We start from the raw sequence: 72,089 nt of genomic DNA on the forward strand, positions 1-72,089 counted from the left end.
TGTATATGATCGCGGTGACTGTGACAAAATAATATTGCTTAATGAATCAAGTATCATAGAAACTGTACCTGAAGTTTGCAAAGAATATTGCTTCATTCCCAATACAACCATTAGGCAATTTGCAAACAAAAAAGAAATGTACCCAATTGGCACAATCGCTGCCGCCGTTACACTTGCCAAACAAGTTGGATTGCATTACATACTTCATATCAAAGAGGGAGATTCTGAAAACGACAATGCAACTGTATGTATTCAGATGTTACTTATTCCTAATTTTCAGTAGATAACATGCATCACTTCAATACATAGTTGTTGTAATTTGTCTATAGTTTTTGTAATTTGTCTAGTGCAATTGCAATTTTTCAATGCATACGAAATGTATTTGCATATTACTTTTTGTATTTTTTAATACATAACAATTTCTGTTTTGCAGTTGCAACTCTTTGACACATATGAACAATTTTTCCTTTCAATGGAAAAACAATTGCAAAAAGGACACTTTCCGCTCATCCTTTTCAAAAATTTAACAAAAAAGGTAAACACAAAAGAAACAATATTCAAAGCATCGAAGTCAACGTTCATGACTGAACTTAACACAGATGCACTCAACAATCTCAGAAAACTAACTACATCTACCTATGCTGTAAGTATAGCAATAATAATGTTTTTGCTGCCTTTGCATTTGCCATGTAATAATGTAAATTAACGCTTGAATGTTTTATAAATAGGTCGAAGGTATTCTGATCGCAACAAATCCATATTCAACTCCTTTCGAACCTGTTTGTGCAATTTGTAACTCCCCAGTGAATTCATCCATAGCAATAGCCAATGCAACAATTTTCTGTTCACAATGCAATGATAATTGCCCTTTCCTCTACAAGCATTGTATAAATGCTGTAATAGAATCAATTACAAATAACTTTGTCCAGTGCATTATCAGGGAGCCCTTATTACATGACTTGCTTCCTGATTTAAAATCAATGTCATATGAAACATATTTGCAACAGAAAGCTACCATTGTTTACATCTTACGTGACTTCAAAATTCAGAGCAAGTTCACACTCAATGAAGATAGTGAGCTATTACATGTCAACTAACAAATGGAAGGTACATGAACATATGCCTTAACATGTTTTCTCTCAAATATGTCCTCTATTCAATTTACATTGTTATCATTTTGTTCTAACTAACCATTTGTTATACAGATTACAAAATCCAAGAACATGGCAGCCTTCACATCCACAACAAATGCAAAATTAATATGAATATGTTTCTTCATATTATGCTGTTACTATAATACAAGTATTTGACTTGCAATTTTGACTCATTTACAAAGAATATGTAACGCAACGGTTGATGAAAAAAGGCTAGAAAGTCTTTATGCATCTGTGTTTGTACTGTTTCTGTTTCTATTCTCTATCTCGAATGGAACGCATTCTGCATCATGCTTTATATCATTGAATACAACAAATGCAACATCAGATCAGCAATAATTTTGTATCTACAGCTGCTAAATGCAAACACCAAAGATTCCATAGATTGATTAAACATGGCACTTATTATCTACTCAAGTTAAATGACAAATTGTATATTGAATCGGCTAGTCATTTCTGTTTCTTCCTATGTTATAGCTGAATGCTATGTTAGTTTTTGTTTCTTGCATACTGTAGGTAACGATTCAGGAAACAAGGCTAGAAAGTCTTTATACATGTCTGTTCGAATGCATTCTGCAACATGCTTGAAGCTAGACTTTATAAATAGCACCAAACTATATGGACTTTAAAATGAATATATGTTGTTTGAAAATGGAATTATGGCATAATGCATTTGGTATTATTAGTCCTTCCCTGGGACTATATGCAATTGATCAATTGCTGACCGTTGGTTGACCGACATGATTTTTCATTATAATAGCATTATAACCTAAGTCGAACGAAAGTTTTGGGCTCGAAAGTTTTGTTTTATTTTACCTATGTTTCTGTTACCTGTACAAGGAATGAAAATCTCATCTAAACATAAGTTTCATAGAGGAAAACAATGCTGGCAATGTTGCTGCAGCACTGATGACTTGGCTGGCTCCAAAGAGCAAGGTCTGTTCACTATCTTTTGTATGAGTGGCAGCCCCAATATTTTCAGTTTTCTATCCTGGTTTTTGAGGGGAAGCATGCAATTGGATGTTCAGAATCCTCTTAAGATCATGGGTGCTGCAGTTTTAAATTCCTTGGTCAATGACTTAAGACTTTGAACTTAACAAGTTCTCAGAGATGGACAATGGAATGAAGAAGATGCAGCGATGCTTGTTCTTGGTGACATAATCAGCATCAAACTTAGAGATATTGTTCCTGCGGATGCACGTTTTCTTGAAGCAGATCCTTTAAAGATTGATCAGGTCTTAATCCAATCCTTTTCTTTACTTCTTATTTCTGATTACAAGTGCTCGAATTTTCGGTATGCTTTTATATCGTTTCTGGGATTAACTTCAACATTTGGTACTTTTCCTTAGCCACGCTTTATGACAATATTTTTGAATGTGTGTAGTCTGCCCTCAGTGGTCAGTCATTACCAGTAACAAAGGGTCCTGGCAATGGGATTTATTCTGGCTCTACTTGCAAACAGCGTGAACTTGAATGTGTTGTCATTGCTACTAGGTTCCATACCTTTTTTGGTAAACCAGCACATATTGTCAACAGTACAAACCAAGTTGGCCACTTCCAAAAGGTTGGTATTTATTCTGGACTTCTGATTCTTCTTTTTGTCCTTTCTCTTATTTCATAAATACATAATTTTTGGTGATACTGCAGTTGTACCAAATTGGCTAGTTAGGGTTCGTGGTAATATTGGATGATCCACTATTGTTAGCTTCCTTCAAACAAGTATCAATTACTAATTGTTGTCATGAATAGGTTTTCGCGAAAGGATATGACAAGGATGCTGTTGTCTTGATGGCTGCAAGAGCATCCAGAACAGAGAATCAAGATGCCATTGATGCAGCAATTGTTGGGATGCTTACAGATCCTAAGGAGGCAAGTTTTTTTTTTATGTCATCATATTAAATTTTAGTCGATAAGCAGGCCTATGCTTATTTTACTGATTTGTATCTTTTGTTGTGGCTTTTAACATCCATGCATCTAAAAGGCACAGGCAACCATTCCAGAGCTCCATTTTCTTCCTTTTAATCCAACTGACAAGAGGACAACTCTCACTTATATTGACAATGAAGGGAAAATGCATCGAGTTAGTAAACATGCTCCAGAGCAGGTATTGTTCTTTGGAAGTTTGACCTTCTTCATTAGACCTCTTACATATATGGATCATTTTCTGGATCTTTAAATGAATCAAAAGAATAAACAGCAACAGGTCAACAACATCTCAACTACAACGTATTGATATTTTCCAATATACGGATATTTTCCAATTTTAAAATGATAGAATTGATATTTTATGGCCTAATATAGATGTCCTTTACTAGATATCCTTTATCAAATATAGAAGCCTTCATTTAACATTATCTTTCAATGATTGTTACCCAGAAATGCTTAAATTCTCTCAGTTATTATTATACACAAATACTTACGAAACTTCAGCCATTATTATACATAAATACTTACCAAACAGGGGAGGTTATGGATAATGATATAGTAGACAACCATATCCTTCAATGCGATGTCAATACAGTCTGATGCATTAATAACTCCAAAATGATGCAATGGGATTAACAGCTTCCTTCTAAAAGAAAGGTTTCCACGAAATCTCAATTATTTTTATCTTTCACACAGAAGTAATGAATAATATAAATTTTCACAGGAATGCTGAATAATATTCTTCTTTTTATAAGAAAAATCAATGAATTAGGGAGATAGATTTAACCCGAAGGTCGGTGTTTGGCTCTGCAGTTGTGGGTGTCTCCCACTAGAAATTTGTACATAACATTATGCATAAAACTACTAAGATTCATAGTACGTAGCTCTCTATTTCAGGAGAAGGTGCAATCTTTGCATCACTCAACCATTAGATATCAGTTCCAGTCTTATTTGTATTTTTGGGCTAAACAACACAAATTCTCAACTGGGACGGATGGAAATCTATTGGAATGCATACTTGCTCACCAGGATATCCAAGTCCTATGCAATAAAAACGGGCACTAATGCTTTGTGAATGACCTGGTAGAGTTTATAAGAATAATTTCATTTATGAAAGATGAAGACCTGTAATTTCTAACCCTATGATGGCCAAAGGTGTCAGTGGAGCAGAGTCATTTTGGATACTAGGTTATCCCCACCCTGAACTCCTAATCCTCTATGCTCTGCTTGGCACATCCTAATGAAGCGGTTCCATATCCCCACTCGTGGAAGCTGCATTGTGTGTTACAGATCACCTCATCGATCTCTCTTTCGACATTCCCTAACTGTTGGTTGGTATTTCTTTCCACACCAGCAAGTTTTTTTTGTCTTTTCCACCAAATTCATTAAACAGACCTTGTCTTCCGCATTTAGGGTCCTATCAAGAAACTACCTTTGGAGTTCTTCGGCAAGGGGACTTAAAGGTTTTTATGAAACCCGTGCCTAGAATTTCTAGTTGGCTGTTTGCATTTTCTTGCACCATTTTGCCCCTTTGTTCTATACTAAGACAATGGCAATGACATGGTGGTCGAAACCGACATTTACGGAAATTTCCATAAAACCCATGCAGGTAAGAGAAACCCTCAGTATTTAACCAGAATGCCATTAACTTATAATGCTCAAATAACCATGGACTCTTGAGGGAAACGAACAGACAATACTGTGACAAACATCAACGCCACTGGAAAACGCCAAACGACAGAGGAACAAACATCTAAACAATACAGTAGCCGAACTTAACAAAGCGACACCAGACAGTCGAGGCATACAAGCCGGACCTGGAACAACAGAACCGCAACCAAACGTTTGCTATACAGTTAACCGAGCAGGCAGGAACCGCATTCTGTTTTCACCGCAGACAATACAACAAATACAAAGGAAAAATCGCAGAGACTGCAGAGCTAAACAACCAACTAACAATAATAACCCAAAGGGCGCGAACAGGGTAAAACCCAAGCCGAGTAACTTTCCAGGATCTCGAGGAGGGACAGTTGTCCGCCAATAAGACCACCACAGTACATGCCGTCCTCAGCACTCTGGAATATTTTGAGCCAATGTTCGTATTAGATCTCGTTGAAAAGCATTAGCTAGTTAGCGTGAATCTGAAGTTTGATGACACATACAGTTCTGTAACCAGTAATAGGATTGCATGTGATAAAGTACCTTTGAACAGCTTGATCTTATTTTGAAATTTTGTTATCTAATTAGCAGCGCTGCTGCAGTGACTTCTGAAATGATGCACACAACAGCTGCCAATATTAGAATATTACCAAGAGAAGACCTTCCTCGGTGTGCTTTCGAAACTGATCAGTTGGTTCAGGTATATACAATACTCAGTTTCTAATAAATTGCTTTTGCAAATTAAAAGAGATCTCGTCAAGATTGGAAAGCTGCAACAACCCATGTTAGAGATCTGTTTTACTCTTATACAGCTTTAGTCAATCAAATACTCTTTTTAATGTTAAACAAGCTTTTGACACATTGTACATGATATAAGGATTGCACAAGAAGCTTTAGTTCACATAACTCCTTAAGATGTTTTGTCTCAAATATGTCCTCTCTTCAATTTACAATGTTATCATTTTATTCTAACTAACTATTTGTTATACAAATTACAAAATGCAGGAACATGCTGGCCTTCACGTCCAGAACAAATGCAAAAGTAATATGAATATGTTTCTTCATATTATGCTCTTACTGCAATACAAGTATTATGACTTTGTAGCCTCACGGTTTTGATCTCTCCTTCTGCATTGTCATGTTCAGCTAGTTAGCGTGAATCTGAAGTTTGATGGCAGATACAGTTCTGTAACCAGTAATAGGATTGCATATGATAAAGTACCTTTCAGCAGCTTGATCTTATTTTGAAATTCTGTTGTCTAATTGGCAGGGCTGCTACAGTGACTTCTGATATGAGGCACACAACAGCTGCCAATATTAGAATATTACAAAGAGAAGACCTTCCTCGGTGTGCTTTCGAAACTGATCAGTTGGTTCAGGTATATACAATACTCACTTCCTAATAAATTGTTTTTGCAAATCAAAAGAGATCTCGTCAACATTGCAAAGCAATGCGAAACCCGCAATAAGACCCCAAAACCTTTCCACCCCAAAACTTTGGTTCGACTTAGGTTATAATCACTTGGTTCAATGTATCATGTTTCAATTTCAGAATTTTAGCAAATGACAGAAGATCCTTTATTGATCAATCCCATTCATCATCAAGCTATCCGACTATGCAGTCTTCACCAGCCCCATGGTCATCAAAGGTCAGCTTTGTTTAAACATTTTTATTTATTTCAAGTGCACCCATTTTGTATGCAGTTCTTGATTTCCCTCCGACATTTTCCAACATTTGCCAACAATTCCTCTACTGTCCCTCTGTTACTACTTTTTCATTTTGATTTCTTAGAATAAAAGCAGATTCCTTGGTGCAATTAAATTTGTATTTAAGATAATTAAGCATAAATCTGTCTGCAAACACCAACCCCTGTAGTACTAACTATATGCTTTGTTTCAAAATTCAGTCAAATCGCGATATAAACAGTATTGGCAATTTCTCTGAGTTTGAGGAGCCAATTCTTCGTCAAGGGAGTTCTGCCAGATTTGGAAGGTACACAAGATTTGCAAAACTTTGTCAATTGCTGCTATCATGGGGGGTTTTGCTGATCACCATTTATGTACTAATGTCCCTGGCATTGTATATCACCATTGGCAGTGTCACAGCAGCTCGTGAGCTTATCACAAAAACTACAGTTGAAGTTGTAATATCTGAACGCACAGTTGCAGCCATTCTAGGAAAGTCTGGAAATGATGCTGTTAAAATTTAGCAGCTAAGCTCGTATAAAGAAGCACAAATTTCTGCAAATTCCATGGGATCCCCTTCAACTGAAATTTTTGAAACATGGAGACTTGGAATGAAGTGTTGTCATTGCTGACAAAATGACATTGTACTGACAGAATGACAAAATGTTACAGCACAAAATTTGACATTGTACTGACACAATACTTCTTTATCCAGCCTATAAAGTGCCATTTCTTTGACTTGACATAAATGTATTTTGATAAACATGAACTGCATTATATTTTGAATTTGGATTCTATTGCCACTGCTTACGCTCCAAAACCAATGTTCTCTGTGTAAAAAATATATATTTTTATATATATTCAATATATCATTACACAATGTTTTAGCTTATCATTTTAAATTATAAATTATATTTTTTAATTCGAATACTATGATATTGCAGAAAGCAAGAGTATAGAACACCAAAAGATAATGGATTTTTTCTTGGAGATCATGATCAATTTACATTTCAACTCGTAAAGTTTAAATGTTTTTTTAATTTTAATTTGTTTATTTTAATTTTTAATTTATAAAATAAACTTATCAAAATTATTTTATTATTGTACTTAGATGCTATATTTACTAACCCAAAACTATAAAAAAGGCCAAAAGTCATGTCCTTTTGCATCACAACAAATTATTAATTAAATGCAACAAATTACTAATTATAAATTAGATGCATTTCAACTCGTAAAGTTTAAATGTTTGTTTAATTTTAATTTTTAATTTATAAAATAGACTTATCAAAATTATTTTATTATTGTACTTAGATGCTATATTTACTAACCCAAAACTATAAAAAAGGCCAAAAGTCATGTTCTTTTGCATCACAACAAATTATTAATTAAATGCAACAAATTACTAATTAGAAATTAGATGCAAGGTTTATTTTCTTTGCTAATTAGTAATTGGACAAATTTAAAGTTCACACTAAAGTTATGATAAACAATATTTTTAAATAAATATATCTTTTGTTCTTTTGACCATGGAATAATTCCTCAATCATTGAGATTAACCGGAATGGTATCATTTATGTCCAAACATGTTACTAGATATGTAATCTTTCAATCATGGGTTCAAGACTCCATAACTATAATTTTTAAATGCTTAAGTTCTTCTTTGACCTTCGAGAATAATCTATGTAAATATTGAACACTCTCCACCACGAATTTAATTAACAAATTTATATTCATAATAATGTTTATTTGGTCATTATCATTTTATGAATATTTCCATAACATTCAAATGTAAAAAAATAACAAAATTCTATGTTTTGTGCACCATGGTTATTAAAATACATAACTTACTTTAACACCTCCCTATTATTTTAATATGTTTTGTGCAACATGGTTATTACAATACATAACTCACTTTAACACTTTCCAATTCTTCATACATTATAATTCATTATTATGCATTTCAACATATTTTATACCCCGTGCTTATTAAAATACATAACTTACTTTAACACTCTCTAATTCTTCATACATTATAATGCATTATTATTACCTTTTATAGTTTTTTTCCCTCAAGTTTTCTATGATTCACTGTTCAATTTTATTATATTTTAATTATTAATCTAAGCATTTTTTAAATCATGAGACATTGGAAAATTATATCTAAAACTAATCTTATTTTAAGAAATACAAACTCAACATTATAAGAAGATATATGGCAAGTGTCTTTTGAAAAATATTTTTAATCGTAATAACAAAATATAGGACCAATGTCTTTTAAAAATTACTTTATAATTGAAAATAATAAGACAAGTGATAAGGTAATTTTACTTTATACTTTTAAAACATATTTTAAATATATATGTTAATGTATTAAGATACAAATTAAATTATTATTTTAAATAGATGGATAGATTTGTAATATGAAACAAAAAATTTGAGATATAGTAAAATTGTAACAAGCATTTATCAATTCAATGACATTTATGACAATTCTTACTTAACAAAGGCAAAGTTCATTATATTTCACTCTTCGCATAAAGTCAAAAAGTTCATACAACAATTGGCCATCCAATTCATTAAATCTTAATACAAGTAAGCATGCCTACAACACACTACTAATGGAAACCAGCTCTCATGATAACGCAAATTAAATCTCATAATAATAACTGACCAAACTGTTCTGTTAACCGGCAGGGACTAGCGCCACAACAGTGGCTCCTTGTTTAGATGGTGATACGAAAAGCCGAAATCGACTACAACAATTTGATGTCAAACAACAAAGAGGAATTTTCGGTCATTTATGTCTTTCTGCAGTGTGTCAACCTAAAGGCGTCCCCTTCTATGTTATATACTTAAAGGGACATCATAACTTGTATTGAATGCCAGCAAGCAACACATGGTTCGATTTCATTTCTGCCCTAATTTTTTGCCATTGGGTTAGTAAATTTTAGAGAGTGTTTCTTTGGAGTGTGGAGATTCCAAGCATGCCTCAAATAAATATGTAAAATATTACAGACCTGATACTGAAACACTTACTATAATATTGTGGTTAGTCATCACCATGCTAATATTGAATATTAATTGGTTTCTCTCTCTTTATATATATGTACAGATTGCCTAGACAGACCCTTGCCAATGGACGTCTCTTGTAGTTGTCTGCAAGCAACAAAGTTTTCCTGCATGCTTTCTTACTAATGTATTTCCCATCATATTAATCACTTTAAGAACCCTGAAGTTTAATTTTTGGTGAAGTTGACACTTTCATTTTGGCACTGACATGTATTTTTAATTTCTAAATATTGTGCCCCATCTGGGATAATCTCATGGTTTCTTGCATAGAGCTTTTTATTCGAGTATTTACTATTTCAATATCTTGTAATCAAACCAAGATGCCAAGTTGCAATTTCAGTGCCCAATACTTCAAACCATTTAAATAGATTTAATGTACAAAGTAAAGAAATTTAATTTTCAATGTCGTTTTTAATGAAAATCAGTGACCTCTGTAGATTTAGCCTTTATAGTCTTTGATAAACTACTAAGAAACTACATAATTTATAGCCTTTGATAAAAAGCTAAGAAACTACATAATTTATTTTAACAAGTGACATAATTTCACTATCACAAACTATGATAATTTCACTATCACAAATTATGATTTAAGTTTCATCAATCGTTTTAACTAATTTACTTATCTACCTAAAAGTATCTACGAATATAGGTGATTATTATAACATAGCGGTCAAAGATCTATCATGTCACACTGAGACCAATATCTAATAGCATGAATAATCCATCAACAACTTCTATCACCAATGTGATAGTGGAACCTATCACTAGTGCCAATAGTAGCAGGAATGCATCACGTTAGTAACCTATCACCAGTGGTAGAAGCAATAAGAATGCATCACCCTCATCGGAGTGTCCCACCCTTAGCTTCATTATTCTAGCTCTCTGATTGGGAATGCCTCTAGCTAAAAAAAAAAATGTTGAGTTCTCTTTAACAGTTGGTTTGAGGTTGTTGGATACCCCAATAGAACAAGGGGCTACAACTCCCTTAATGCAAGGTGATGCATTCTAAAACATGATAAGTGGTTTGAGGTTGTTGGATACCCCAACAGAACAAGGGGCTACAACTCCCTTAATGCAAGGTGGTGCATTCAAAAACATGATAAGTAGTGATAAATGCGAGGTGGTGAATTCAAAAACATGATAGGTGGTAATAAATGCAAGGTGGTGCATGCAGAGTAGAATATGTGGTGGTGCATGGAAAAACTTTGAAGGAATATGCAAACCTTTTGTCCAACCTAAACTTGTGAAAATAAAAATTAACTAATTTTAAATTGAAAAATTTATTGAAACACTGGTTAAACTTCACAATATAAAAAATGTCAAAGCAATTAATACATAATCAATAATTTATGGATTACTATATATCATTCCTTTCTATATACCATGTCTTTCGGCAAGTATAATAGGCACTAGTATTAAGGAGATTAAATAAAATACTTTATAAAGATGATAATATACACGTTTTCTATGAAAATTGAAAATATATTAATATTGTAAATTAAAAAATTATTTTTATTATATAAAAAATAAGTACAAATGTTTATCTTGACTTAAAAATTATTTTAAAAAATTACACATGTCCATGATAATGAATAAGGAGCAACATCCATAAATTGATTGTTTAGACATGAAGTGTTATTGTGAATATCCCAAACTTGGTTGAAACTAGTTAATGCCTAGAATAGTAAATCTTTCAACCAGTAAATCTCTAACATAATAAATCTCTTAACCTTCAAAACAAATTAATAGTATTCTTTAAAATTTATGAGGATTGATTTAAAATTTATAAGAATTGATTTAAAATACCATATTAATACAATTATATAAAAATAATAATATTAACAAATTTTAATATATATATATATATATATATATATATATATATATATATATATATAATAAAAAATAATATACATAACTTTTAATTAAGAAAATCAGAAAATTTGAACCAGAGATCAATAACTCGTTTATTCATCAAAGAAAACCTAAGTGGCATAGCAATCTTTCTTTATCTTGTATTTCAAATGCCAAATCCAAAAATATGAATTAATTGATTTAGGTTAACAATATCAAATATTTTTGTTAATAAAACCTACACAACATTATAATTCATGATACAAATAATGGCGATAAATTTTATATACATTATATATAGCAAATTTGAATTACTGCTCATTATACAAATTATTAAGCAATCTTAAAAAGTGCACTATTGTCACTATGGAGAAGTTTAGAGAACCAACCTTTTGTTCTTTATAAAATGCTTTTCTTGGCCCACCCTTTTCATTATACTTAAGGCATAAAAGGTGAAATCTTTGATACACAAACCAAAGACTCCCATGGGAAGAGAAAGAAGAGTATAACCACACGGCACCTTTCTTTTCATCTTAGGTCAAAGATGCTATCTTATTTGTAGGTCAAAAATGTTAAGAACATGGTTATAAAAGGAAGTTTTAATGATAATGTTTTCTTGTAGGTAACTTAATGATTATATTTTTAGTATTAAATTAAAAAACAAATTGCCCACTTTAATAATACTTATATAAAGATGAATAACAATTACATTGACCTAGGTACTCATTACATAACTTGTCATCACATTCATTACATAACTTGTCAAAGATTCCCATGGGAAGAGAAAGAAGAGTCTAACCACAGGGCACCTTTCTTTTCATCTTATTTGTAGGTCAAAGATGCTATCTTATTTGTAGGTCAGAAATGCTAAAAACATGGTTATAAAAAGAAGTTTTAATGATAGTGTTTTCTTGTATGTAACTTAATGATTATATTTTAGTATTAAATTAAAAAACAAATTGCCCACTTTAATAATACTTATAAAAAGATGAATAACAATTACATTGACCTAGGTACTCATTACATAACTTGTCATCACATTCATGGAATTATGAGTGCTGCTTAGCCTTGAACTTCGGTACCCACTGCATGATTCCATGTCTTAACATTTTAGTTTCCTGATTTTTAATAGTTTTTATTATTATATTGATAAAAAAAAATTATTTAAGCAATGGAGTTCCTCTGATCTCTGATAATTAATTTCGGTGACTTAACACAAGGAGATGCTACGAAGCATACATAGCACAACAAAATAAGCGAAAGTAAAGGAATCCACAAGTATGTTAATATTTGAAAATGTTTTCAGATTCATTTATTATACCTTCTCAATGGCAATTTCTGATTGGGAATTGAGACATAAAAATATAATTTAATGGAAAGAACATAGTATTTGTACATTTGCTGTAAACCAAAACCACTCTTGTGATCACATTTATGATCTCCACATTCAACATTATGAATTTTTTTTATTTATTTTTTTCAATTTGATATTTAAATTTAAAGTGATGTATTATATGTTAGATGTTGCAAATATAATAGTAATAAAAATTTTATTTTAATTTAAATATGATTTAAAATAGTAAATTAAAAATTAATTTCATATATATATATATATATATATATTCAATATATGAAACAAATCAAATTAATTGAGAAAATTAGTAAAGTAATATCCAATTAAATAAGGAAATTATGAAGGGTAATGTAAAAAAATGGAATTTATAAAATATAAATAATAGCCATAATTAATTTTTTAGTATCTAATTAGGGTGTTGGAATTCGCGTCAATGGGTAGCCTGTCATCCCACCGCCTTCCATTGCACTTAGGAGGGGTGGCATGGCCGACCCACCCCAAGCTTTCATACATGCAAACAATTATTTATTCCTCTCACAATCAAATCGCAGACTACTCTGGGTCTAAGCATTCATGGCTAGGAGATTGGTTGTAGCCCAATCGAATCCCCTCTCATTTTGAAATGATATGAGCCCTTCTCTTTTTATTGTCATTTTCTTTCATTTTTATAATTAGCATTTGGATTATGGGTTTAAATCCAGACTTTATTAAGACCTCTTTTTTTGTGATTGGCATATGGTTCTAATCAAAATTTGATGTTTGTATCGATTCACTAGTCTTTGATCATCTATTTTGATTCGGTAGCAGTCATGTAGTTTGTGCTTCTAGGCTATCTATGAGATTACAAGTCTTATAAAACCTAGATAAGCAGTTGATATGGAGATCCCTATTCTGGTTTGAGTATATATATTTTCATTTTATTACTTTGTGTAAATATTGTTATGTTACATTTCAATAGGTTTTGTGAATTTTCATTGGCTTTCTATCTTGCAATACAATGATATAATGACCATATGATTAAAAGGTTCTATTCATAAATGTAATGGTATCGATAATTTCTAAAGTTATTGGCTATGTATTATATATATATATATATATATATATATATATATATATATATATATATATATATATATTATTTGAATGATATGGTTATGGAAAATGGTTTAAATGTTATATGTTTTGAACCTTATCACCTTGTCATATTATTACTTAATGTTAAATCTTTCGATCAACTCGCCAACCTATAATTGTTTCCTGTTTTCCATCGCAATTATTGATAGAACCTTGAATTCTCTACACCATCAAGTGTGATGTTGAAACTTATCGATCCACTGCATTATGAAACGATAGGTGCCAAGCATAATGGGAGTCAGGGAGATTTATCTTGATTAAAAAACACTATTGATTATTGATGATCTGGGAGGACACGTCTGGGATCTCGACTGCAATTCTTGCCACCTATTAGTGCCATTCACTCTGACCAGGTTGTCACAATTATTAATGGGTACTTCTTACCTTCCCGACAAACGAATTCACGACTTAGGGTTTTGTTTCACCTTCGATGCATCTCGTTTCATTGTTCGTCCTTCCCATGATTGTTTTGCGAACTTGTAACCTCCTCCTCCCACATTTACCCACTTTCACCGGTTTACTCTGGGTAAACATGAGTTGAGGGTCACTATGATAAGACTTAACCTCCTATATGACCTTAAGGAAATGGATTCGAAAACTTAAGACGTTATTGACTTCCCTCATGTGCTACAAGACCTCCAAGAGAAACCCAACCCCTCTAGGTGTCCAACCCCTAAGATAACTCTCTTTTTCATTGACCTAGAACCTCAACCGATCCCTTGCCAAGGCATGCAAGTGACTGTAAGCCTATAGTCGTTTCCATAGGCTTGTTTTCCAACGATTGTTAACCTTTCCAGTTAGTTCTATACCAGTGACCTCGAATTTTGAGCCACTATTTCAGGGCCAGGACTCAGGCCTTTGCCCAGAACTCAGTGAAACTTCCAGAAATGATAAATGACATAGAAACAAAGCTTACGAACCAAAACTTAAACCGAGACTTGAACTAACCCCTCCCAACTAGGACAAAACACATGATGAACATGCAACCTATAGGTCATAAATGAATAGTTGAGCATAAGGATCTAAAAACTTATTTGAGGTTAAAAAATAAGGACCGATACCTTCTCACAATAGTTGTCATATCACCAATTAGGTCATGCATTAATTAACCATAAATTTATTAATGGAAATGTAATAAGATTCATACTTAGATATGTCAATTAACCATGCTTATAACCAACATATAACCAGACAAATAACAATGATAGAACATCCATTAAAGCCACATAATAACAAGTACATTTAATTATCAAACACAAGAGGAACTTAGCTCTTATTAACCATATGAAAAATCCAACCAAGTCAGGGACTTCCACGTACCACCCGACCATTGATTGAGCTGAATGGAATCTTTCTTTCAAGCAATCACCCCCGTTCCATATTACAAGAATGAATGTGGGATATCATGGGATAAACCAATCCATAAACAACCAAGGGAATCTAGAGGTTAAACCACCTCCACCCTCACCATACTGTGATCACCTAAAATGGTCCCGAGATCACAAAACCAAACCGAGCTTTGATGCCTTAGAATTCCTTCACCATCCCTTGAGTAATTTTCATTTATCCACCCACATGTTGAGGGTTTCCCAGAGAAAACCATCTCCACCCCCAACCCTTGGGATTTTCCTAATACCACCTCAAGCAGATCCAAAACCTTCCAGAAATCTAAAGCTCAATAGAGAAAGAATCCCATCACACCATTGGGATCCAGAAATGGCAAGGCAAGGCTTAAACTACTATCAAAACTTGAAAAAATCCATTCCACCAAAAGCAAAGAAACCAAATTACACATGCATATGCTATGCATGCTAAAACCAACTAGGAAATCATACATGCAATCTGTTACCTGCAAGTATTCCTGCTGAAGTTACTTGATCCAACCTTTCCTTGCTTGATCTTTGCTTCCTTTTCCTTCCTTGTCCTTCCTTTACTTTTTTACTTTCCTTCTCTTCTTGGTGCTCTTTTCCTCTTTGAGACTAATTCCAAAGCACAACTAACAAAAAGCTACCAACTGATGCTTTGATGTCTTTTTATTCTTGATGCCTCTAATTTCTTCATTTTCCCCTTATTTTCCTTCATTTTCCTCCTTACATGCAACATGTGACCTTTCGCCTCCATTTTCTCCTAATTTCCTTTATTTTCATAAATAATGTGCCAATTAATGCCTCTTTTCCTTTTCAAAGCCTTTTTCATTGCCTTTGCCAATTTCCCCTTATCCATAAACGTGACAAGTGATGCCCACTAGGATATTTTTCCCAACATTTAGCTTAGAATACGTTTCCCATGACCTTGGTCTTATTTTTCCTTTATTAACTTTTATTACATTAACTTTCAACCAGGGGTTGTTACAGACCCCTCTCCCTTAGGGGAATACCTTCCTCGGTGTTCTATGACACCTACAACCAAAAAAATTGTTAAAAATCATAACATACTTCCCATGGAGCTTTATAACTTAGTTCGTTGTAGTATTTACAAGGAACAACCTTATCAAAAGAAAAACCGTCATGACAAACATGAAAAAATGACAACCATACCGCTTATTGGAGCTTTATAACACAACGCATAGCGGTATTTACAATAACAACCATACATGAATATGTACATATACCAAAACTGCTTTGCCTCAACTGGAAAACAATGAAGGATACATAGCCCGCATTTGATCATCCATCTTACATGTAGCTTCATCAGGCCCAAAGTGCTTCCACTGCACTTTAACTTGCTCAATTTCTTTGTTTTGGAGCATGAGTTGTTTTCGTTGCAATATGCATTGAGGTTCCGGATATAATTCTCCTTCTGGTTCCACCTGCAATACAGACCAATCAATAACATGATCAATATCCTTTGCATATCTATTAAGAAAAGAAACATGTAAAACATCATGTACTTTCACTATCAGAGGCAGTGCAAGTATGTAGTCCACTGGCCCAATCCTCTCAAGGATCTCAAAAGGCCCGCAATACTGTGGTGCCAACTTGGAACATCATCCAATCCTCAAGGACATCTTCTTGGGATTGATGCACAAATACACATGCTCCACAACTTGAAACTCCTTAAATTCCATGTGTTGGTCTGCATAAATCTTCTGTCTATCCTATGATGACTTTAGATTCTTCTTTATAACCTACATTTTTTGTTCAATGCCTGCCAACATGTACGGTTCTATCAACGCCCTATTCACTGGATCACTCCAACTAATGGGAGCATTACAACTCCGCCCACACAGTGCATCAAATAGAGTCATCCTCAGTGACTCTTGATAACCATTGTTGTAAAAAAAATCGACCAATGGAAGGTACTCCTCCCATCTCGTTTGCTAATGCATCACATACATCCTCAACAAATCCTCCAGAATCTTGTTGACCCTCTCTGTCTACCCATCTTTCTGTGGATTATAAGTTGTACTGAAGGCCAAATCTATCCCCAAACCTACAAACAACTCCTTCCAAAACTTGGAAGTGAACTTAGCATTCCTATCCAACACAATCTTCCTTGGAACACCATGCAATCTCACGATCTCCCTGATGAATATTTGTGCCACCTCACTAGTTGAATAAGTAGTCTTCACTAGAATGAAGTGAGCTACCTTGCTCAACCTGTCAACTGCAACCATGATAGAATCATGTTTACTCAATGTCCTCAGAAGACCTGTAATAAATTCCATGGAAATGACCTCTCATTTATATTTGTGAATCGGAATAGGTTGAAGCAATCCATCTGGATGCTTACACTCTACTTTCACTTATTGATAGTCCAAACATCTAACCATGAACTCTGCCACTTCCTTTTTCAGATTTAGCCAATAGTATAATTTCTTCACTACTGTCAACATCTTCTGGTATCCTGGGTGACCTGAATATGGCTTGAATGAAACTCCCTCAACATAAGCTTATTGAGCCCACTTTCATCTGGCGCATAGATCTAATCCCTGAATCTTACCAAGACCTCATCTATGAGATGATAGTCCACATCCTGGTCACCTGTACCATGGTGTTGTAACTTATGCCTAAGCTCCTTGTACCTGTCATCTTGTTGTCCTGCCTGTACAATTTGATCCTGTAAATCTTCCCCATACGAGCTCAGGGTTGCAACATGGTTCATTTGTACTCTCGTGCTGAGAGCATATGCAACCTTGTTGTCCTTACCCTTTATGTATCTGATCTCAAAGTCAAATTCACTAAAGGTGGACAACCATATAACTTGACTGGCATTCAAATTCATTTGGTCAAATAGATATCTCAACCCACTGTGGTCACTCATCAATACAAACCTCCTGTCGAGATAATAATTCCTCCACATTTTCAAGGCATGAATAATAACTTCCAACTCAAGATCATGAGCCACATAGTTCTGCTCATTCTCATTCATCTTCCTAGACTCATAGCATACCACTTGTCCCTCTTGCATCAAGACTCCACCAAGTCCTCTCTTGCAGGCATCTGTACACACCACAAACTCTTTATCTGGATTTGCAATCTTAAGAACTGGAGAATTTGTCAACAATTGCTTCAACTGCTCAAAATTGGCTGCACATTCCTCTGTCCATTCAAATTTCTTCCCTTTTCTCTACAAATATGTAATGGGATATGCAATACGTGAGAAGTTCTAGATGAACCTCCTATAGTAACTTGCTAACCCCATAAATGATCTAACTTCATCCACATTCCTAGGAGTTGCCCACTCCATGATAGCCCTTATCTTTTCTAGATCTACTTCTATGCCTTCCTTGGAAACAACATGTCCCAAGTAATGCATTTTCATCTGAAAGAAACTGCACTTGCTAAGCTTGGCATACAACTGATGCTCTCTTAACAATCTCAACACTGCTACTAAATGCTCGACATGCTCTTCCTCATTTTAAGAATATATCATGATTTCATCAATGAATACAATAACAAACTTGTCTAGATAAGGACACAACATGATATTCATTGTAGAAATTTTGAATAATATGACACTTATTCACAGAGATTATCCCGATTATACACTATTGCGGAATACATGCATAATACATAACCTCCTCTACATTGATGATCAATTTAGCAGCATTAAAAACAATGAAACATCAATCACATGTGCACATTAACACAATATGTAACCTGGGGAAAGCATACAGCTGAAAACCCCACACTATCTGTATATTATAATGATTGAGAACATGTAACAATACATAGTACAATACTCCTCACAAGTACTCAATACTATCTCCACCTGTTACACACAAAACTAGCTCAGATCCGAACAAGTCACAGGTTCAAATCTTCTCCACTGCTTTGCCTGCCTCCACTGCACAATCCTGCAAGAGAATCACGTGAGCACAAGCTACAATTGCCTTGATATTGGCCCACACTACGCAGTCCTCATTGGCATAACTCAATCCCATGCATGTGCAAATCTCATGCACAACTGATAGTCACAACTCACCCTTTCACTTACCTCTAACACCTGTCTCTGTTGAACTGTCCATGCACTGAGTTAAGTGATGTATTCTTTAGTTGATTTATGAGTTAATAATTAGTGAATTAATTAATATTTAATTCACACAACTCATCACTAGTCTATTTGCAGTTAGACTAAGTACAACTAGTTCAACCAAGTCAAACTGAACACAACTCCATCAACTCCACATCCAACTCCACAGAACTCACATGCATGAGTTCTAACTGAAGTCCTCCATGCAATAGCTCAACTAACACATAAGAAAGCGTATTTCCTTCTGACAACTGCATGTGCCACATCTGTAGCTTGAAATGAAGTGCTCCAAGAGAATAAGATAATGTTTAGAGTCCAAATATTACTAAGGGCTAATAATATTTGACTGTTTCTATTTTTAGCCTGGCAATCTAAAAATAGACTCTGATCACTCCGCTATGAACCAAAAATAGAAGTCCATCTATTTTTCCCAACATGACCAATCATCCATAAACAACATCCTCCAACTCATAGACCATGATCCACATGTCTAAAAATTGACATAGTCTAAAAATAGACTTTGCGCCAAAAATAGCCTGCGGGCCCACTTAGTGAAGGTGACTCCTTTCCACTAAGCTCCATCATCTTGTTGCATTTTCAACACTCCCTCTCAACAAGATATGGATTATCTGCAACCCCTATCCTGCCTCTGTAATGTTCTGCATGCAACACATTTGCCCGGTCCACTTGCTCCAACAACACTTGGAACAAAAACACTCCCAACTGACCACTCTGTTGGGCTAGGAACATACTCTGATGCTGAAGCTCTACCTGCTGCTGACAAGTGCTCCCTCTCTGACATCTGCGCTACTGCAACATCTCCATGCATCTTGCACCATTTCACACTTCTCTGTGCCACCTAGCACTGTGCAAAACACTTGTGCCTCTCACATTGCTGCAGCTTGCTAGCTATGCGTTGTCCTGGGATTCCCTGCACTGTCGCTCTATCTGCTGCTCCATTCGCATTTGTCTCTACCCATTCAGTCAGTTCCTACTACTCCACATCGGGGCTCCCGTAGCAAGGTCTCATCCAAGAGGTTGGGTACCTCAAGGATCCTGCCCCTCCTCCTTGGGACGATCAATCCACATCACCCCACCTCCTACCTGGAGGTATGGCTGCATGCGATCCCTCAGCCCACCCGGCTCGAAGTTTCCCCCTACTGGAGGTCTCTGCATGAGTAGATTTCTCTACTCGATCTCCTCTCAGCTTCCCTTGTTGTGGCTGCTCCCCAACCTCCTGAATCTGTTGCACCAATCGTGGCTCCTACACAATTGTCTGAGACTTCTTCTGGCTCCGCATGTCGAGAGGTAATATACGCTCCCTCTCAACCACCAAGTCTCCATCAGTTGCCTCGCTACTCAAGGCTTTGCATGCATCTTGAACCTCAAGAGCATACAGGTTCTTGACCCGTGAACCAATCTGCTTCACCTGTCTAGTGATGATGTGTCTAAGGAAAACCTTTCCCTTACTGAAGACTACATCACAGCCTCTGTCTTCCAGCATCGCGATCGACACCAAGTTTCTCTTCAGTCCTGGTACATACTTGACATCGGTCAAGGTAAGGCAAGCTCCATGCTCCCTCTGAAAAATAACTGTGCCTACACCCGAGACACTATACTTCTCATCATTACCCATCGCTATGAGTATCTAGAGATCTCTCTCCTCCAAAGTACTGAACAAACTTTTGTCACCAGTCATGTGGAAAGAAGCTCCACTGTCAAGAAACCAACCACTTCCCACCATGGATGAAACCATGCATGTGAAGAGTGTTAAATCCAAATCAAACTGTGAAGCAAGTGCCTCACCTTCAAATCCTTCCCCGGATCCCTTCTTGAATTTCTTCTTTGGGCAATTAGTAGCATAATGGCCCAACTCATGACAACGAAAGCATCTCACCTTCGACTTGTCAACCTTCTTCCCATCATTGGAAGAACTGGATTCGAAAAGAGAACCCTTCTCCTTCCCCTTCTTCACCTTACTCGCTAAGGCACAGTTCTCCTCATCATGCATGGATGAATAACTTTCTCTGGTGCTCCGTCTGATCTCCTCTTGCACAAGATCCAACCAAAGTCTCTCCCATCCTGGCAATTTCTCCTGACCATTGACAGAGTCCTGATAGGAATGCCAACTCTTTGGAAGACCAAGGAGAGCCAAGCTCACCAAGTCCTCATCATCGACAGTCACCCCCACACTTCCCAGCTCATCCCTGCATTGGGTGAACTTCGTGAGATACTGGGGCATACTGTCTCCATTCTCACACTTAGATGTTTATGAGTTTATCCTTGAGCGCCATTCCACCAGCTCAAAACTCAACCGCTTCTGATCTAAAATTCGTGAGAACAAAGTATTTCTTATACAGAGATTGACTGTATGAACATTCACCGGATATCTCACCTTCCAAAATAAGGATGAATCCAGAGGCTACCTGGCCCGATTTCAAACTCTACCTAAAGAAATAAAATGTTGAAAAGTGTGCAACAAGAAATGCTTGTTGAGAATGCAACAAGATGATGGAGCTTAGTGGAAAGGAGTCGCCTTCACTAAGTGGGTCCGCAGGCAAATCATGGCGCAAGTTCTATTTTTGGATCCCAGCAGGGATGATCACAACAGGAGTGACCATAGTAGGGATGATCACAGTATGAGTGATCACAATGTGGGTGATCACAGTATGGGTGATCACAGTATGAGTGATCAAAGTCTATTTTTAGACTGGTTGTCAAAAATAGAAAAGTCAAATATTATTGTCTCATAATAATATTTAGACTATAAACTTTGTCTTATTCTCTTGGAGCACTTCAGGATGAGCTAGGATGTGGTACATGCAGATCCCAGAAGGAAATAAGTGGTTACCTATGGGATGACTAATATTTGCATGCAAGACTTCAGTTAGAACTCAAGTGAGTTGAGTTTAGTGGACTGGAGGTGCAGTTGATGGAGTTGTGTTCAGTTTAACTTTGTTAAACTAGTTGTATTTAGCCTAACTAATCAATAGACTAGAGATGAGTTGGGTGAATTAGTTATTAATTAATTCACAATTTATTAACTCATAATGCAACTGTAGAATACATCAGTTAACTCAGTTGCATGTCAGTGCATGTTCAGTTCAACAGGGAGAGGTGTTAGAGGATCAGATTGCTATCAGTTGTGACTATAGCTATGCATGATGATTTTCACAATCAGAGGGATTGAGTATGCCAATGAATTGGCCAATACCAAGAATTGTAGCCTGTTCTCACGTCCAACACAGTGTGAGTGATTATTTGCAAGTCAAATACGAGTTTGGTAAGCCATTCTCATCAATTCTTGAGCAGGTATTGAGCTGTGGAGGCAGGCAAGTAGTGGAATAGATTTGGAGATCAGATCTGAGTTGTATTGTGTGTAACAGGTGGAGTTGGTACTGGATTGCTTGTGATAAGCATCGTACTATGTATTGTTACATGATTTAATCACTATAATATACAGATAGTTGGGGTTTTTAGCAAGATGCTTTCCCCGGGAAAATACTGTGTTGATATGTGTGATTGATGCTTCTATGTACGCCTGTGAATGTTTCTGCTTCTGTAAATTGATGATCAACGTAGAGGAGGTTATGTATTATGCATGTTCCACTTATAAGTGTATAATCAGGATAATCTCTATGAATATGTGTCATATTATTCAAAATTTCTACATGGTATCAGAGCTAGCTGATTTGTAGAAGAAGTTCTACATGATATCAGTGCTGTATTGATCATCAGATCTATTATTCAGAAAGTGTTTACATTTTATTTCTTCAGGCAAAATCTGTAATCGGGCCAGGTAGCCTCTGGATTCATCCTTCTTTTGGAAGGTAAGATATCCGGTCAATGCCCAGACAGTCAATCTCTGTACAAGAAATACTTTGTTCTCACGAATTCTAGATCAGAAGCGGTTGAGTTTTGAGCTGGTGGAATTCGAATTTAATTCCAAAGCAAGAGATAAAACTTAGAAACATTCAGTGTGAGAATGGAGACAGTATGCCCCAGTATCTCACGAAGTTCACCCAATGCCGGGATGAGCTGGGAAGTGTGGGGGTGACTGTCGGATGAGGATGGTGAGTCTAGCACTCCTTGACCTTCCTAAGTGTTGGCATAGCTACCAGGACTCGGTGAATGGAAGGGAGAAACTGCCAAATTGGGAACGACTATGGTCAGATTTGATGCAGGAGGAGATTAGACAGTGCACCAGAGACAGTTCTTCATGCATGCATGATGAGGAGAACTGTGCCTTAGCGAGTAAGGCGAAGAAGGGGAAGGGGAAGGTTTCTCTTTCCGAATCCAGTTCTTCCAATGATGGGAAGAAGGTTGACAAGTCGAAGGTGCGATGCTTTCGTTGTCATGAGTTGGGCCATTATGCTACTAATTTCCCAAAGAAGAAGTCCAAGAAGGGATCCGGGGAAGGATCTAAAGGTGAGGCAGCCTCACTTGCTTCACAGTTTGAGTTGGATTTCACACTCTTCGCATGCATGGTTTCATCCATGATGGGAAGTGGTTGGTTTCTTGACAGTGGAGCTTCTTTCCACATGACCAGTGACAAAAGTTTGTTCAATACTTTGGAGGAGAAAGATCTCCAGATACTCATAGGGTTGGGTAATGATGAGAAGTATAGTGTCTCAAGTGTAGGCACGATTATTTTTCAGAGGGAGCATGAAGCTCGCCTTACCTTGACCGATGTCAAGTATGTACCAGGACTGAAGAGAAACTTGGTGTCGATCGCGATGCTAGAAGATAGAGGCTATGATGTAGTCTTCAGTAAGGGAAAGGTTTTCCTTAGACACATCATCACTAGACAGGTGAAGCAGATTGGTTCACAGGTCAAGAACTTGTATGCTCTTGAGGTTCAAGATGAATGCAAAGCCTTGAGCAGCGAGGCAACTAATGGAGACTTGGTGGTTGAGAGGGAGTGTATATTACCTCTCAACATGCAGAGCTAGAAGAAGTCTCAGACGATTGTGGAGGAGCCACGATTGGTGCAGCAGCTTCAGGAGGTTGTGGAGCAGCCACAACAAGAGACGCTGAGAGGAGATCGAGTAGAGACATCTACTCATGCAGAGACCTCTAGTAGGGGGGAACTTCGAGCCAGGTGGGTTGAGGGATCGCATGCAGCCATACCTCCAGGTAGGAGGTGGGGTGATGTGGATTGATCGTCCCAAGGAGGAGGGGCAGGATCCTTGAGGTACCCAACCTCTTGGATGAGACCTTGCTACGGGAGCCCCAATGTGTAGTAGCAGGAACTGATTGATTGGGTAGAGACAGATGCGGATGGAGCGGCAAAGAGAGCGACAATGCAGGGAATCCCAGGACAGCGCATAGCTAGCAGGCTGCAGCAATGCAAGAGGCACAAGTGTTTTGCACAGTGCTAGGTGGCACAGAGAGGTGTGCAATGGTGCAAGATGCATGGAGATGTTGCAGTAGCGCAAATGTCAAAGAGGGAGCACTTGTCAGCAGCAGGTAGAGCTTCAGCATCAGAGGGTGTTTCTAGCCCAACAGGGAGGTCAGTTGGGAGGTGCAGTGTGGATGCAATGCTGGGAGATAGAACTAGCAGCAGCACGGATACAGTCAGAGATCAAAGTGACAGAGGCTAGAGCAGTCAGATACTGAAGAGCACAGACATGCAGAGTCTCCAGTCGACAGAGGCAATAGCAGTTAGAGACTTTGATGACAGAGCAAGTGGACCGGCCAGATGTGTTGCATGGAGAACATTCCAGAGTTACAGGATAAGGTTTGAGAGGAAGCCTTTCTTGATGAGAGGGAGTGTTGAAAAGTGTGCAACAAGAAATGCTTGTTGAGAATGCAACAAGATGATGGAGCTTAGTGGAAAGGAGTCGCCTTCACTAAGTGGGCCCGCAGGAAAATTATGGCGCAAGTTCTATTTTTGGATCCCAGCAAGGATGATCATAGCAGGAGTGACCACAGCAGGGATGATCACAGTATGAGTGATCACAGTATGGGTGATCACAGTATGGGTGATCATAGTATGAGTGATCACAATATGAGTGATCAAAGTCTATTTTTAGACTGGCTGTCAAAAATAGAAAAGTCAAATATTATTGTCTCATAATAATATTTAGACTATAAACTTTGTCTTATTCTCTTGGAGCACTTCAGGATGAGCTACGGATGTGGTACATGCAGATCCCAGAAGGAAATACGTGGTTACCTATGGGATGACTAATATTTGCATGCAAGACTTCAGTTAGAACTCAAGTGAGTTGAGTTTAGTGGACTGGAGGTGCAGTTGATGGAGTTGTGTTCAGTTTAACTTTGTTAAACTAGTTGTATTTAGTCTAACTGATCAATAGACTAGAGATGAGTTGGGTGAATTAGTTATTAATTAATTCACAAGTTATTAACTAATAATGCAACTGTAGAATACATCAGTTAACTCAGTTGCATGTCAGTGCATGTTCAGTTCAGCAGGGAGAGGTGTTCGAGGATCAGATTGCTATCAGTTGTGACTATAGTTGTGCATGATGATTTGCACAATCAGAGGGATTGAGTATGCCAATGAATTGGCCAATACTAAGAATTGTAGCCTGTGCTCACGTCCAACACAGTGTGAGCGATTATTTGCAGGTCGAATACGAGTTTGGTAAGCCATTCTCATCAATTCTTGAGCAGGTATTGAGATGTGGAGGCAGGCAAGTAGTGGAATAGATTTGGAGATCAGATCTGAGCTGTATTGTGTGTAACAGGTGGAGCTGGTACTGGATTGCTTGTGATAAGCATTGTACTATGTATTGTTACATGATTCAATCACTATAATATACAGATAGTTGGGGTTTTTAGCAAGATGCTTTCCCCGGGAAAATACTGTGTTGATATGTGTGATTGATGCTTCTATGTACGCCTGTGAATGTTTCTGCTTCTGTAAATTGATGATCAACGTAGAGGAGGTTATGTATTATGCATGTTCCACTTATAAGTGTATAATCAGGATAATCTCTGTGAATATGTGTCATATTATTCAAAATTTCTACATAAAATGTAATTGCTTTCTGAATAATAGATCTGATGATCAATCCTCGCTTTGATATCCTGTAGAACTTTTTCTACAAATCAAAGAGCTCTGATACCATGTAGAAATTTTGAATAATATGACACTTATTCACAAAGATTATCCTGATTATACACTATTGCAGAATACATGCATAATACATAACCTCCTCTACGTTGATCATCAATTTAGCGGCATTAAAAACAATGAAACATCAATCACATGCGCACATTAACACAGTATGTAACCCGGGGAAAGCATACAGCTAAAAACCCCACACTATCTATATATTATAATGATTGAGAACATGTAACAATACATAGTACAATACTCCTCACAAGTACTCAGTACTATCTCCACCTGTTACACACTAAACTAGCTCAGATCCGAACAAGTCACAGGTTCAAATCTTCTCCACTGCTTTGCCTGCCTCCACTGCAGAATCCTGCAAGAGAATCACGTGAGCACAAGCTAAAATTGCCTTGATATTGGCCCACACTGCGTAGTCCTCATTGGCATAACTCAATCCCATGCATGTGCAAATCTCATGCACAACTGATAGTCACAACTCACCCTTTCACTTACCTCTAACACCTGTCTCTGTTGAACTGTCCATGCACTGAGTTAACTGATGTATTCTTTAGTTGCTTTATGAGTTAATAATTAGTGAATTAATTAATATTTAATTCACACAACTCATCACTAGTCTATTTGCAGTTAGACTAAGTACAACTAGTTCAACCAAGTCAAACTGAACACAACTCCATCAACTCCACATCCAACTCCACAGAACTCACATGCATGAGTTCTAACTGAAGTCATCCATGCAATAGCTCAACTAACACATAAGAAAGCGTATTTCCTTCTGACAGCTGCATGTGCCACATTTGTAGCTCGAACTGAAGTGCTCCAATAGAATAAGATAACGTTTAGAGTCCAAATATTACTAAGGGCTAATAATATTTGATTGTTTCTATTTTTAGCCTGGCAGTCTAAAAATAGACTCTGATCACTCCGATGTGAACCAAAAATAGAAGTCCATCTATTTTTCCCAACATGACCAATCATCCATAAACAGCATCCTGCAACTCATAGACCATGATCCATATGTCTAAAAATAGACTTTGCGCCAAAAATAGCCCGCGGGCCCACTTAGTGAAGGCGACTCCTTTCCACTAAGCTCCATCATCTTGTTGCATTTTCAACATTCATCAAGCACATAAAAATAGTTGGGGAATTACTTAAACCAAATGGAGCTACAACAAACTCATAATACCCATACCTAGTCCTGAAACAAGTCTTGTAAATATCCTCTTCTTTGATGCACACCTAATGGTATCCTGATCTCAGATCAATCTTCGAGAACACTGGTTCTCCCTTCAACTGATCAAACAAATCATTAATCATTGGCAACTGGTACCTGTTCTTTATCTTCACCTTGTTCAATTGCCTGTAATCAATGAAAAATCTAAGAGTACCATCCTTCTTCTTCACAAACAACATGGATGCACCTTAAGGCGATACACTTGGCCTAATGTATCCCTTATAAGGTATTTCCTTCAACTACAACTTCAACTCTACTAACTATGGTGTGCTCATCCTCTAAGGTGCCTTTGATGCTGGTGCTGCCCCTGGTACTAACTCAATAGAAAAATCCACTTCTCTGTGGGGAGGCAACTCTGGAATCTCTGCCAGAAACACATCCTGAAACTACAGTAATACAGGGTACCTCTTGAATATTTATGCATCCTTAACATCCTTATGTTAGTAGAGATATGGAATGAAAATAGTACACACCCCTTCCTACAACTGCGCTTAGCCTTCATAACGGTGACAATCCTCACTAATGTAGGCTTCTTCTTTCCGTGAAAGATTATCTTTCCCCATTATCATCCAGGCACTATATAGCCTTATCATAACAATCTACTTTGGTCCTATGAAGGCACAACGAATCCATACCCAAAATCATACTATATGATCCCAATGGAAGTACATTCATGTGTGTTTTTGTAGGAATACCATTCAACTCAAATGCATAGGCTCTTATCCAATGATGAAATCTCTTCTCAGTACCTGTAGCCAACTGCACCAACCAAGACTTTGCATGCACTTATTTTCTCAAACCACACTTATCCACCAGGTTAGGATTAACATAACTATAATTAGATCTAGGATCAATAAAAATAGAGACAACTCGACCATAGAGCTTACCTTCCATCTCAATAATGGACACCTGGTGATCTGCCTACTTGTTTTCCACAATTGCATAAAGCCTAGCAATGTTATGACCAACATCCCAAACTTTCTGTGCCTCCTAAGAACTATATATCTAAGGCCTACCACCTTGGTACAATGGACAATCCTTCTTGCAATGATCTTTACCACATATCCAACACTGCAATAGTCCCATACCATCACCTCTAGTCTACTGCTCTCCAGGTTGTGACCCATGTCCCTTCTCAACTGCATTGAACTTGTTTTAAGGAGCCACATTTTCTTTATCACCTACATCTTGAGGTCTTCCTCGCTTCAGTGTCGACTTCCCTTTAATTTTCTCATTCCCTTTCAAGTCACGCTTAGGCTCAAATTTGTGCTTTGACTGCTCATAATAATTCTTTAGCTTCATGATGGCTTCCTCCAATGATCTAGGCTCATCAAACTCAATCCGGTCTCTATATGTTGTTGGCAACCCACTGATGAATCTCTGGATCTTAGCCTTCTCATCCTTGAGATAAGGCACATACCTCAACAGCTCCAGGAACCTGCTAGTATACTCATCATCTGTCATAGAACCCATATGTAGCTCATAAAACTCCTTAGCCCTGTCATCATAGTACCTCTCAGAAAAGTACTTCTTCTTGAAGAGTATCTCAAACTCATCCCAAATCAACTCGTCTTCTTGAATTCCCTTCACATTCTTCACATTTTCCCACCAAATATCTACTTTTCCTTTGAGACTGAAGGTGGCTATCTTGGCTTTTGTGTTCTCTGAATAGCTATGCAATCTGAAGAATTTATTCATCCCAAGCAACCATGCCTCTATATCTTCTGACTTCTTCATCTCTCCATCGAATGTTGGAGGCTTGAATTTCTTGAACTCCTTAGGAAAGTAGTCACCCCTACTATAAGGATGATGATGGTGATCACTGTGATGATGTCTCCTAAATGAACAACTAGAATGATGCTCATACATATCATTCCTCCTGTCATTTGTATCAAGTGATCTGTCACCTTTAATTGTATCCCCTTTGTCCAACTTGTATCTAGATTGAGACCTAATACCATAGGATCCATTATTTTTCTCTTCCTTTTCTTGATTGATCCTCAACTGTCCCCGTCTCTACAATTCTGACAAGATTTGAAGAATCGTTGCATTAACCTCTACCTACTTCTCTTGAGCCCTTGCAAGTATTTCTTGAGCCTTAACCAACTTGTCATTGTTTGATTTGCAACTTGTGATCTTTGTCTCAAACACCTCAATGTCTCTACTATACCAAGTTAATGCTCTCCTCCTTGTTGCCCAACTAATCTATAGGGAGAGTCATGGGAACGGTATTCTACCATTTTGATCCTCATCTATAATTATCTTCTTCCTTCAAGTAGGCCATGTCAGATAAACCAAATAGATACCAAAATCAAAACTATACCTCATTGATGTTCATGGGAGGCTTATCTCATCTGCAATATTATTCCACATTAGCATGATACATGTATAATCATAATCATGTCAATATAACATCATGCATGAACATACCAAATTTATACCATAAACCCATGCATGGAAACCATAACCATGAAAACATCAGACTTTACCCAAAGAGAGTGTAACTTGCTCTGATACCACCCTGAAACCTCCTTCTCCCACGTTTACCCACTTTCACCGATTTACTCGGGGTAAACATGAGTTGAGGGTAGGGTCATTATGATAAGACTCAACCTCCTATACAACCTTAAGGAAATTCAGTCAACAACTTAAGACCTTACTAACTTCCCTCAGGTGCTACAGAACCACCAGGAGAAACCCAACCACTCCAAGTGTCCAAGCCCTGAGATAACTCTCTTTTTCATTGACCTAGAACCTTAGTCGTTCCCTTGCAAAGGTATGCAAGCCACTGTAAGCCTCCAGTCACTCCCATAGGCCTATCTGCCAACGACTGTGGACCTTTCTAGTAAGTTCTATGCCAACGAACCTGAATTCTGATCCACTTTTTCAAGGCCAAGACTCAGACTCTACCCAGAACTCAGTGAAACTTGCAGAAATGATAAATGACATAGAAATAAAGCTTACAAACCAAAACTTGAACTGGGACTTGACTTGACCCCTCCCAACTAGGATTAACATTTTGTCAAACACATTATGAACATGCAACCTACAAGTCATTAATGCATAACTAAGCATAAGGATATGAAAACTTATATGAGGTTAAACAAGAAGAAACAATACCTTCTCACAATAGATGCCATATCACCAATTAGGCCATGCATTGATTAACCAAATATTCATTAATAGAAATGTAATAAGAGCCATACTTAGATCTAATAATTAACCATGCTTATAAACAACATATAACCAGATAAATGGCAATGATAGAACAACCATTAAAGCCACATAATAAAAAGTGAATTTAATCATAAAAATCAAGAGGAACTTAGCTATTATTAACCATAGGAAAAATCCAACCAAGTCAGGGACTTCCACGTAGCACTCGACCATAGATTGGGTTGAACCAAATCTTTCTTTTAGCCAATCGCCCCCATACAATATTTCAAGCATGAATGTGGGATCTCAAGGGATAAACCAATCCATAAACAAACAAGGGAATCCAGAGGTTAAATCACCTCCACACTCACCATGTCGTGATCTCACCTTAACCGGTCCCGAGATCACAAAACCAAACTGAGCTTGGATGCCTCAGAAATTCTTCACCATCCCTCAAGGAATTTTCCTATCTCCATCGAATTGTTGAGGGCTTCCCGAGAAAACCATATCCACCCCCAACCCTTGGGATTTTCCTGAGACCACCTCACTTGCATCCAAAACCTTCCGACAATCCAAAGCTCAGCCGAGAAAGAATCCCATCACACCATGACTATTCGTAAATGGAAAGGCACGACTGAAACTATTGTTAAAACCCAGCAAAATCCATGCCACCGAAAATAAAGAAACCAAAATACACACATGCATATGCCATGCATGCCAGAACCAATGAGAACCAGCTAGGAAATCATACATGCAATATGTTACCTACAAGTATTCCTATTGAAGCATCCTGATCCAACCTTTCCTTGCTTTATCCTTGCTTCCTTTCCCTTCCTTGTCCTTTCTTTTCTTTTCTTATTTGCTTTCATTCTCTTCTTGGTGCTCTTTTCCTCTCCGAGACTAATTCCAAAACACAATTGACAAAAAGCTACCAATTGATTCTATGATGTCTTTTTATTCTTGATGCAAGGTGGTGCATGCTGAGTGGTGATAAATGCAAGGTGGTGCATGCAGAGCAGAATATGCGGTGGTGCATGGAAAAACTTTGAAGGAATATGCAAACCTTTTGTCCAACCTAAACTTGTGAAAATAAAATGAACTAATTTTAAATTTAAGTAATTTTAAATTGAAAATTTTATTGAAACACTGGTTAAACTTCACAATATAAAAAATGTCAAAGCAATTAATACATAATCAATAATTTATAGATTACTATATATCATTCCTTTCTATATACCATGTCTTTCGGCAAGTATAATAGGCACTAGTATTAAGGAGATTAAATAAAATACTTCATAAAGATGGTAATATACACATTTTCTATGAAAATTGAAAATATATTAATATTGCAAATTAAAAAATTATTTTTATTATATAAAAACAAGTACAAATGTTTATCTTGACTTAAAAATTATTTTAAAAATTTACACATGTCCATGACAATGAATAAGGAGCAACATCCATAAATTGATTGTTTACACATGAAGTGTTAGTGTTATTGTGAATATCCCAAACTTGGTTGAAACTAGTTAATGCCTAGAATAGTAAATCTTTCAACTAGTTAATGCCTAACATAGTAAATCCCTCAACCTTCCAAACAAAGTAATGGTATTCTTTAAAATTTATGGGGATTGATTTAAAATTTATAAGAATTGATTTAAAAAACCATATTAATAAAATTATATAAAAATAATAATATTAACCAATTTTAATATATATATATAAAATAAAAAATAATATACATAATTTAATTGTTTTAAAAACTTTTAATTAAGAAAATCAGAAAACTTGAACCACAGATCAATAACTCATTTATCCATCAAAGGAAACCTAAGTGGCATAGCAATCTTTCTTTATCTTGTATTTCAAATGCCAAATCCAAAAATATGAATTAATTGATTTAGGTTAACAATATCAAATATTTTTTGTTAATAAAACCTACACAACGTTATAATTCAAGATACAAATAATGGCGATAAATTTTATATACATTATATATAGCAAATTTGAATTACTGCTTATTATACAAATTATTAAGCAATCTTAAAAAGTGCACTATTGTCACTATGGAGAAGTTTAGAAAACCAACCTTTTGTTCTTTATAAAATGCTTTTCTTCCCCACCCTTTTCATCATACTTAAAGCATAAAAGGTGAAATCTTTGATACACAAACCAAAGATTCCCATGGGAAGAGAAAGAAGAGTCTAACCACAGGGCACCTTTCTTTTCATCTTAGGTCAATGATGCTATCTTATTTGTAGGTCAAAAATGCTAAGAACATAGTTATAAAAGGAAGTTTTAATGATAATGTTTTCTTGTAGGTAACTTAATGATTATATTTTTAGTATTAAATTGAAAAACAAATTGCCCACTTTAATAATACTTATATAAAAACAAATTGCCCACTTTAATAATACTTATATAAAGATGAATAACAATTACATTGACCTAGGTACTCATTACATAACTTGTCATCACATTCATTACATAACTGGTTAAAGATTCACATGGGAAGGGAAAGAAGAGTCTAACCACATGGCACCTTTCTTTTCATCTTATTTGTAGGTCAAAGATGCTATCTTATTTGTAGGTCAGAAATGCTAAGAACATGGTTATAAAAAGAAGTTTTAATGATAATGTTTTCTTGTAGGTAACTTAATGATTATATTTTAGTATTAAATTAAAAAACAAATTGCCCACATTAATAATACTTATATAAAGATGAATAACAATTACATTGACCTAGGTACTCATTACATAACTTGCCATCACATTCATTACATAACTTGTCAAAGATTCCCATGGGAAGAGAAAGAAGAGTCTAACCACATGGCCCCTTTCTTTTCATCTTATTTGTAGGTCAGAAATGCTAAGAACATGGTTATAAAAAGAAGTTTTAATGATAATGTTTACTTGTATGTAACTTAATGATTATATTTTAGTATTAAATTAAAAAAACAAATTGCCTACTTTAAATAACAATTACATTGACCTAGGTACTCATCACATAACTTGTCATCACATACTTGTCATCACATTCATGGAATTATGAGTGCTGCTTAGCCTTGAAGTTCGGTACCCATTGCATGATTCCATGTCGCAACACTTTAGTTTCCTTATTTTTAATAAGAACTAGTTTTTATTATTATATTTATAATTTTTTTAATTTAAGCAATGGAATTCCTCTGATCTCTGATAATTAATTTCAGTGACCTAACACAAGGAGATTTTCCGAAGCATACATAGCCAACAAAATAAGCGAAAGTAAATGAATCCACAAGTATGTTAATATTTGAAAATGTTTTCAGATTCATTTATTATACCTTCTCAATGGCAATTTTTGATTGGGAATTGAGATATAAAAATATATTTTGATGGAAAGAACATAGTATTTGTACATTTGCTGTAAAACCAAAACCACTCTTGTGATCACATTTATGATCTCAATATTCAACATTATGAAAATTTTGATTTTTTTTTTTTCAAAATTTGATATTTAAATTTAAAGTGATGTATTGATATATTAGCTGTTGCAATGTGAAAAATTAAAATATAATGGTAATAAAAATTTAAATATAACTTAAAAGAGTAAACCAAAAATTAAAATTAATGTCAAATTATTATATATATATATATATATATATAAAAGCTTAAAATAGTAAACCAAAAATTAAACACATATATATATATATATATATATATTTAAATTCAATAAATGAAACAATTCAAATTAATTAAGAAAATTAGTAAAGTAATATCTAATTAAATAAGGAAATTATGAAGGGCAATGTAAAAAAATGGAGTCTATAAAATATAAATAATAGCTATAATTATTTTTTAGTATCTAATTGGGGAGTTGGAATTCGTGTCAATGGGTAGCTTGCCATCCCACCGCCTTCCATTGCACTTAGGAGGGGGTGGCATGGCCGACCCACCCCAAGGTTTCACACATGCAAACAATTATTTATTCCTTTCACAATCAAATCGCAGACTACTCTAGGTCTAAGCATTCACGGCTAGGAGATTGGTTGCAGCCCAACCGAATCCCCTCTCATTTTTAAATGATATGAGCCCTTCTCTTTTTATTGTCATTTTCTTTCATTTTTATAATTAGCATTTGGATTATGGGTTTAAATCCAGACTTTATTAAGACCTCTTTTTTTTGATTGGCATATGGTTCTAATCAAAATTTGATGTTTGTATCGATTTACTAGTCTTTGATCATCTATTTTGATTTGGTAGCAGTCATGTAGCTTGTGCTTCTAGGCTATCTATGAGATTACAAGTCTTATAAAACCTAGATAAGCACTTGATATGGAGATCCCTATTCTGGTTTGAGTATATATATTTTCATTATATTACTTTGTGTAAATATTGTTATGTTCCATTTCAATAGGTTTTGTGAATTTTCATTGGTTTTCTATCTTGCGATACAACGATATAATGACCATACGATTAAAAGGTTATATTCATATATGTAATGGTATCGAGAATTTCTAAAGTTATTGGCTATGTATTTTATATATATATATAATATTTCAATGATATGGTTATGACAAATGGTTTAAATGTTATATGTTTTGAACCATACCACCTTATTATATTATTACTTAATGTTAAATCTTTCAATCAACTCGCCAACCTATAATTGTTTCCTGTTTTCCATCGCAGTTATTGATAGAACCTTGAATTCTCTACGCCATCAAGTGTGATGCTGAAACTTATCGATCCACTGCATTATGAAACGATAGGTGCCAAGCATAATGGGAGTCAAGGAGATTTATCTTGATTAAAAAACACTATTGATTATTGATGATCTGGGAGGACACGTCTGGGATCTCGACTGCAATTCTTGCCACCTATTAGTGTCATTCACTCTGACCAAGTTGTCACAATTATTAATGAGTACTTCTTACCTTCCCGACAAACGAATTCATGACTTAGGGTTTTGTTTCACCTTCAATGCATCTTGTTTCATTGTTCGTCCTTCCCATGATTGTTTTACGAACATGTAACCTCCTCCTCGCACATTTACCCACTTTCACCGGTTTACTCGGGGTAAACATGAGTTGAGGGTCACTATGATAAGACTCAACCTCCTATATGACTTTAAGGAAATGGATTCGAAAACTTAAGATGTTACTGACTTCCCTCATGTGCTACAAGACCTCCAAGAGAAAACCAACCCCTCTAGGTGTCCAACCCCTAAGATAACTCTCTTTTTCATTGACCTAGAACCTCAACCGATCCCTTGCCAAGGAATGCAAGTGACTGTAAGCCTATAGTCATTTCCATAGGCTTGTTTTCCAATGATTCTTGAACTTTCTAGTTAGTTCTATGCCAGTGACCTCGAATTTTAAGCCACTATTTCAGGGCCAGTACTTAGGCCTTTTCCCAGAATTCAATGAGACTTCCAGAAATGATAAATGACATAGAAACAAAGCTTACGAACCAAAACTTAAACAGAGACTTGACCTAACCCCTCCCAACTGGGACAAACATTCAGTCAAACACATGATGAACATGCAACCTATAGGTCATAAATGCATAATTGAACATAAGGATCTAAAAACTTATTTGAGGTTAAAAAATAAGGACCGATACCTTCTCACAATAGTTGTCATATCACCAATCAGGTCATGCATTCATTAACCATAAATTTATTAATGGAAATGTAATAAGAGTCATACTTAGATATGTCAATTAACCATGCTTATAACCAACATATAACCAGACAAATAACAATGACAGAACATCCATTAAAGCCACATAATAACAAGTACATTTAATTATCAAACACAAGAGGAACTTAGCTCTTATTAACCATATGAAAAATCCAACCAAGTCAGGGACTTCCACGTACCACCCGACCATTGATTGAGCTGAATGGAATCTTTCTTTCAAGCAATCACCCCCATTCCATATTACAAGCATGAATGCGGGATATCATGGGATAAACCAATCCATAAACAACCAAGGGAATCCAGAGGTTAAACCACCTCCACCCTCAACATACTGTGATCACCTAAACTGGTCCCGAGATCACAAAACCAAATCGAGTTTTGATGCCTTAGAATTCCTTCACCATACCTTAAGGAATTTTCATTTATCCACCCACATGTTGAGGGTTTCCCAGAGAAAACATTCTCCACCCCCAACCCTTGGGATTTTCCTAATACCACCTCAAGCAGATCCAAAACCTTCCGGAAATCCAAAGCTCAATAGAGAAAGAATCCCATCACACCATGGATATCCAGAAATGGTAAGGCAAGGCTTAAACTACTATCAAAACTTGAAAAAATCCATTCCACCAAAAGCAAAGAAACCAAATTGCACACATGCATATGCTATGCATGCTAAAACCAACTAGGAAATCATACATGCAATCTGTTACCTACAAGTATTCCTGCTGAAGTTACTTGATCCAACCTTTCCTTGCTTGATCCTTGCTTCCTTTTCCTTCCTTGTCCTTCCTTTACTTTTTTACTTTCCTTCTCTTCTTGGTGCTCTTTTCCTCTTTGAGACCAATTCCAAAGAAAAACTAACAAAATGTTGCCAACTGATGCTCTGATGTCTTTTTATTCTTGATGCCTCTAATTTCTTCATTTTCCCCTTATTTTCCTTCATTTTCCTCCTCACATGCAACCTGTGACCTTTCACCTCCATTTTCTCCTAATTTCCTTTATTTTCATAAATAATATGCCAATTAATGCCTCTTTTCCTTTTCAAAGCCTTTTTCATTGCCTTTGCCAATTTCCCCTTATCCATAAACACGACAAGTGATGCCCACTAGGATATTTTTCCCAACATTTAGCTTAGAATACGTGTCCCATGGCCTTGGTCTTATTTTTCCTTTATTAACTTTTATTACATTAACTTTTAACCAGGGGTTGTTACAGACCCCTCCCCCTTAAGGGAATACCTTCCTCAGTGTTCTATGACACCTACAACTAAAGAAACTGTTGAAAAGCATAACATACTTCCCATGGAGCTTTATAACTTTCATTGTAGTATTTACAATGAACAACCTTCTCAAAAGAAAAATCGTCATGACAAACATGAAAAAATGACAACCATACCGCTTATTGGAGCTTTATAACACAACTCATTGTGGTATTTACAATAACAACCATACATGAATATGTACATATACCAAAACTGATTTGCCTCAACTGGAAAACAATGAAGGATACATAGCCCGCATCTGATCATCCATCTCCCATGTAGCTTCATCGGGCCCAAATTGATTCCACTGCACTTTAACTTGCTCAATTTCTTTGTTCTAGAGCATGAGTTGTTTTCGTTGCAATATGCATTGAGGTTCCGGCTATAATTCTCCTTCTGGTTCCACCTGCAATACAGACCAATCAATAACATGATCAACATCCTTTGCATATATATTAAGAAAAGAAACATGGAAAACATCATGGACTTTCACTATCAGAGGCAGTGCAAGTATGTAGTCCACTGGTCCAATCCTCTCAAGGATCTCAAAAGGCCCGCAATATCGTGGTGCCAACTTGGAACATGATCCAATCCTCAAGGAGATCTTCTTGGGATTGATGCACAAATACACATGCTCCCCAACTTGAAACTCCTTAAATTCCATGTGTTGGTCTGCATAAATCTTCTGTCTATCCTATGATGACTTTAGATTCTTCTTTATAACCCACATTTTTTGTTCAATGCCTGCCAACATGTACGGTCCTATCAACACCCTATTCACTGGATCACTCCAACTAATGGGATAATTACAACTCCGCCCAAACAATGCCTCAAATAGGCTCATCCTCAATGACTCTTGATAACCATTGTTGTAAAAAAAATCGACCAATGGAAGGTACTCCTTCCATCTCATTTGCTGATGCATCACATACATCCTCAACATATCCTCCAGAATCTTGTTGACCCTCTTTGTCTACCCATATTTCTGTGGATTATAAGTTGTACTAAAGGCCAAATCTATCCCCAAACCTACAAACAACTCCTTCCAAAACTTGGAAGTGAACTTAGCATCCCTATCCAACACAATCTTCTTTGGAACACCATGCAATCTCACGATCTCCCTGATGAATACTTGTGCCACCTCACTAGTTGAATAAGTAGTCTTCACTAGAATGAAGTGAGCTACCTTGCTCAACCTACCAACCGCAACCATGATAGAATCATGTTTCCTCAATGTCCTCAGAAGACCTGTAATAAAGTCCATGGAAATGACCTCCCATTTATATTTGTGAATCGGAATAGGCTGAAGCAATCCACCTGGATGCTTACACTCTACTTTCACCTATTGACAGTCCAAACATCTAACCATGAACTCTGCCACTTCCTTCTTCATATTTAGCCAATAGTAGAACTTCTTCACTATTGTCAACGTCTTCTGATATCCTGGGTGACCTGAATATGGCTTGACATGAAACTCCCTCAAGATAAGCTTATTGAGCCCACTTTCATCTGGTGCATAGATATAATCCCTGAATCTTACCAAGACCTCATCTATGAGATGATAGTCCACATCCTGGTAACTTGTACCATGGTGTTGTAACTTATGCCTAAGCTCCTTGTACCTATCATCTTGTTGTCTTGCCTATACAATTCGACCCTGTAAATCTTCCCCATACGAGCTCAGTGTTGCAACATGGTTGATTTGTACTCTCGTGCTGAGAGCATATGCAACATTGTTGTCCTTACCCTTTATGTATCTGATCTCAAAGTCAAATTCACTAAAGGTGGACAACCATATAACTTGCCTAGCATTCAAATTCGTTTGGTCAAATAGATATCTCAACCCACTGTGGTCACTCATCAATACAAACCTCCTGCCGAGATAATAATGCCTTGACATTTTCAAGGCATGAATAATAACTGCCAACTCAAGATCATGAGCCACATAGTTCTACTCATTCTCATTCAGCTTCCTAGACTCATAGCAAACCACTTGTCCCTCTTGCATCAAGACTCCACCAAGTCCTCTCTTGCAGGCATCTGTACACACCACAAACTATTTATCTATATCTGCAATCTTAAGAACTTGAGCATTTGTCAACAATTGCTTCAACTGCTCAAAATTGGCTGCACATTCCTCTGTCCATTCAAATTTCTTCCCTTTTCTCTACAAATATGTAATGGGATATGCAATATGTTAGAAGTTCTAGATGAACCTCCTGTAGTAACTTGCTAACCCCATAAATGATCTAACTTAATCCACATTCCTAGGAGCTGCCCACTCCATGATAGCCCTTATCTTTTCTAGATCTAAATCTATGAATTCCTTGGAAACAACATGTCCCAAGTAACGCATCTTCATCTGAAAGAAACTGCACTTGCTAAGCTTGGTATACAACTGATGCTCTCTTAACACTCTCAACACTGCTGCTAAATGCTCGACATGCTCTTCCCCATTTTTAGAATATATCAAGATTTCATCAATGAATACAATAACAAACTTGTCCAGATAAGGACACAGCATGATATTCATCAAGCACATAAAAATAGTTGGGGAATTACTTAAACCAAATGGAACTACAACAAACTCATAATGCCCATACCTGGTCCTGAAACAAGTCTTGTAAATATCCTCTTCTTTGATGCACACCTAATGGTATCTTGATCTCAGATCAATCTTCGAGAACACTGGTTCTCCCTTCAACTGATCAAACAAATCATTAATCATTGGCAACTAGTACTTGTTCTTTATCTTCACCTTGTTCAGTTGCCTGTAATCAATTAAAAATCTAAGAGTACCATCCTTCTTCTTCACAAACAACATGGATGCACCCCAAGGCGATACACTTGGCCTAATGTATCCCTTATAAGGTATTTCCTTCAACTGCAACTTCAACTCTACTAACTATGGTGTGCTCATCCTCTAAGGTGCCTTGATGCTGGTGCTCCCCCTGGTACTAACTCAATAGAAAAGTCCACTTCTCCGTGGGGAGGCAACTCTGGAATCTCTGCCAGAAACACATCCTAAAACTGCAGTAATACAGGGTACCTCTTGAATATTTATGCATCCTTAACATCCTTATGTCAGTAGAGATATGGAATGAAAATAGTACACACCCCTTCCTACAACTGTGCTTAGCCTTCATAATAGCGACCATCCTCACTTATGTAGGCTTCTTCTTTCCCTGCAAGATTATCTTTTCCCCATTATCATCCAGGCACTCAATAGCCTTATCATAACAATCTACTTTGGTCCTATGAAGGTACAGCGAATCCATACCCAAAATCATACTATATGATCCCAATGGAAGTACATTCATATGTGTTGTTGTAGGCATACCATTCAACTCGAATGCATAAGCTCTTACCCAATGATGAAATCTCTTCTTAGTACCTGTAGCCAACTGCACCAACCAAGACTTTGCATGCACTTATTTTCTCAAACCACACTTATCCACCAGGTTAGGATTAACATAACTATAATTAGATCTAGGATCAATCAAAATAGAAACAACTCAACCATAGAGCTTACCTTCCATCTCAATAATGGACACCTGGTGATCTGCCTGCTTGTTTTTCACAATTGAATAAAGCCTAGAAATGTTATGACCAACATCCCCAACTGTCTGTGCCTCCTAAGAACTATATATATAAGGCCTACCACCTTGGTACAATGGACAATCCTTCTCGCGATGATCGTTACCACATATCCAACACTACAACGGTCCCATACCATCACCTCTAGTCCACTGCTCTCTAGGTTGTGATCCATGTCCCTCCTCAACTGCATTGAACTTGTTTTAATAAGCCACATTTTCTTTATCACCTGCATCCTGAGGTCTTCCTCGCTTCGGTGTCCACTTCCCTTTAATTTTCTCATTCCCTTTCAAGTCACGTTTAGGCTCAAATTTGTGCTTTGATTGCTCATAATAATTCTTTAGCTTCATGATGGCTTCCTCCAATTATCTAGACTCATCAAACTCAATCTGGTCTTTATATGTTGTTGGAAACCCACTGATGAATCTTTGGATCTTAGCCTTCTCATCCTTGAGATAAGGCACATACATCAACAACTCCAAGGACCTGCTAGTATACTCATCATCTGTCATAGAACCCATATGTAGATCATAAAACTCCTTAGCTCTGTCATCATAGTACCTCCCAGACAAGTACTTCTTCTTGAAGAGTATCTCAAAATCATCCCAAATCAACTCGTCTTCCTAAATTCCCTTCACATTCTTCACATCTTCCCACCAAATATCTGCTTTTCCTTTGAGACTGAAGGTGGCTATCTTGGCTTTCATGTTCTTTGAATAGCTATGCAATCTGAAGAATTTATTCATCCCAAGCAACCATGCCTCTATATCTTTTGACTTCTTCATCTCTCCATCGAATGTTGGAGGCTTGAATTTCTTGAACTCCTTAGGAAAGTAGTCACCCCTACTATAAGGATGATGATGGTGATGACTGTGATGATGTCTCCTGAATGAACAACTAGAATGATGTTCATACATCTCATTCCTCCTGTCATTTGTATCTAGTGATCTATCACCTTTAATTGTATCCCCTTTGTCCAACCTATATCTAGATTGAGACCTAATACCATAGGATCCATTATTTTTCTCTTCCTTTTCTTGATTGATCCTCAATTGTCCCTGTCTCTACAATTCTGACAAGATTTGAAGAATCATTGCTTAACCTCTACCTACTTCTCTTGAGCCCTTGCAAGTATTTCTTGAGCCTTAACCAACTTGTCATTGTTTGATTTGCAACTTGTGATCTCTGTCCTCAAACACCTCAATGTCTCTACTATACCAAGTTAATGCTCTCCTCCTTGTTGCCCAACTGATCTGTAGGGAGAGTCATGGGAACTATATTCTACCATTTTGATCGTCATCTATAATTATCTTCTTCCTTCAAGTAGTCCATGTCAGATAAACCAAATAGATACCAAAATCAAAACTATACCTCATTGATGTTCATGGGAGGCTTATCTCATCTGCAATATTAGTCCACATTAGCATGATACATGGATAATCATAATCATGTCAATATAACATCATGCATGAACATACCAAATTTATACCATAACCCCATGCATGGCAACCATAACCATGAAAACATCAGACTTTACCCAAAGAGAGTGTAACCTACTCTGATACCACCCTGAAACCTCCTTCTCCCACATTTACCCACTTTCACCGATTTACCCGGGGTAAACATGAGCTGAGGGTAGGGTCACTATGATAAGACTCAACCTCCTATACGACCTTAAGGAAATTCAGTCAACAACTTAAGACCTTACTAACTTCCCTCGGGTGCTACAGAACCACCAGGAGAAACCCAACTACTCCAAGTGTCCAAGCCCTGAGATAAATCTCTTTTTCACTGACCTAGAGCCTTAGTCATTCCCTTGCAAAGGTATGCAAGCCACTGTAAGCCTCCAGTCACTCCCATAGGCCTATCTGTCAGTGACTATGGACCTTTCTAGTAAGTTCTATGCCAATGAACCTGAATTCTGATCCACTTTTTCAAGGCCAAGACTCAAACTCTACCTAGAACTCAATGAAACTTGCAGAAATGATAAATGACATAGAAATAAAGCTTACAAACCAAAACTTGAACTGGGACTTGACTTGACCCCTCCCAACCAAGATTAACATTTTGTCAAACACATTATGAACATGCAACCTACAAGTCATGAATGCATAACTGAGCATAAGGATATGAAAACTTATATGAGGTTAAATAAGAAGAAACAATACCTTCTCACAATAGATGTCATATCACCAATTAGGCCATGCATTCATTAACCATACATTCATTAATAGAAATGTAATAAGAGCCATACTTAGATATAATAATTAACCATGCTTATAAACAACATATAACCAGATAAATGGCAATGATAGAACAACCATTAAAGCCACAGAATAACAAGTGCATTTACTCATAAAAATCAAGAGGAACTTAGCTATTATTAACCATAGGAAAAATCCAACCAAGTCAGGGACTTCCACATACAACTCAACCATAGATTGGGTTGAACCAAATCTTTCTTTCATCCAATCGCCCCCGTAAAATATTTCAAGCATGAATGTGGGATCTCAAGGGATAAACCAATCCATAAACAACCAAGGGAATCCAGAGGTTAAATCACCTCCACACTCAGCATGTTGTGATCTCACCTAAACTGGTCCCGAGATCACAAAACCAAACTGAGCTTGGATGCCTAAGAAATTCTTCACCATCCCTTAAGGAATTTTCCTATCTCCACCCAATTGTTGAGGGCTTCTCGAGAAAACCATATCCACCCCCAACCCTTGGGATTTTCCTGAGACCACCTCACCTGCATCCAAAACCTTTTGACAATCCAAAGCTCAACCGAGAAAGAATCCCGTCACACCATGGCTATTCGTAAATGGAAAAGCACGACTAAAACTATTGTTAAAACCCGGCAAAATCCATGCCACCAAAAATAAAGAAACCAAAATACACACATGCATATGCCATGCATGCCAAAACCAATGAGAACCAGCTAGGAAATCATACATGCAATATGTTACCTACAAGTATTCCTATTGAAGCATCTTGATCCAACCTTTCCTTGCTTGATCCTTGCTTCCTTTCCCTTCCTTGTCCTTCCTTTTCTTTTCTTATTTTCTTTCATTCTCTTCTTAGTGCTCTTTTCCTCTCCAAGACTAATTCCAAAACACAATTGAAAAAAAGCTACCAATTGATTCTCTAATGTCTTTTTATTCTTGATGCCTCTAATTTATTCATTATTCGATTATTTTCCTTCATTTTCCTCCTCACATGAAATCTGTGACCTTTCACCTCCCTTTTCTCCTAATTTCCTTTATTTTCATAAATAATATGCCTATTAATGCCTCTTTTCTTTTTCAAATTCTTTGCCATTTCCTTTTCCAATTTTCCCTCAGCCATAAACACAACAAGTGATGCCCACTAGGATATTTTTCCCATCATTCATCTTGGAATATGTGTCCCATGACCTTGGTCTTATTTTTCCTTTATTAACTTTTATTACATGAACTTTTAACTTGGGGCTGTTACGGAATTGCTAGGATTTTAAACCTTTCACTGCTTTTGTATACCCTTCCAAGTTGAACCCCTATCAGATTCTTATTAGAAATACAACTATGCCTCTAGTAATTCAGACCAGATCATATGGGACTGATCTTTTTGAAACATATGATGAGTACTTACCATTATTTCAAAGAGTCGGTTGGTGGAAATTTTTGCAATTGTTTAAAGGTTATAGTGAAGGAGTTTTTCGAGCCTTTGTGGTCACTTTCAAAGGAAAGAAAGCAACAATGAGAGACTTGATCTTTGTAGATGTCAGGTTCATCGCAGATGCAACTTGTCTTACTATAAAGGGGTAAGGGTGGTATAAAAACTGTCAGATTGGAGATATGCCTTGGAAGAAATTTCTCGTCAACAAACACTGTGCATATGACATAAAAGGTATGCATGTTTCCTTTTTAAAGACTAAGTGGCAAGATATATTACTTTTCCTCCATCGTTATATTAATTGCGAGGGTCATTATGGTTCAGTCTTCATTTACCATATACGTATATTGTAGCGGCTGCAACACCCTCCAAAATATTGGCCCGCATCCAAATTTTGGAGCCTTCCTTGGTTTTTTCCCTTGATGGTCGCAAACACTCGGGCTCATCCCACGAGCTCTTGTTGAGTTTTCACACCCTTTTGCTTGATCAACCACTGGTCATATTTTGGCATGTTGATCGCTATGTCATGCTTACAAGTTTGTTTTGGAAATTTTGAAGGTTTGTCTTTGGGTGAGTGAGATGTTTTCGCTCTGTCGACATTGGTCGCACTCACACACAAAGTTGTAACATTGTCGTGCAAGTGTCATCACGGTCGTTCGAAGACATATCTCAACTGTCACACTTATCGCTCTTAACTTTTGAGTCAGTCTCACTGATCACATTGTCATGTATGCACAAGTACACTTGCTTTCACACTTAGTCATTTTCCTAAAAATCTGTCGACTAGACAACCCTCCTTCAACCAAACCCCAATCTCAGTGACCTTGCATTGCTACCCAGAACTGTGTAGAGCTTGAGGTTGTCCTTCGAGCAGCCTACACTGTGCAATTCTAGAAATGAGCCAGCTGATTAACTCCCAGAACTATGCAAAGGTTGTCCCAAAACTCGATCTAGTCTGTGCTTCCCGTGAGATCTCCCATCAAGCCTCCCGCTGGTCAACCAGAAAAAATGACTTGAGTTGTGACCCAGGGTTGTACTGATCTCCAAAAATGCATAAAACTTGTCTAGCCTGACTGCCTTGCACTGCCTACAGAAACTGCACAGACATGTGGGACAGGCCTTTGCTCCCTCTCACTACATTGTCCCACGAAATTTCGCAGATCTGTTAGGTAGCCTGCCCTTCTGGCCCACTCTAAAATTAGCCCATAAATTGCGCAGAGTTGTCTATCACCTACCCTTCTTCCCTACTCTGCAATCAACCCAAAAATTGCGCAAATCTTACAAGCAAGCTTCCCTATTGGCCTGCTCTGCACTCACTCAGAAAAATGTGCAGATTTGGTTTTCACATGCCCTTCCTACCCGCTTTGCAATCAACCCAGAAATTGCACAGTTATGTCCAGGCCCATACTGTCTCCTAGGATTGCACAATTTTGACCAGTAGCTCCTGCAAACCAATCTTTTCCTCCTCTGGACAACTGCGCAAATTTTTCTACCAGTGCTTCCTGTTGCCCGCATTGTCTTCCCTGGAGAAACTACGCAAATTACAGGTAGATGACTTGCCCAGTGATCCCCTTGAAAATTGCACAGATTGGCCCAGTAGTTCCCTGACACCCTGCCTGGCCTTCCTCTCAGAAAATGCACAAATTTGTCTCCCAGCTGGGTTTTTCCTCGTAGCTATCACTATTGTCCCGGATTGTGCAAATATGCTTCCTAGTGACATATGTGCAGTTTTTCTCGACAATTCTTCAGAGCCTCGCATCACGGCCTGAGTTATGCTCTATGCAGTTCCAATGCCTTGTCCCTCTCTCGGTCACCCGCACCCAAACGAAAAGCAATGCATCATGTTAGACTAGGAGATTTTTGGATTTGATGTCGTCTCGTCATGAAGTGATTACAAGTACAGGTACGTCGATGAAACATGGCATGATGACAAACGGGATGGAAAAGGAGCGCATGCTAGAATATTTTCTCACAGTTGAACGAAAACATGAAGCACATTGAGAAAGCGAGCGAAAGGGACACATACACATGCACCATCAAGCAAAGAGCAAGACCATCGAATACCCCACACACTTTGCCATGTAGAGGTGAAGACATGTTACACTGAGAGCATATCATCGCCTAGCAACACAGTAGCTCGACACAGACACCACAGTCAGCCAGTACATGTTAGTAGTGTCATGTCGAGTTGTGTCATGAGTTGTCTCGGCCACATCACTACTATGGGCCATACTTGTTGTAATCAATGTAATGTAAAGTGGAATTCCAAGAGACCCAAATATGAAGTTGAAGAGTCATGTAAAGTCGAAAAGTCATAGGAAGTCAAACAGTCATGAGGGAAGTCAAAGAGTCACAAGGGTTAGTTATACCCCCTTGGCTATATATACCCCCTCATTGTATGAGCAAAGGAATTTTCACCTTGGCTCCTCCCACATAGCCTTGAGAGTTTGTAGTATGTTCTTTGAGGAGCGAGGAGTGGCTCCAATGTCCCACTACTGAGACTAGTGATGTATGGTGTACAGATGTGTCTTGGATCTTTTGCTTAATTCAGAAGCCTGTCTTAGGCCAGCATGTTTTCACGCATGTTTTGTATCTGTTTGTAAGACTATTCTTTAAACGTTTGTAATGCATGTTTGCTTAACCTGTACTAAGATAGTTGAACTACTTCGGTTATTTTAGTACTCATATTGTTGAAGATGTGTTGTATTATTTATCATTGTTGTCCCATCCATGTGGACTACTCTGCCAGACATTAGACAAACCATATTTGTGTTATTTTGATTTTAATGATCGTCACCCCTGTGTGGACTAGTCCGCTGGATGGTGTACATGTTTTCCCTTGAACCTTGGTTTTCACGAATGTCACATCCATTGTGGAGTATTCTGTTGGATGCTGGATAGACCCTTGTTGTTGTTCACATGTGTTTCTTCCTAGGTTGGGACTATTCCCTCTCATCAAGAGGCTCACTTTACTTTTCCATTTTGACAGTAAGAGAACTCAGACACAGAGTTACATTACGCACTCACCAAGCATACTCACCTCAATTTCTTGAAGTTACAATCATAACGCTCTCATGTGTTGAACAACAAGAGATAAGGCAAATCTCTAAGATAATGGCAACTGTGGCATCGTACTGGATGGGACTCCTACACCAAATGGTGTGAGGTCTAGTTGGGACTTCATACCTGGGAGATCCCTTTTGTTGGCAAGTCTAGCACTATCAACAAAATGGCGCTAGAAGGAGGGTCATATGACAAGCTGAGCTCTTTGAATCTGGTTTGAATCTCTTATCTAAAATGTCTCATACACCAATCATGCTCCCGGGGTGTTTCTCCATTTTTTTCCCTTGATCAAATTTCACTCCCCGATGAGCTTCTAATTCACTTGTCATAGTTAAAGTTAGATGGTGAGGACGGAACGTCCATATCCAAGCACATTTCTGATTTTCTTCAATTTTTCCAACCTCGTGAAATTGATAATGAAGAGTCTTCTTGTGTGTTTTTCTTCCTTGCCCTTGAAGGTTGTGCTAATCAATGGTCTTATACCTTGCCACTTGCTTCCGTCCATTCGATTCTCCCTTTCCTCAAGGAGCTCCATCAATCCTTTGATAAGTATAACTACTGAGATGTTTGTGGAAGAATCAACCTATTAAAAATGGAGCCATGAATCCATTGAGAAATTCTCTAATCGATTTCTTCACCTTTGCTATGAAATTCCGGAAGAATATTTGAACTGGGATTTCTTGAAACAAGAGTTCGAGCACTTGGTTCATGTCTCTTCATACAGTGAACCTGAACCTGCTAATTTTTTTGCTTCCCCAACTCTTGCGGATCATGAGGCACCTCAGATTGTAGAGGAGGATCCCAACACCCTGTTTGTTCCTTGTCCTCCTCCTTTCCTGGTTCCGATGTGGGTGCCCCCTTACAATGATTGCAAAGCTAAGGAACCTACACAACATGTCCCCAACCCATCTTCTCATCTGTATCCCACTTCCATGGAGGAAGTTCTTGAATGGCTCAGAGAGCTTATAGCCCAGACTCACTCCTCCATTCTCCAAGAGGACATCATCGTTCATAACTAAAGTCTCGAATCTTATCTGCATCTCTTCCATCCTCCATCATTCACAAGCCATGACTCCTTGTACCATGACTCACTTGATCAATCTATTTCACCAGCCAGTTGTGCACATTCTCTCGATTCTCAAGCTACTGGCTCAAATTTCAATCAAGCGCAAGGAAGTCACATTACACTAGCAAAGGAGAAAAAAGGTGAAGACACTATCAATGCCCCCTCTCTAATTCAAAATTGTCTCTTCCATTCTCTAACAATTCTCAATCTTCTAATCTCGGTGAAACATCTTGTATAATTAATTCTTTCGATCAACCACCAGTCTTGGGTAGTCATCACTCCCATGCTTCCATATGCCGTGACAAATTCCCAAGCACATCATGTGATCTTCCATTTTATCATGAATACTCTAACTTGGATCTAGAATCTCCTTTGGTCAAAGAATATGTTCATATAGAAAATTCCTCTTCACCTCACTTGCCCGTGTGTCCTACCATTCAAAACACATCCACATGCGTCAAAGATACTCCATGTTCTCTCACTTCTTCATCCAATGAGTTATCTCCTCAATTGACACAAGGCAATGAGGTTGTCCATGATGAAGTTGAAAACAATTTAATCATAGAGTGTACTTCCCATTCCCCGTCATCTCTTCTCTTGCATGAAGACAACTCTTCAAGTCAACTTGTTGAAGCTGAAAAATCTAGTGCAACCTGTGACATAGATGGTTGCCATCCTGAGAGAAATTATGAAATCAGAAACAATAGCCACCCTCAAGCCATGCACGATCTAGTTCAAGCTTCAAAATATGATTCTGCAATTCTGGAAAGTTCCGGGACGTACCAGGGAGTTGAGGCACTTCAACGTTTGCTTATGGTTATGTTAGGACCTCATGACTCTGGTAAGCCTCGAGAACTCAATCAGATTTGGTTTCTCACACACAATCTGTCTATCTTCATGGTTTCACTTCGTGTGAGTTCACGTGTAAAAAAAAATTGGTATTTTGGATGTGATCTCTCAAATTTTCAAAATTTCACTTATGACTGAATTCACAAATTTGTCACAGCACATCCGTCTTCATGCACATCTCTTGCATCAAACTCGGGATGGGAATGTTCGTCCCTCATGAAATCATGGAATTATGAAGTTGATCATCTCAAATATTGTTTTTCCCTGCAATCATACTTATTGTATGTTTCATCTTATGATCAACTCCTCAGTCTCCTTGTGAATCTTGTACTTCAAATTTTCTCGCTCATCACACCAACAATTCCCCTGTGTGATGATGAGTGCACAAGATATCACATGAATCAACTTCTTTTCATTTCACCACGCCCCAACTGGTTTCACAAACTCATAGTACTGACATCCCTTTTACATTCTTGTGATGACCATGATGTTTATGCAATTTTTCACCAGTTGGAGGGGGGTGGTCCATTATGTCTAGCTCACAACGAACTTGGTTCCATTATTTAGTGCGTTCGCAAGATTGCTTAGATGAATTTTTCTTTGTTCATTGCAAACTGGGAATCTGTTGTCTCAACAAACTCATCTGATCACCCACCCATCTCGGGTGATTATCACTCAACTCATCATTTTCCCAACAGTGCATTCAATGACAGTTACTTCATGCTCTCCGATATTCACTGTTTAGCATCTTTCTCCTCAGACTTATATCAAGCATGTGAGGCACTTCAGCCCATGCCGATGGTTATGGTAGGTCCTCACTATATTGGCATGACTAATGAGAATGGTCAGATTTATTTTTCTGTAAAATATTCCTCTTGTGATCCCATCTCTCCAATCAGAAAGCCATCTTTTCATGGGTCACGAGACCTTCCAAAAAACCATTATGAATTTCACAATCCAATCGCTCAATGGCTGGAACAATCTTACTTGGCGAGCCATGTTGCAGTCAACAAGATTCAATCCTTCCTCACGCTCACTAACAAGCTCATTGCAGATGAACACACACTCGCAAGAGGCTTCCAAGGTTTGTTGAATAATAATATCCATTGAAATGGTAAGCATGTGTATTGGGTGGCCGTGACACATTTTTCTTCCCACAGGCAAGACCTTCCTTTTCGTGTGCAAGATTTTCAAGATTTTGTATTTTATGTTGCACACTATTTGTTATATGTTTTAATTACTTGTATCTTTGTGGTTGCAGGTTGGGAATGACTACGGTGGCTTCACTGGAAATTTCATGTCAAGTAATCCCAACCATTTAGCTGTTAGGATAGGATTAGGATTATTTGCATCTTAGATTTCATTCCTTGCACTCGTCTTTCACTCATAGTCTGTCATGGTTTTCTTATTTTCATTTTGTTTTCTTTAGTCATTTTTCTTTCTTGTCTTTTGGTTTGTTTACTTGTTGTGTACTCATTTCCTTATCTTGTTTTTCCCTTTGGTGTTGATTGTTCCTTTTGTTTTCGCTACACAAATAAGTGTTGTCCAGTACTAGGTTCTAGCTTTTGAATAAGTATGTGGATGACTTTAAAGAGTCTCGTGACACTATAACACTTGGCCAGTCCTGTGTCCGTCTTCTTTATGCTTGGTTGTAACTTTTGGCTGATGAAACCTTGATTGAAAATACGATCCATCTGTAAGGGAAGCTCTGGTCAAACCATGAACCTATGTCCAGAATGGGAAACCTCATGCCTAGAATCAGTCTTCTGCTCTGTGTGTTCAAGCTTAGTCCAACTAGTAGGAACAAAGAAGGGGAAAAATCTAAATGAGCAAACCTAAATCATAGGTCTTACATGCTTCTCTAAAGGAACAACCTCTTCTCCTCTCAATAAGTTGGGATCTCTCTTCCACCCCAAAAATAAATAAGTGCCTATGCATAGTCCTCTTTGAAAAGAAAAAATACAAAGGTGAAAGAAGAGAAATACTTCCTGCGTAGAGAGGCGAAGCAGGCAACTCCACCGGGGTACTGGCCAGGCTCACTTGCAGTGGAGAAATGCTTGTGTTCTTGTGTGACTCCACCAAGGTACTGCCACAACTTGCTATTAGCAGAGCAACACTAGAGATGAAAACTTATGCTCTGCAAATCTTAAGCTCGCGAACCAAACTACCCTTCCTGATTTTGAAATGTTGTGATCTAGCTGAAAATTTTGATGTGTTTGACTGAGTTGGTACAAGGTGAACCATGTCTATCCATGGGGTAAGTGGGGAAGCCAAAGTAACCTGCACAACGAATCAATACTTCCTGAAAGTCCAAGGCCCTGTGTTTCAAGTGAAACGAAACAGAGAAGCTGGTATTCAACCAATGTATTGCCAAATGTTGTAGCAGCTGTAACACCCTCCTAAAATTTTCCCTGCATCCAAATTTCAGAGCCTTCCTTGGTTTCCCCCCTTGATGGTCACAAACACTCAGGCTCATCCCATGAGCTCTTGTCAATTTTTCACACCCTTTTTCTTGATCAATCAACAGTTGTCTTTTGGCATGTTGATCACTATGTCATGCTTGCGAGTTTCTTCTAGCAATTATGAAGGTTTCTCTTTGGGTCTATGAGATGTTTTCGCTTTGTCAACATCGGTCACACTCACACACAAAGTTGTAACACTTTCACGCAAGTGTCGTCACAGTCGTTCGAAAACATATCTCAATTGTCGCACTTATCGCTCTTAACCTTTGAGTCAGTCTCACTGAGCACATTTTGTCTTGTTGGTTTGAGGTGTCTTGTCGTCGAGTCATGCTAAGTGTGTGATCACATTATTATGTATGCACAAGTACACTTGCTTTCACACAGTCATTTTCCTGAAAATCTTTCGACTGGACAATCCTTCTTCAACCAGACCTTGATCTCAATGACCTTGCATTACTACCCAGAACTGCGCAGAGCTTGAGGTTGTCCTCTAGGCATCCTGCACTGTGCACTTATGGAAATGAGCCAGCTGACTAACTCCCATAAATGCACATAGGTTGTCCTAGAACCTAATCTATTATGCACTTCCCATGATATCTCCCATCAAGCCTCCTGTTGGTCAAAAAGAAAAAATGACTTGAGTTGTGACCTAGGGCTGTACTGATCTCCAAAACTACGGAGCACTTGTCCAACCTGATTGCCTTGCACTGCCTGCAGAAACTGCGTAGACATGTGGGACAAAACTCTACTTATTTTTATTGCATTGTCCCGAGAAATTACGCAGATATGTCAGGCAGGCTGTCTTTCTGGCCTACTCTACAATTATCCCAGAAATTGCTTAGATATTTTTGCCACCTGCCCTTCTTCCCGGCTTTGCAATCAGCACAGAAACTATGTAGATCTGACAAGCATAATTCCTGGCCTTCTTTGCACTCACTCAGAAAACTGTACAGATCTGGCTGTAACTTTCCCTTCTGTGCCACTTTGCAATCAGCCCAGAAATTACGCAATTACGTCCGGGCCCGGATTGTCTCCTAGGATTGCGCAATTTTGACCAGCAGCTCTTATAGCCCAATCTTGTCCTCCTTTGGAAAAATGTGCAGATTTTTCTGGCAGTGCCTCCTGCTTCCCACACTATCTTCCTCAGAGAAACTATGCAGATCCCAGTTGGATGACCTACCCAATGCTCCCCTTGAAAATTGTGCAAATTGGCCTAGCAGTTCCCTGACACCCCGCTAGCCTTCCTCTCGAAAACTGCGTAATTCTGTCTCCTAGCTGGATTTTGCCCCGCATTTGTCACTGTTGTCCCAAATTGCACAAATTTTCCTCCCAATGACATCTGCACAGTTTTTCCTGATAGTTATCTGGAGCCTCGCATCCTGGCCTTAGCTGTGCTTTGTGCAGTTCTAGTGCCTTGTCCCTCTCCCGGTCACCTGCACCCAAACGGAAAACAATGCATCATGTTAGACTAGGAGATTTTTGGGTTTGATGTCATCTCGTCATGAAGTTGCAGGAACATGTATATCGATGAAACATGGTGCGAAGACAAACAGGATGGAAAAGGAGCGCATGCTAGAAGACTTTCTCATAGTCGAACAAATGCATGAAGCAAATTGAGAAAGTGAGCGAAAGGGACACATACACATGCACCATCAAGCAAAGACCAAGACCATAGAAGACCCCACACACTTTTCCATGCAGAGGTAAAAACATGTTACACCGAGAGCATATCATCGCTCAACAACACGACAACTCGACATAAACACCACAGTCAGTCAGTACGTGTCAGTAGTGTCATGTCGAGTTGTGTCATGAGTTGTCTCAATCACATCACTACTATGGGTCATACTTGTTGTAATCAATGTAATGTAAAGTAGAAGTCCAAGAGACCCACATACGAAGTTGAAGGGTCATGTAAAGTCGAAAAGTCAAAGGAAGTCAAACAATCATGAGGGAAGTTGAAGAGTCACAAGGACCAGTTATACCCCCTTGGCTATATATACCCCCTCATTATATGAGCAAAGGACTTTTCACCTTGGCTCCTTGTGCATAGCCTTGAGAGTTTGTAGTTTGTTCTTTGAGGAACGAGCAGTGACTCCAACATCCCATTATTGGGGCTAGTGATGTATGGAGTACAGATGTGTCTTGGATCTTTTGCTTAATTCAGAAGCATGTCTCAAGCCAACATGTTTTCACACATGTTTTGTATCCATTTTTAAGACTATTCTTTAAATGTTTGTAATGCATGTTTTCTTAACCTGTACTAAGATAGTTGAACTAATTCGGTTATTTTAGTACTCATATTGTCAAAGATCTGTTGTATTATTTATCATTGTTGTCCCGTCCATGTGGACTACTCTGTCAGACATTAGACAGACTATCTTTGTGTTGTCTTGATTTTAACGACCATCACCCCCATGTGGACTACTCTACTGGACATTGTACGTTTTTTTCCCTTGAACCTTGGTTTTCATGAATGTCGCATCCATTGTGGACTACTCTACTGGATGTTGGACAGACCCTTGTTGTTGTTCACGTGTGTTTCTTCCTAGGTTGGGACTATTCCCTCTCATCAAGAGGCTCACTTTACTTCCCCCTTTTGATAGTAAGAGAACCCGAGCACAAAGTTACATTATGCACTTACCAGACATACTCACCTCGCTTTCTTGAAGTTACACGCATAACACTTCCATGTGATGAACAATAAGAGCTAAGGAAAATCTCTAAGATAATGAAAACGGGCCATCGTACCAGATGGGACTCCTACACCAAACGGTGTGAGGTCTAGTTGGGATTGCATATCAGGGAGATCCCCTTTGTTGGCAAGTCTAGCACCGTCAACAATGTCTTCTTATGGTCTTTCTTGGCCACGAGTTAAATCTCTCATATTTTTTATATAGAAGTTTGGCCAAGATGGCTAAAGCTTACTAGGCTTAGCAAAAAAACCCCGACAGGTCCTTGTTTCATCATGGCTTTAGTTGTATTTTAGTCAAGCACTACTTAGTTAAGTGCGAGGATGATTGGAATTCATTTCTTTTGTGGAATGAGTTTAAAAAACCCCAGGCTTTTGAACAACATGGTTCTTCAATTAAAGTTTCTCCTAGTCCTTCAATTGTTGATCCCATCTTGTCTGACGAGAATAATTCTCAAGGTTCGTGACATGCAGACCGAGGAAAGGAATCTAATGGTAATGAAGTAGTAAACCCTGAGGTTACACAAGCCCATGTTACTTAGAGCATGGCCAAAAATGTTGAATTCCACCATGAAGAATTAAAACTAGAATTCAAGGAAAGATAAGAGTCAAAACTCTTGCCTCGTAGACCCCCTTCCAGAACTGAAAAATAGGAATTAGTTAGTCAACCAGAGTCTAAGGTCAAGGAAAAATAAATTGAAAGAAGAATCTCCAGGAATCAACGAGATAGACATAAAAATTCTCCTGTAAAAGAAGTGTTTTTCGATTTGGAAGTCTCGCTCAAGCCTTCGCCAAAGAAGAACAAAATCTCGGGTTGAAGATTGTTCTGACCATGGTAAATTTGAACCTAATGGTCATATCAATACTGAGAAAACTCCTCAAATTCATTCCAATTCTGACCCTGCTTTGCTGGACCTATATTGGCATTAGTAATTCTTAGTCATTATGTCGCGCTTGAATGGTTGTATCAACAAGTTGCTGCAAGAGAATTAACAACTCAGAGCCCAAAATCGGCTAAGAGAAAGTCAAAATAAAGATAAGCTTATTGAAACTGAAGTTAAAATGCAATATGCAGATACTCATATAATAATTAAATCTTCAAATTTGAAAGTTACTTTTTCTCTAGATGTGAATCATGCTTAATTTGGAATATGTTTGTTTAAATACCAACTTGTCTCTTCCAAGTATGTTTTAGTTTTATTTGCATTTATTAAGTTTGTGGTTTTTTGTTGTTGTAAGTCACCAATCCTATTTGTTTGCATTGGTTGGAAGGATGTTTATCCAATGATATTGATCTCAATGGAGTTGATGTTGAAGATGCCTTTCAGTTACACAAGGATTACCTATCAGTGCTTTTATGATTTTCTTTTTATCATTGTATGATATGGCCAACTGGTCGAATAGACAATGTTATGCAATTTAGTAAATAGTTCTATTTTCTGAATTTAGTTTTAGATCAAGAGACTAGGCTCTGGGGCCTATATAAAACTCTCAAATATGGACAACTGAGGAGGGGAGGGGGATTTTTGGTGAAAGGAAACGTTGTTTATTCTTGTGACTGTGGAATATTTTTCTTGATTACTACAAGTTTATGGATTTGATTTAATTCACTCCCATATTCTTATCTTGTTTATATCTCCCATGGTCACTTTCATTGTCTTCTTCATCTTGTCTAATTTGAATTCTCAAGGTTTTAGAATATAAAAGCCTATTGTTGTGTGATTTAATTCCATAAATAACCAACAACATTATTGCATTTATTTTCTATGTTCCATTAGTTTAATTTGCAGTAGTTTACATTCGATCGATGATCTCCAGTGACTTGTGTCCTGAGATCGATAGTTGGTTTGGACATTCACTTGATCTAAATCCCTATGATTTTATTCCAGAGGTTTAATTTATAAAGAAATGTTACCTTTTGTATGAAAGTTGAATTAATGTTACAATTGTAATGATTTCTTATTTGTATTATTATTTCGATTATTGGTTTATTAGTTTGATTCATAAACGAATGATTGAAAGGTTGTTTATTTTAAAGAGATTTTTGCAGTCATCCTTTTTTGTACACCTCGACCAAGAGATAGAAAGTAGAATGCATTAGTTAGTTTCTTGCATTTATTCTTGATGTTAATTATTAGAACAAATACAATTTGATTCACGTTCATTCAAAAGATAAGAGATTTTCATTTTCGCAGTTATTTATCTTTTCTTCACTCACATGAAGGATTATTTTTCTTTTCAATTTTAATTTATAATTCATATATAAATTAAAATTACATCGTATTTCTTGATATATTTGCAGAAAAAAAAATTATATTCCATCATTTGAACCAATTACACTTAGTTCTGGTATTTTTCATTTGTTGTACCATAATCTTGTTATTATTTGTATAGATTTTGTTGTATTCTTATCACTAACGATAGCATGATTTTTGTATAGTTTTTCTTTACCTCATAGGTTTATGTATAACTAGTAGTTCATTTTTAATATATTATTTAATTTGTAGATTGTATTTCATCATTTATTAACCAATATTTTTAGGTATATTAGCAATAGTTTATGTTTCACATAGATCATTTAGGTTAGAATTAGTTTTGCATTGGTTCACTTCTTTACAAGAGGAAGGGTCCAAAGGTTAACATAGCCTTAAAACCTATCTAGGGTGACCACACCAAACAACTTGGGCTGTTTAAAGAGCTTCAGTCTGGATCACTTCTCCCTTGTTGACTAGGGTGCACCAAACCTGTGTCAAAAGAGATCTTGGCTTTGTGTTTAACTGATGTCTTTGTGACATCCCCATGCCACATTTGGGACAATTACCTTGTGGAGAAAGCTTCATGAGGCTCTATTATCGATGCTGCAACACCCTCCAAATTTCGAGCCTACTTTGACTTTTCATGTTTTCGTCGCAAGTATTAAGAGTCATCACATGTGTTTTCTCTAAGTGTTCTTGTCCCGTTTAGAAGAAATTCCAATTGTTTTCTTTTAGCATGGAAAGTGTCGTGCATCGCACATTTGTAGTTTTTGTTTGTTTCAAGGGGTAACCTTGGTGCGAATGAGACACCCCTATCATGTAGACATGTATTGCAATCATTCCCAAAGTTTCAAGCATTGTCGCATAAGTGTTGTCACTGTCGTCACAAAGTGTACCTTTAGTGTCGCACTTGGGCAAAAGTTGTCACAATGACTTTGCATTTGGGGAATTAGGCTTTTCATGTGTTTTGAGTGATCAATGTTGTGTTTCCAACTGTTCTAAGTGTGTGAACATGCTTAGATTTAGTCCTTGTTCACTTTGGCCTTACTGATCCCACACTTAGCCAAATCTGGAAAACTTCCCGACTGAGAAACTTGGCCTCACTCAGCCTTCTTGACCTGCACAATGTGCAGTATCGGCCCTCAATCCTAGACCTTACCTCTTAGATCTGTGTGATGCATAGTCCATGCCTTCCAGAACTATGCATTACGTAGTGTCAATGCTCAGTTTCTGTAGGTTTTAATGTTGTACATAAATTACTTGCATACGAATTCTAAAAACAAAGAATAAACAATGGCAAGAGCATTAAACATAAAACAGATATACACAGATATTTTCCCCTAGATCCAAAAACTAGGACTACCAGATTTATTTTCATTATATTCCTTTCGATGTTACAATACATATATATACATGTCGAAACATCCATAAACCCCAATCCATTAACCCTATATTAGAACATAACCATGGACCTAAAACCATGTGTGAAATCCATGCACAAAACCATAGGTAGGTTTGCCCCCTGCTTACCCCCTGACAGGGGGGCAGCCACCCCCCCTGTGACCCCCCGACAACGCCCTGCGCAATGTACAAGATGCACTTCCACCCCCCTCCCTCCCATGGGGTAGTCATGGAAAGAATATAACACAACCCAACATTCTCCCACTTGTTGTTTTCTTTCCACAGGGGGGCACAAGAGAGCTTATTCATTGATCCAACACTACAATGCCCATTGTTTCTCTACACCAAGAGAACTTCTCAGTGCTCACACACTTTGCCAATGCATTTGCAATATTCTTCAAAGTGTCCACCTTTACCAGCAACACCTTTTTGTCCTCAACCATATCCCTCAAAAAGTGATACTGAACATCAATGTGCTTTGTCTTTGAATGATAAGCAGGGTTCTTTGCCAATAAAATTGCACTTTAGCTGTCACAATCTATCCTTATAGCTCGTTGTACTAATCCCATACTTGAACACAATCTCTGCAACCAAACTACTTCCTTTCTTGCATGAGTGACTTCCACGTATTATGCCTTTGTAGTTGAAAGTTCCATTACAGACTGTCTCTTACTCATCCAACTGATTGCACATCCAAATAGGTTAAACACATACCCACTTGTAGATCTTCTCTGATCCATATCTCCAGCCCAGTATGCATCAACAAAGCCATGGATGTCCAAAACTATGTCCAATCCTGGTCTTCCTTGGTAACACAAACCATAATCACTAGTGCCATGCAAATACCTGAAAACCTGCTTCATTGTTGTCCAATTCTCCTCCCTAGTTTTGTCATCAACCTGCTCAATACTCCCACTACATGTGCAATTTCTAGTCTAGTACATATTATTGCATACATCAGGATACCGACTGCACTTGCATATGGAACACGGGACATGTCCTCTTCCTCTTCTTGTGTCTTGGGACACTCTTCAACAGATAAATTTATACCTACAGGAATAGGAACCTTCACCAGTTTACTATCCTGCATATTAAACCTCTACAGTATTGTTTCAACATACTTCCTCTGGTTTAACCAAAGCTTCCTCTTTTCTCAGTCTTGTTTAATTTCCATGCCCAAAATATAGTTTTCAGTACCAAGATCTTTCATGTCGAATTTGGAGGACAATTGGGTCTTCAAATCCTAGATAATTTCTTTGTCATTTTCAACCAACAACATATCATCTACATAAAAGACCAGATAAATAACACGGTCACCAATTAATTTAAAATACACATAGTGATCTACTTTGCTTCTGGTGAAGCAAAGTCCCTGTATAAATGTATCAAATTTCTGATACCACATCCTTGGTGTCTGTTTTAACCCATACAAGGACTTTTTTAAATTGCATACTAGTTCTTTCTTACCCTTCACCGCAAAGCCTTCAAGTTGCTTCATGTAGATCTCTTATTCCATATCCCGGTGGAGAAATTTTGTCTTCACATCCATTTGTTCTACCTCAAAATCAAAATCTACAACAACAGATAAAAGTAATCTAATAGAAGATACCTTGGCAACAGGAGAAAAAATATCACCAAAATCAATTCTCGACATCTAAGAATAACCTTATGCTACCAATCGAGCTTTGTATTTCGCTACCTTTCCTTATGCATTCATCTTATTCTTGAACACCCATTTGTTTCCAATGGGTTTCCTTGCAGCCCACAACTCCACCAAATCCCAAGCCTCATTTTTGTGCAAAGATGCCATTTCATCAACCATGGCATCTTTCCAGAGTTTTCCATCCTCTGAGTCTAATTCTTCCCTCATAGTTCTAGGATCATCATCAGTAATAGACAAAGCAAAATTTGAACAGAAAGCAGATGGACTATACCTTTCTGGTTTCCTTCTTTCTCGAACTGATCTTCTCACAACTGGAGTTTGTGGCTCTTCATCTTTTGATTCCTTTTCTGTTGTAGAGTCTGATTCGCCCTCATTTAGCTCAAACTCTATCTTCTTAGGTTCCTTTGGTAGGAATTCATGTTTAATAAAATATTTCACCTCTCTAAACCCCACATCTCGGTTGTACACAACCTTCCTTGTTTCTAGGTTCCAAAGCTTATAAAATTTTAAACCATCGTTATACCCAATAAAGATGCACTTTTCAAATTTACTATCAAACTTTTTTCTTTTCTCCTTTGGAACAATACATATGCATCACATCCCAATACCCTCATATGTGAAAGAGAAGGTTTCTTACCAGTCTGTACCTCTTGTGGAATCTTATCCTCCAATGTTGATGAAGGTGATCTATTAACCAGGTAACATGCAGTCTCCACTTCCTCTGCCTAGAATTCATGTCCTAACTCGATACCACTGATCGTGCTTCTTTCCCTTTCCGTCAACATCTTGCTCATTCTTTCAGCAACTCCATTTTTCTCAGGTGTGCATGGAGTAGTATTTTGTCGTGCTATACCACACTTCTTATAGAACTCTTCAAATTCCTTCTTACAAAACTCTCCACCGTTATCTGTCCTCAGCATCTTTATCTTCTTCTCTGTCCGATTTTCCACTAGAGCCTTAAATTATTTAAACTTGTCAAAGACTTAAGATTTCTTCTTGAGGAAATATATCCATGTATTCCTTGAGAAGTCATTTATAAATGATACATAGTACACAGAATTTCCTAGTGATGAAACTGACACAGGTCCAAACACATCACTGTGCACAAGATCTAATATATGTTTCACCCTCTTACCACAAGAGGGGAAACTCACTTGATTTTGCTTCCCATATACACAATTTTCACAGAAATCAAAATTCAGAGAGAAATTAGACATACCTTCTACCATACCATTACCATGAAGTATTCAAAGGCCCTTCTCTATAATATGTCCAAACCTTTGATGCCATTGCATGGTCTTTTCTCCATAGACCACTAGATTTTCTACTCCACTTTTAGGAACCATAGAACTGTTGCACCCATCAATAACAGTGTTACCTTGAAGCTTGTACAGAGTTCCAATCCGAACTCCCCGCATCAATACCAGTGCTCCCGAACCATCTTGCATGTATCTTTATCGAACATTGTTTTTACACTTGCATCATCTAGCTTGATTATAGAAATCAGATTTCTGGCTAATGCAAGAATATGCAGAACACCCAGAAGTGTTCTAATCCCTCCACCTTGCAACTTCAACTTAAATTTTTCGTGACTAATGATTTTAGCCTTCCTGTCATCCCCTAAGAAGACATCACCACCATCATATTTCTCATACTCGCAGAACCACTCTCTATGAGGAGTGAAGTGAAAGATGCACCTGAGTCAATCAACCATGCCTCATGATCTACATGTGTACTTGAAGAAGAAGCCAAGTACACATCCCCACATTCAGCTAAAGTGGTTTTCACCTCGGCAGAAGGAGCATCATTAGATCCCTTTCCTTTCTGAAGAGATTTAGATTTACAGTTCCTTTTGAAGTGCCCTTCCTTTCCGCATTTCCAGCACACCTTTACAAGTTTTCCTAGAGATTTATATCTCCATATAGATTTAGATCTCCCACTCAAGGACTTATTTTTGTTTCTGTTTTGGGACCTTTCTCATACAGACAAGACATCACCATTATGGACCTCCATATTTTTCCGTGTCATCTCCTCCGACAGCAAGGATGAGACTATTTCATCAAACTGCAAGGCAGTTGCATTGCTACCTATTGCAACAACCAAACTATCCCACAAATTTGGTAGAGAACACAACAAACTGATGCACTTATCTTCATATGAAATTTTAATATCAACAGATAATAATTGGCTTACCATAATATTAAATGCGTTCAGATGGTCTGTCACCGAGTCTCCATCTTTCATCCTCATGTTATACATCTTTTTCCGTAGGAATAATTTATTCACCAGAGACTTAGATTGGTACAAAGTCCCTAACTTGTCCCACAAAGCCTTCGCCGAAGCTTCCCCAGATACATTCAACAATACTGAATCCGAGACACACAATCGTATTGTGCTCTTTGCCTTCTGATCAAACTTTGCCCAGTCTTCAACTGACAATGTTGTTGGTTTAGTACCCGGATCTACCACAATCCACCGATCTTTATCCACCAACAAATCCTCCATCTTGAGTTTCCACAACTCAAAAATCTGACCATTAAATTTATCGATCTCTATATTTCCACTCCTCGCCATCTTCTTTCTCCACAAGAATCAATCCCGCAGATCTCCCACTAAACAAGGTCTACCATAGTCCTGAGGGAAAAAACCCTCAGCAACAAATTCGTCCCCTTGAAGCCAAAACAACTTTGATACCAAATGTAGGTTTTAACCCCGTACATAAATTACCTGCATACAAATTCTAAAAACAAAAAATAAACAAAGGCGAGAGCATAAAACATAAAACAGATATACACAGAGAATTTCCCCTGGATCCAAAAAACAGGACTATGAGATTAATTTTTCATTATATTCCTTTCAATGTTACAATACATATATATACATGTCAAAGCATCCATAAACCCCAATCCATTAACCATGGATTAGAACATAATCATAATTTCCTTGACCGAATCTACAAAATACCATGGACTGAAAACCATGTGCGAAATCAATGCACAACACCATAGGTAGGTTCGCCCACCTAATATAGGGTTCGCCCATGCAGGGGGGCAGCCAACCCCTGTGAGCCCCCCACACGTGGGGTAGTCATGGAAAGAATATAACACAACCTAATAGTCTCGACCCTTGAGCTCCAGAACTACGCAATATTTGCCTTTAGTTAGTCTCCTTTGTGCACTGAGCAATCTCAAGCAACAAGCCTCAGCCTTGATCTCTTGAACTATGTAATTGCACAAGCCCTTGGCCTCTGTCCCTTCGAAACTGCACAATGGAAAACATCAAGCCTCAAGCCTTCAGCCTGACCCCTTGAGCCCCTCAATTGCATAGTTTTCAAGCCCTGGCTTGCCTAAACTATGCATTGCATAGTCTCAAGGTTCACTCCTGACCCCTGACCTCCTAAGTTTTTCAACTACGCAATCTCTAAGCTTGTCTTGCAACCTGTCACCTAGTTCTAACTCAATGAATAGTTGTCATGAAGCATGTTAGACTAGGGGTTTATTGGACTGATGTCATCTTATCATGAGTGGATTTTAGTTGCAGGTATCATTTCATGTCATGACAGGATGATGATGAAGGAGATGAATTAGGAGATAAAGAATGAGACCCTAATAGAACACACCTTTGTAGCTACAAATACAATTTGATTAATCAAGGAATACAAAGGGACACCAAATTGCGACCATAGCTAGAAATCAAGATCACATTGAAGACTCCCTACCTTCAAGCCTATGGAGGAGGAAAAAGAAGAACATGCACCATCTCTCAAGAAGACTCAAAGATAGAAACAACAAGAATGGCTCGACATTTCCATGTCATCATGCATCCCATGTCATCAGTTTCATTCCATGTATCTTCACACATCATCATTTTCCACATCTTTTGTGGATTATGTAATTTAAATATTCCGAAAATATAATGTAAAGTGGAAGTCCAAGAGTCATCTATAGAATGTGAAAAGTCATGAAGGAGTCAAGAGATCAGAGAGAAGTCAAACAATCATGAGGGTAGTCCAAGAGTCACAATGGAGGTTAATGATCACCCCATTCATTATATATACACCCTCATAGCTCATGTAAAGGAATTTTGACCTTAGCTCCTCCTACCAGGCATTAGAGAGGAAGATAGTTCTTTTGGAGGAGCAAGTGGTTGCTCTAATGCTCCAATATTGGAGCTAGTGGTGTTCATTGTACTAATGTATCTTGGAACTTTTTCTTAATTTCAAAGCTCGTTGAGCCAACACACTTTCATTCGTATGTCGTAAATATTGTAAGACTATTCCTTGTATGTTTGCAATGTATGTTGTTTTCATATGTACTAAGGAAATTGACCTATTTTGGTGGATTTGGTACTTATCTCGTTGAAGGTGTGTTGTATGTGTTTTAACAATCATTATTGTTGTGTGAACTATTTCTCTACTTGACCAACGATTCATTTATATGTATATGCTCGTGTGTCTTTACTAGATTAGTACTATTACTTTTCTTTTAAATGTTCACCTTTCTCTCCCGTTGAGTAGAAGAACCTTAATACATTACGCAGTTGAACATTCCACAAGGCATACTCACTTCTTCATTTGAAAGTAAATATACATTACTCTCTTGTGATGACCATCGCAGCCAAGGAAAATATCTAAGACATATGGGAGTCAGGCCTTATTTCCTAAAGGTCTCCCACACCAAACAATGTGAAGTCTGATTGGGACTTTTCATCAAGGAGACCCTCTTGGTTGACAGATTTCCAGCACCATCAACAAATAGTGCTATAAGGAGGGCCAAATGATAAGTTTTGCTCACTGAGACTATTATGAACCTCTTATTTAAAATGGCTCTTCCCCAAATCATAATCCTGAAATGTTTCTCTAACCTATCCCCTGGTAAAATTTTCATCTTCGTGGAACAACTTGATGACTTGTCTCAATTTAAGTTTGATAGTGAGGGTGATACATCCATTACCAAGCATGCATCTCTTTTTCTTAAGTTCCATGAACACTATGAAATTTATGGTGAAGATGTGACTTTTATTCTTTTTTGCCTCATACTTGAAGGTTGATTTAATCGATGGTGTCATACTCTACCACTCGCTTCCATTCATTCTTTTGAACAACTCATCAAGGAGCTTCATTTAGCATTTGATAGGTATGATTACCGAGATTTCCTTAAAATAATTAATCAACTAATAATGAAATCTAATGAATCAATTGAGGAGTTTTCTAATCGATTCCTTCACCTTTGTTATGAATTTCTTGAAGAAGACACAAATTGGGATTTCTTTAAACAAAAGTTTGAGCATTTGGTTCATATCTCTTTTCATGGTGAATCTGAACCCCCTGATGTTTCTTCTTCCCCAACTCTTATAAATCATGAGACACCTCTAATTTTCAGAGGAGGAACCTACTATTCCTTTTGTTCCTTGTCCTCCTCCTTTTTCAGTTTCGATGTGGGTGCCTCCTTGCGATGATGTTGAAGTTGTGAAATCTATAAATGATAGCATCGATCTGTCTCTTAATTTTGCATCCATTTTTCATGATCCATATATGATGGAGGAAACATTGGAATGGTTCATGGGGCCTAGGGTGAAGGTTAATCCTTCCATTCCTCAAGATGATACTAGCATTATTAACCTCAATCTTGAATCCGGTTCCATTAAAATTATTACTTCTTCAATGGGCATTTGTCATCCTCTATCGTTTATATTCCATGACTCTTTGTACCATGATTTGCTTAATCAATCTTCTCCATTAACTAGTTGTTCATGCTCTCTTGATTTCCAAGTTTCTAGTTCAAATTACGATCAAGTATAAGGGTGCCATATTACACGGGTAGAGGAGCAGAAAAGTGAGGATTATTTCTATCTTTATTCTCTTTTTCAAAGTCCCCCATGTCAAGATGATTCCCTTCCATTCTTGGCTGATTCTAAATCTACTAATCTTGGTAGTCAATCGAATGAAGTTGATTTTATTAATCAATATATAGCCTTGGGAAACCATCGTTCTAATATTCATGACTTCATTGGTGTATGTGACGATGAATCCACAAGTGCACCAATTGATCTTCTAGTTCCTCAAGAGTATTTTGATTTGAAAGAATTAGATTTGGAATTTGATCTAGCCAAAGAAGATGTTCTTATTGAAACTTCCTCTTCATCTCACTATCCCTTGTGCTCTACTGTTTGCAATGCATCTACTTGCAATGAAGATACTCCATGTTATTCAAGTTCTTCATCTGATGAGTTAACTTCTCAATTGACACAAGGTAGTGAGGTTATCCATGATGAAAAATAAAACAATCAAATCATTGAGTATTCTTTCCATCCCTCATCATCTCCTGTTTTTCATGAAGACAACTCTTCAAATCAACTTTCTCATGAAATTTCTCTGATTCATACATCTTTAGATTTGTGATCAGAATAATCTTTCAACTTGAGTAATCTAGTTGTTGAAGTTGTAAAATCTGATCAAATCAATGACAAAGATGGTTTCCATCCAGTTAGTAGTGCTCTCATTGAAATCAATAGAAGTAGTTATCCACACACCATGAATGATCTGATTCAATCTTCAAATTGTGATTTTACATCCTTGAAATTTCCAGGACTTGTCAGGAAGTCGAGGCACTTCAACTTCTGTTGATGGTTATGTCAAGATCTCGCGACTCTGGTAAGATCCCCAAACTAAGTCAGATCTAGTTTTTCTCGCAAAATTATTTTCTTTGCATGGTTTCACTAGATGTAAATTCCTTCTTGAAATATGTTTGGTATTTTGGATATAGTCTTTCAAACTTTCAAGATTTAGTTTCTAATTGGATTTAATATTATGTTTCAATTGATTCATCTCCATGCAAGGCTATTGTACTTAACTCGGGTTTGGAGTGTGTATCTCTCATAGAAACATGGAACTATGAAGTTGATCATTTCAAAGATTATCTTTGGCTGAAGGAATCATGTCTATCAGATACTTTTCATAATAGTTAGCTCTTGGTTTTTCTTGTGAATGTTATACAACTAATATTTTTCTTCATCACACCGGAGATTCTCTTGAGTGTTGGTGAATGGATAAGTTATTTGACGAATCAAATTCTTCTTCACTCATCGTATCCTTATTGATATCATGTGTTTTCTATACTGGAATTCCTTTTCACTTCTTTCGACGATTACGATGCTTATGCAGTGTGTAACTAGTTACAAGGAAATGTTTTGTTATATTTATCATGCACGGGAGATTATTCTTTTGTTCAAATCATTTGTAAAGTTTTTCACTAAGAATCTCATGCCACAAATGGTCCATATGATCATAATATTAACTGTCATTCATTTTATTATTTTCCCACCATTATATCCGATGACAAATATTTCATATTGATAAATATTTATGGTTTATCACACTATTCGGATACTTGTCAAGAAATCAATGCAATTCAACCTTCGCTAATGGTTATGTCAAGCCCTCACTATATTGACAAGATTTTTTAATATGATTAGATTCATTTTCCCTTACAAGATTCTCATCCTATTCCCATACTTTTAATTGAAAATTCATCTTTTCAAGGATCTAAGAGTTCTCAAGAGGATTGTTTTGAATTTCACGATCCAATCGCTGAATGGTTGGAGAAATTTTACCTAGCAAGATTTGTTGAAAATAAAAACTTTTATGTTTTCTCAGGCATTCTAAGGGGTACAATACAGATGAAGATACATTCGCAAGGAGCTTCTGAGGTTTGTTTGATTATGGTTTTCATTGAAAAGGTAAGAGTGCAAGCTGTTTAGAAAGTAGTCGCTATGCCATCTGTTGACAAGAAAGACCTTGAGTTTGTTGTGCAAGTTATTCAAGCACTTGTCTTTTCTATTGCACATTGTTTTATATCTGTTTTAATCATTTGTATCTTTGTGTATGTAGGTCAGGACCAGTTACGATGGATACATTAGAAATTCTATTACACTTGACTCTGATCTTCTAGCTAGTTAGTTAAGGAGTAGGTATAGCTACATACCATTCTCCCTTGCACACCCATCATGCACTCGCTCTTGTAGCTTTTTCTTTTGTCTCACATTCTGTTTTCAATTTACCCTCCATTTTCCTTGTCTCTTAGATTTTGTCTTGTCTTTCTTTTATGTTTTGTTTAATAAGACTTTGCATGAAGGATGTTCCCTTCGACTCGAATGCCAATGTGGTAAAATAGAAAAGAGTCTTGTGACATTGCAACATTTGGCAAACCTTCAGTCCTTCTTCTTCATCTTGGTTTCACCTTTCAGCCAATGATGTTTTGATGGAAAATCGATCCTTGCATAAGGAAAGCTTTGTGTCAAACCATGATATCCATGTCTATTATAGAAAACTCATACCTACACTTGGTTCTTTATGTTTTGGTGTTTTCCATGTTGATCCGATCAAATAGAGAATGACAAGGGGAAAATCTAAATGAGAAAATCAATATCATAGGTTTTATATATGCTTCTCTGAAGGAACAACCTCTTCTTCTCTCAATAAGTTGGGATCCCTCTTCTACCCCATGAAATAAATAAGTGTCGATGCACAGTCCTATATAAAATAAAGAAATAAAGGGTGAAAGAAGAGAAAGGCTTCCTATGTAAGGAGGTGAAGCAAGTAACTTAATCAGGGTATTGTCTAGGCTCGCTGGTAGTGAAGCAATGCTAGTGTTCCTAAAGTGACTCTGCGGAGGTATTGTCCATGCCTCTTGGCAATGGAGCAACACCAGAGATGAAAAAATATATTTGAATATCTTAAGCTCTTGAAAAACATCACCCTTCTCCTTAATTGAAACATTGCGATATGGTTGGCTTTATGATTGTGTTCAATCGAGAAAGGGTGAACGGGGGTAGATTTATACACTGGGTAAGTGGGGAAGCCAAAGTAATATGCATGATAAATCAATACTTCCTAAAGAACTAGAACCTACACAAAAGTTTTGACCAATGCAAAGAAGTTGGAATTCAACCAGTTTGTCACTAAGTGTTGTCGTTGCTACAAAACCCTCCAAATTTTGGCCTACATCCAAATTTGGGTGCCTACTTTGACTTTGCATAATATCATTGCAAGTATTAAGAGTAATCAATTTTCTCTAAGTGTTCTTGTCTAGTTTAGAAGAAACTAGAAGTGTTGTCTTTTAGCATGACAAGTGTCGTACATCGCACATTTGTAGTTTTGGTTTGTTTCAAGGGGAAACCTTCATGCTAATGAGTCACTCTTATCATGCAGACATGTATTGCACTCATTCCCAAAGTTTCAAGCATTGTTGCACAAGTGTCGTCACCATCGTTGAAAAGTGTACCTTTAGTGTCGCACTTGGGGAAAATTGTCACAATGTCGTCACATAGGGGGAATTATGTTGTTCATGTGTTCTAAGTGATCAGTATTATGTCATCAACTATTCTAAGTGTGTGATCATGCTCAAATTTAGTCCTTGTTCACTTTGGACTTACTAATCCCACACTTAGCCAAATCTGAAAAACTTCATGACCAAGCAACTGGGCCTCGCTCAGCCTTCCTAAACTGCACATTGTGCAGTCTCAGCTCTCAAGCCTATACCTTGCATCTTGGAACTGCACAATGCGCATCCCATGCCTTCTAGAACTACGCACTACATAGTGTCAATTCTCTATCCCAACCCTTGAGCTCCAGAACTGTGCAGTATCTACCTTTAGTCAGTCTCCTCTACGCATTATAGAGTCTTAAGCAATAAGCCTCAACCTTGACCTCTTAAACTGTGCAATTGTGCAAGCCCTTGGCCTTTGTCCCTTTGGAACTACACAATGGACAACCTAAAGCCTCAATCCTTCAGCAACCCTTGATCCCCTCAATTGTGCAGTTGTCAATCCCTATCTTGCCTGAACTACGCACTGCGTAGTCTCAAGGCTTAGTTCTGGCCCCTGGCCTTCTGAGCTACGCAACTGCATAATCCTTGAGCTTGTCTTGTAACCCTGTCACCTAGTTCTAGCTTTGTGAAAGGTTGTCATGAAGCATGTTATACTAGGGGTTTATCAAAATAATGTCATCTTTTCATGAGTGGATTTAAGTTGCAAGTATCATTTCATTTCATGACAGGATGATGATGAAGGAGATGAAGAAGGAGACCCTACTAGAAGACACCTTTGTAGCTTCAAATACAATTTGATAAATCAAGGAAGATAAAGGGACACCAGATTGTGACAACAACTGGAAATCAAGATCACATTAAAGATGGTCCCTACCTTCAAGTCTATGGGCGAGGAAAAAGAGCATGCACCATCTCTCAAGAAGACTCAAAGATAGCAACAACAAGAATGACTTAACATTACCATGTCATCATGCAACCCATGGCATCAATGTCATGGCATGTCTTGTCATGAGTCATCATTTTCCACATCACTTATGGATTATGTAATTTCAATATTCCAGAAATATAATGTAAAGTGGAAGTCCAAGAGACATCTATAGAATGTGAAAAGTCATGAAGGAGTCAAAAGGTCATAGAGGAGTCAAACAATCATGAGTGTAGTCCAAGAGTCACAAGGGAGGCAAATGATCACCCCATGTTTTATATATACACTCTCATAGCTCATGCAAAGGACTTTTCATCTTGGCTCCTCCTACCAGGCATTAGAGAGTAATATAGTTCTTTTGGAGGAGAAAGTGGCTACTCTAACGCTCCACTATTGGAGCTAGTGGTGTTCATTGTACTGATGTATCTTAGAACTTTTTCTTAATTTTGAAACTTGTTGAGCCAACACACTTTCATGCATATGTTGTAAATATTGTAATATTATTCTTTGAATTTTTGCGATGTATGTTGTTTTCATTTGTACTAAGGAAATTGAACTATTTCGGTGGCTTTGGTGCTTATCTTGTTGAAGGTGTGTTGTATGTGTTTTAACAATTGTTGTTTTTGTGTGAACTATTTCGCTAGTTGACCAATGATTAATTCATATGTATATGCTCGTGTGCCTTTACTAGATTAGTACTATTACTTTTCTTTTAAAGGTTCACTTTTCTCTCCCCTTCGATAGAAGAACCTTGATACATTCTACAACTGAACATTCCACAAGGCATACTCACTTGTTCATCTAAAAGTACATGTACATTACTCTCTTGTGTTGACCATCGTAGCCAAGAAAAATCTCTAAGACATATAACAACCAAGCCTTATTTCTGGAAGGGCTACCATACCAAACAATGTGAAGTTTGATTGGGACTTTTCATCGAGGAGATATTAGTTGACGGATTTCCAACACTGTCAAAAAATGGTGCTAGAAGGATGGCCAAATGACAAGTTGTGTCTGTTGAGCTTGTTTTGAACCTTTTATCTTAAATGGCTCTTCCCCAAATCATAATCCCAGAATGTTTCTCTAACCTATCCCCTAGTAAACTTTTCATCTCCACGGAACAACTTGATGACTTGTCACAATTTAAGTTTGATAGTGAGGGTGATACATCCATTACCGAGCATGCATCTCTTTTTCTTAAGTTCTGTGAACACTATGAAATTGACTGTGAATATGTGGCTTGTATTCTTTTTTGCCTCACACTTGAAGGTCGAGTTAACCGATGGTGTCATACCCTACCACCCACTTCCATTCATTCTTTTGAACACCTCATCAAGGAGCTTCATTTAGCATTTGATAGGTATGATTACCGGGATGTCCTTAAA

At 37.4% G+C, this 72,089-nt stretch overlaps 1 protein-coding gene across 1 annotated transcript; it reads left to right on the forward strand.

Moving 5' to 3' along the window:
• Nucleotides 1-2,293: 2,293 nt before the first annotated feature.
• Nucleotides 2,294-51,337, forward strand: LOC149153806 (plasma membrane ATPase 1-like). Its single transcript, XM_089443933.1, has 5 exons — nucleotides 2,294-2,389; nucleotides 2,539-2,718; nucleotides 2,904-3,023; nucleotides 3,142-3,258; nucleotides 51,242-51,337. Exons 1-5 carry the CDS (start codon nucleotides 2,294-2,296, stop codon nucleotides 51,335-51,337), a joined length of 609 nt encoding a protein of 202 aa, XP_089300059.1.
• Nucleotides 51,338-72,089: the final 20,752 nt, after the last annotated feature.

The sequence above is a fragment of the Pinus tabuliformis genome, chromosome 9, assembly GCF_031772625.1.
Source record: "Pinus tabuliformis cultivar Carrire ecotype Pingquan chromosome 9, CPIR1, whole genome shotgun sequence".
In the NCBI taxonomy this organism is placed as follows: domain Eukaryota; kingdom Viridiplantae; phylum Streptophyta; class Pinopsida; order Pinales; family Pinaceae; genus Pinus; species Pinus tabuliformis.

Bases quoted from the DNA above. Each gene is read 5' to 3' on its own strand.
- LOC149153806 (XM_089443933.1), top strand. From the start codon at position 2,294: ATGCTTGTTCTTGGTGACATAATCAGCATCAAACTTAGAGATATTGTT. The intron at 2,719-2,903 runs GTTGGTATTTAT...TGTCATGAATAG, and splicing joins AAGTTGGCCACTTCCAAAAG to GTTTTCGCGAAAGGATATGA. The intron at 3,259-51,241 runs GTATTGTTCTTT...TTGTGGTTGCAG, and splicing joins GTAAACATGCTCCAGAGCAG to GTTGGGAATGACTACGGTGG.